The sequence below is a fragment of the Euphorbia lathyris genome, chromosome 9 (assembly GCF_963576675.1).
Source record: "Euphorbia lathyris chromosome 9, ddEupLath1.1, whole genome shotgun sequence".
Taxonomy (NCBI): domain Eukaryota; kingdom Viridiplantae; phylum Streptophyta; class Magnoliopsida; order Malpighiales; family Euphorbiaceae; genus Euphorbia; species Euphorbia lathyris.
Window position 1 is genome coordinate 3523675 of NC_088918.1, and position 72089 is coordinate 3595763.

General features: G+C 35.1%; 2 protein-coding genes and 2 pseudogenes across 4 annotated transcripts; 3 read left to right on the top strand and 1 right to left on the bottom strand.

Annotated features, from left to right (window-relative positions):
* Positions 1 to 7608: 7608 nt before the first annotated feature.
* Positions 7609 to 11646, bottom strand: LOC136207220 (ACT domain-containing protein ACR8-like; annotated as a pseudogene).
* Positions 11647 to 11661: 15 nt separating this feature from the next.
* On the top strand, positions 11662 to 12497 carry LOC136207221 (ACT domain-containing protein ACR8-like; annotated as a pseudogene).
* Positions 12498 to 28302: 15805 nt separating this feature from the next.
* LOC136206396 (uncharacterized) lies at positions 28303 to 36478 on the top strand. The gene is made up of 7 exons (XM_065997425.1): positions 28303 to 28475; positions 28579 to 28778; positions 29139 to 29397; positions 30005 to 30041; positions 32357 to 32462; positions 33452 to 33562; positions 35993 to 36478. The coding sequence occupies exons 2-7, from the start codon at positions 28611 to 28613 to the stop codon at positions 36107 to 36109; spliced, it is 798 nt and encodes a 265-aa protein (XP_065853497.1). The 5' UTR covers positions 28303 to 28475; positions 28579 to 28610; the 3' UTR covers positions 36110 to 36478.
* Positions 36479 to 39736: 3258 nt separating this feature from the next.
* LOC136205878 (uncharacterized) lies at positions 39737 to 44585 on the top strand. Of its 3 annotated transcripts, XM_065996719.1 has the most exons (8): positions 39753 to 39871; positions 39950 to 40122; positions 41330 to 41588; positions 41680 to 41716; positions 42091 to 42196; positions 42320 to 42430; positions 43131 to 43282; positions 44313 to 44585. In XM_065996719.1, exons 2-7 carry the CDS (start codon positions 39988 to 39990, stop codon positions 43245 to 43247), a joined length of 765 nt encoding a protein of 254 aa, XP_065852791.1. In that variant the 5' UTR covers positions 39753 to 39871; positions 39950 to 39987; the 3' UTR covers positions 43248 to 43282; positions 44313 to 44585. The 3 variants fall into 3 exon arrangements, with proteins under 3 accessions (XP_065852790.1, XP_065852791.1, XP_065852789.1); XM_065996718.1 differs by lacking the exon at positions 44313 to 44585 and having other exon boundaries at positions 39737 to 39871; positions 39953 to 40122; positions 43131 to 43520; XM_065996717.1 differs by lacking the exon at positions 44313 to 44585 and having other exon boundaries at positions 43131 to 43520.
* Positions 44586 to 72089: the final 27504 nt, after the last annotated feature.

Consider the following 72089-nt stretch of genomic DNA (forward strand, 5'->3'; position numbering starts at 1 on the left):
ATCAAGAAAAAGGTTAGGGACCTTACCGTGTGTTTTTAAAAATACAGGGACTAAACAGTGTGTTTTGTCAAAATATAGGGACTAATAAATTAATTACTTTTTTATATCTATTAGATTTCCCTAAATCCAAATTTTTAATTTTTTTTTTCCTGTTAGGCTCTCCTTAAATCCAAATTATTATTATTTTTTTCTTTTAGCCTGGTTAGCTCTCTCAAAAAAATTTTAATTTTTTTTATCTGTTTGGCCCTCCTAAATCAATTTTTTTTTACATGCTAGGATTCTTAAACGAAATCTATCTTAATTTTGAGAAATTGTTCATTAATACTTAAAAATTGGTTATTGACCACTCAAATTATAAGATGCATATATACAAAAAAAAAATTAAGCAAGTTCGATTTAGCATATCGTCCCCCAATCAAATAATCCTGTATTCACCACTGAGCAGATCTAACCTCAATTATTAAATTAGTACATTAGTGTTTACGTAGACGCTGATTAACCAGCTAAATGGTCAATTAACATTAAATTTAGGGCAAATTATTAGAAACACCGGGTTTTTTTTATGTCAAATGGAGGACATTCCATACATATTTTGACACGTGTAACATGGGCCCACGTATATTGTAAGAGGCCCCACTATTTTAATTATTATGTGGGATCACAATACACGTGTCCAAATGTGAATTGGAGATTCTCAGAGTAACATGTAAGATCCAGTGCTTAATATAAGAACTCTAAATATAGACTGATTAGATTTAAGATTAGATTTAAGTTTTAAAATGATTTTAATTTTCATCTTAAAAATTTAATATTATCTAAATTTTGATTGAAAAGGAAAAAAGAAATTGCTTGAAGAAAAACAGAGATATGAAGTAGCGGCAAACACCATGGTTTGAATCAATGTTTTGAAAACCGGACCAGACGTTGAACCGGTGAGACAACTGGTTCAAAGTTCAATAGGTTCAACCGGTTCAACCGGACTGGTTCAACCGGATAACCAAAAAAATAAAAAATAAAAATATATATATATATAATAAAATTAATTTCTATATATACATAATTAATTTCCACATTTATTTATGCTATAATTTTTCAACCCATATAAATATTATTACTATAGTTTATCTCAACACTATTACCATATATATTAAAAACAATAATCGAAAATATTCTCGAGAATTGGGGAAAGTGCAGGAAAGAACTAAGAAAAGAACAACTCATTTAGAGTTTGAAGGATTCATTAATTAATATGGTAGAAACAGATAATATATATATATAACATATACCAAGTACAAAAACAACAAATAACTAAGTATAGAAAAGTTCAATCTCTCACTCACTCCAATTTTGGTTTCAAAGTACCAAATTCGTTGAACCTACAAGGAAGAAGAAGATAATTTGCATATTACAACTGAACCACAGAACAAACTAAAGCTCACTTCTTTAAATGTAAAAACTAATTACTTAAACTGAATAAAATAAATGGAATATGATCAATTCATTGTAAAAAAAAAATTGAATCGCATACCTTCTGATAGACGATAGAAGCCTGGGCGATCAGATTGACGGAATCGGCGAGTTGAAAGCCTCTATCATGGAACACAGGAGGTTCAAAAATTAGGACTTGAAAAGAAAATAAATTTGAATTAGCAAGGATGGGGAATCAGCTGTGGGAGAAGAAAAAGAAAAATTAGGATTCTTTCTTTTATTTGAACGCAAGAGTTTTGGGGAAATGGAAGAACGCAGCGCAGCCTAAAAAAAACGAGGCTGTTAAGTTTATTTCTTTGTATAATTTTTATTTAATTCAGTAATTCTTTAAATTCAAAAAATGGCAAAAAAACCGGGGTTAATCCGGTTCATCGGTTCAACACCGGTTCGCGGTTCAACCCCGGTTTGATGCGGTTTGATATCTTTAAACCAGTGTAGGTGAAACCGGACCGGATGCTTGACTGGTTCGCGGTTCGACCGGTTCGACCGGCCGGTCCGATCCGGTTTTCAAAACATTGATTTGAATCCATGTGGGTAAATTGAAAGCTTGATCTGTTTTCGCAGTCTGATGCCATGTCCTTCTCCTTTTTATTTATTTATTAACAAATCAAAATAAATTAGGGGTGAAATGGTCTTTAAAGTTAGTTGGAATGATCCGTTTAGCTCAAATCGAAATTTAAATATTAATTTTGTTAGAAATATTCATGGATTCGTGGGTATGCTCGGCCGTCCAAGACGCGCTTTTATGGGTTGGGTTTGGATATACAGATTTGATGTTTAGTCCTGTCCGATCTAAGCGGCTTAAACCCGCATATAAACATAGTTGGGGGTTGAGATTTGTCTCAAATATGGATGACGACGGGTACTCGACATTATGTGAAACTAATGGGATTACCCGAACCCTGTTGGAGAAAAAAGAAGATTATATAAAGGGGATAAGGTGCAGAAATACCCAAATGTTAACAACCAGAAGCAATTTTACCCCTAATCTCTAAAATAGTAGAATTTTACCCCTTTCGTTGCCAACGAAGAACAATTTTACCCTTAACGTTAGCAAGTTTGGTCAATTTCATACATCATTATAAAAAAACAAAAATATTTTGTTCGTTATTATGCACCAGTTGCATATGAATTGGTTCTAAAAAAACAAATTTCACATTTTTTGTGATTTAATAATAAAATTTAATTTTAATATCTTTAAATTCGTTGAAATATTTGAATTTTTGTTTTCCAAATCATACAAAACCCAATATAATTTTTTTCTTTTAAATTCCACGTCTATTGATATGTTTATGATTTGTTGCTAATGACTGATTAAATAAGACACTTGTGAAGTGTAGATGATAAGATTAATGACAGAGAGTTTGATGAATTATTTTTGAAATTGACCAAACTTACCAACATTAAGGGTAAATTTGCTCTTAACCACCAACGTTAAGGGTAAAACGACATCATTTTAGACGTTAGAAGTAAAATAACTCCAAATTTCAATGTTAAAGGTATTTTTGCATCTTATCCCTATATAAAATGAAGAATATATATATATATATATATATATATATATATATATATATATATATATATATATATATATATATAAGAAGGTAATAGAGGATGAAGCTTATTGTTAAATAAACAACCAAATATTTCATCGCAATTGTTAACGACAGACAAATATATCCTATTTGAACGGTAAGCTCATTTAGCATAATTCTGTTAGTCTTGTCATCACACAACTAAAAGTATATTTGTCTATCATTAACAACTACAATGACATATTTGGTTGTTTAGTTGATATAGGTGGGGTGGCAGGTGAATTGGAGGTGATGTGAGGGCATTTTTGGTGTCATTTGAAAAATATGAGGATATATTTAACTGTTTATTTGATATAGGGGTATATGTGACAACACAAACAAATACAATAACATATATGTGTATTAACCCTTTTCTAAATTATATTTCTTCTTCTTTGAGGTTATATTCATCTTCAACTTACACAAGACAACTATTTACAATACATACATATTGTAACTCTTAGAAATCTAATAAATAAAACTTTTCATAACTCTTAATGTAACCCCTAGTAAAAAAACTGTATTCATATAAGTAAATATTTGAAATTCGAATTTCTAAAATAATTAATTAAAATTTATTGTTTTAATTGAAAGAAAATAAATATTTATATTATATATTTATAATTGAATATAATAATTATTTTATATTAAATAGTTAATATTAAGTATTTAATAAGCTAAACAAAAATATATGTGCTTATCATTTTATTTTTGAAAAGTATACTTATCATTAAAAAAAATCATTAATAATTATTTTCTTTTTAACTAATTGTAATTAGAGTTAAACTCTTTCAATTTTTGATATATATATAATGAAATCGAAATTACTTTTGGGTGGAGGAGGGGAGCCGTAAACCATAAACTAAAATCATTCTCTTAGGATATGAAATCAAGCATTTGCAATTAATTTCACATTCATATGGCAAGTAAGTGGGCAATTATATGTTTAGTTATATTTGTTTGTGTGTTCTTTGTATTCGACTATTAAATTGGTAATTGATGTAGTTCATTGATTGATATGTTGAGTTTGTGAATATAGAACGATTGATGACGTTTGTGTCTTTTTATTATCGATGATAAAATTGATAATGGCTGAAACTGTGTGACTGTTGGGATTTGCTTAATGAACGTGGCTAGTGCATATATATTGGTGTGATATTAAATATTATGAAATAATTATTATTGAGGAAAACGAATGTTGGATGTGAAGCAAAATGAGGATAATTAATAGCTTATCTTGACAAAGATATATTCAATGGTTCATTCGTGTACGTGTTGATGAGATATATATGGTTGAGTTGAGACATGAATTGCTAGGCACTTGTCCTTGAGACTAGTGTCGGAGTATCTCGGGTTGCAGGAGATACTCTATGCTGTTTTTGCTACGCACCGAGATGGTGCGGGGATACCTGGCGGTGAGAGGTATCCTGTGTTGTTAATATATAGTATGATGAGATTGAGATTGAGATTGAGACACTTTGAATTGACTGGTGAACCATTGGCTATATTTTTACTTGGCAAACATGGCCCTTAAATAGAAAATAAATGAATATTTTTAAAGTCGTGTTTTATATTTGGTCAAATGCTCATAAACTGAATTGTATGCGCGTGTGGTTGTGTTATGTATAAAATTACCGAGCCCCAAGCTCACCCCACTCTTCACTAGCTTTCTTTTCAGGTTAAAAGTATTAATTGACTAGCGGTACAACTGTCAGAGTGACTGGTATGTTAAATTACGTTGCTATACATAATTAAAGTATAGGGTCATTGTTAAGTTTGATATGTAAAGGATGGAGAATTAATAAATCGATGTGTTTATGACAATTTTTCATTTTAATCACGTTTTAATTATCTACGATTGTTAAACATTAATAAAATAAAAGGAAATTTAGAGAGGGTGTTACACTTAATGACTCTCCATTTATAACTAGTAGTCAACTCCAATATTAAAGATTTTCTAAGGTAACTTGTGTAACTCCCTATACACATAAATGATAATTTACAAGTTTATTAATTAATTTTTTTAACATCCCCTCTTAAACTTATAATCTAGCATTTATCTTCTTGCCATGCAGCTACATAACCCAATGATTGCTTGATATATACTTCTTCTTCTAAAGTATCATTCAAAAAGGTTGACTTTACATCCATCTAACACATCTTCCGTCTTTGATATGTTGCTAATAACAATTAGCCGAATGGTCTCCATGCGAGCAACCAGAGCAAACACGATTATGATGACTTATGAAAGGAAAGTCATACACTAATATTTCTTTAGATAGTGGCTCTTGTCCTCCGAAGTTCAAGTGACCCATCCTCAGATGCCATAGCCATGGCGAATTTGATATTGAAGCCTTCAAGTACTTGGTACTACCAGTGCTGATTTTCATCTTGAACATTTTATTCTTTGACAATGAAGCTTTGCAATTATTCTGCCTTTGGAATCTCGCGTTACTAGCCCACTCTGTCTTATTTGTATCTCATGTCCTTTCGCAAGCAATTGTCTGATGCTAAATATATTTATCTTCAAGGCTAGAACATAATAAGCATCAGAAATAAATTCATGATCCGATCTTAAATTTAACAAGGATGTCTCCTCTAACCATGACTGGAACTTTAGTTTTGTCACCAAAGGGAATACTTCCTTTAAAAATTCATCAAGACTACAAAACAAGTCTTTATTACTAATCATATGATTGTTGGCTTTAGAGTCAATGTACCAATACTCTTGGTTTCCTTCTTCATTTCCATGATAAGGATGTTTTGTCCCCATTTTTTAGGGTATTTTATGGTTTGTTCTTGAGCATTTAGTTAATTTTAATGCTTAATTCATGAGCATTTTAATAAATCAATATTTAAAAAATAATCACCTTACTTTTAGATAATTCTGGTTGTTTTAGTTCCTTTTCATTATGAATAAAAATAAAATGAATATATTGATTAATCTCGGCTTTATGTTCGTAATTTACAAGGCTAAAGGAACACACACAAGGCACAAAGGAACGAAGAAATAAAATCAATTAAGGATGAAAGGACAAGCCACACAACGTGTGACTTAGTCCACACGGTGTGTAGCAAAGATAAAACACGGATATGACGCTTGACTGAAGATCAATGATATGTCCTCTGGGTAAAGACAATCCCACGCAGCGTGGCACATGTTCCACACGCCATGTGGGATACATTCACACGAGCAAAATATGAAGAAAAAGAGCTTCGAATGGCGTTTGAAAGCATCACTCTCATCCAGAAATGAGTCCATACGGTGTGTCACACTACCACATGTCGTGTGGAATATATTCTTCAGCTAGTGTGAACGATTGAAACGAACTTGTAAATTACGACTTTTCCACGAACTTAGATTTTTGTATAAATAAAGGTGCTTGGCACCCAATTAAGGCATCCAGATTTAGTCTAATAAAGCACCTTACATATTGAGAGCTTGGTTATTACAAAATTCTTCCATCATCCCGACGAAGTTACGATTCCATCTTCATTCTCCAGGCTCGAAAGTTCCACCTTCGAATCCGAAGTGACGACTTTGAGTGCGGTTAGCTAGTTCTAAGGGCTGAATTATATTCCCTTTTACCTTGTTAACTCATTTGTATTCTTTCCATATACTAGATTCGGTTGTATTTTGCTTAAACTCTTTTCACAAGATTAATATATGATTTGCGATTTTCATTTTCATTACACTTGTTAATGTTTATTCCTTACTTTGATTCTCGTAATTGGTTATTGTGTAGGTTGATGACAAACTTCGAAATCCATTAGGATTCATATAGGTGTTGCCTCACCGGGATTGATAAGCCAGAAACCGTAGGAATTAACGAGCAACCGCACTTACGAACCCTAGTTTCTGAATCAATTAGAATTATTATCGCCTTTAACAAAGGAATCACGATCTAAAGATACTCAATGGAGTTGGTTGGTTTATTCTGCAGGATTAATTTATTACTTGTGTATAATCTGAAATATTATTTATTACGTATCATAACTTAACGCAATTCGTATCATCCCGTAAGGGTTTTTGCACCAAAATATGTCTCACATATAGTTTAGGAGTAGTTCATAATCGTTACCACAAACCAAAACTAAAGTAATCATCGCCTAGATAACATTGTAAAACCGAGTAGTTTGATACTTGTGGGTACAAATCTCATGCATTCGATACCTGGACTTAACCAGATTTATTACTTGATAAATATTGGGGTACACATATCCCTTAGTTGAGCATCTCGAGATATAGCTCAGGTATTACTCTCATTAGCCCACGACTCCAACCTCGACCTCTACCTCTTTCTCTTCCTCGACCTGTGCCTCACTCTCCACAAAATTGCTGATGAGAATTTTATTTTTCATTCAACTTTATTTTTTTTCTTCCACATCTAAGCAACTGGTTCTTTTTTTTCATTCTCTCTTCATGAACTTATAATGATCCTAAGAGTTGATCTACAGTCATGGGCTCTAAGCCTTTTGACTCTTCAATGGCAGTCACAACAAAGTCAAATTTTAAAATCGACGAACAAAGAATTTTTCCAATTACTCAAACACCTCCCATCTTCTCTCCATATCGATTCAATTGATTAACAATTGTCTGAACTATGTTGAAATACTCTTCAACAGATTTAGAGTCCTTCATCTTGAGATTTTCATATTCACCTCCCAAGGTTTGCCCACACACTTTAATTACTTTGTCTTTCCCTTTTAAAAGAATTCTCAAGAATTTACCATGCATCCTTTCCAATATCTGCATTAGAAATTTTCTCAAACATTTTTTCATCCAAACACATATGGATAAGAGTCAGCGCTTGCTGGTATTTCTTTTTAGCCTTCACTGAGGCTTCTCTTTTGAGCAGCCGTCATTGCTGCCTTATTTGTTGGTTGTACATAACCATTTTCAACAATCTCTCATACATCACGGGAACCAACCAACACTTTAATTCGGATGCACCATTTATCATAATTATCTTTAGAGAGTTTTGGATATTGGAAGGGAATCATGCTATTCATCACAGTGGCTATGATGTTTGGCGTTTGGTGGCTTTGATACCACTTCAAGGAGGAAGAAATATAATTTAGAAAAGCTTCATCCTCTTTTTCCTTTTATTTTATATTCTTCATTTCTCTCCAATAAAGTGGTATTAGAGTTGTGTCTGTCACATTAAAACCATTCTCTCTAAACATTCTTGCTACATCTGCCAAAAGCCCCCTATTAGACGTACATAATTGATAAGGACGTTTTGTCCATATCTTTTAGAGTCTTTTACGGTTTGTTTTTAAGTATTTAGTTAATTTTAATGTTTTAATTCATATGCTTTTTAATAAATCAATAAATAAAAAGTGTTTTATTCACTTTCATTAAATTTCAGTTAATTTAAATTAAATAATCTCGGGTTTAATAATCTTATTTTATAGACTTGAGAAGTGCGATAGATGACAAAACATTCCTTTATTGACTCTTTCTTTCTTTTATTTTCTTATTTTCATAACTTTTAGGAAATCCTTTTGAGCCAATCATCCATTTTTTAATTTTAACCCAACTTTTTAACCTCCTAACGTCTTAATTAAATAACGTTTTACCCTTAAGTTATAGCACTAACTAAAAAACTCTGGATGTGGCATATTCCTTTAAAAAAAATTCGAACATTTGCTAGCGAGTCTTACACCTCAAATGGAAAAAAGAAGGAAATGAAAAAAAAAATTCTCGTTTTTCCTGCTATCCATAAAAGAAAAAGAATAAAGTAAAGGGAAAATTCAGTGTCTTGGAAATTGCTCAAAATTTTCCCTTTACTTTATTTTTTCTTTTTATTTTATAGATACGTGCTATGAAATATAGTTTAGTGCTGAAACTTACGCCTTAAACTATTTCTTTTTCCTTACCCTTAACCTTGGCCTTTTTAGGACCCGAACTCGGGCATGTTTTTAATGTTGTTTTAGTTTCAACAAAGCGGAAATACTTGGATGCACATGCAACCCAATACTAACTTATGTTAAGTATAAACAAGAGAGTGAACACCGAGTCACTTAAAAAGATTTGTGTGATTGAGTGAACCCCTTTGGCGAGGTGCGTTGAAGTTTCCCATGAAAAAGTTTCATTCTAATCAATGTTACCTATTTAAGTTAATTGATGAACTTTCTAAATGGAACTTGATAACTTTCACATTTTTGTGGGTACCTCTGAAAACTCTCTCATAAAATTTTAGTTTCGAAAACCCGAACTCGGTCAAATTGGGCGATTTGTTTATAAAATTTCTCTATCCTTCATCTTTGGAAAAATTTTATTTGAGGACAAGTAAAACTTTACGTGTGAGAAAGTTGATATAGATGTTTTGTAAGTATTTAGTTAATATTAATGTTATAATGCATATGATTTTTAATAAATCAACAAATAATGAGTGATTTACTCAGTTTCATTAAATTTCAGTTAAATAAAATTTCCATTTGTTTTTTTTAAGTATTTAGTCAAATAAAAAGTGTTTTACTCAATTTCATTAAATAAAATAAATAATCTCAGGTTTAATAATCTTATTTTACAAGTATGAGAAGTGCTCATGTGAACTTAACACGAAAAGGAACAGAAAAGACGAGACCATGCAAAATGAATCAAGGATAAAAAGGCAAGCTACACATCATGTGAGGCTAAAACCAGCCATGTGAAGAAGTCCACACGAAGTGTGGATAATTTGAGATACACATGGCAAAGACTTTAACAATACGAAATCTTTTCCCCTTAAGTCAACACGACGCATGACACACTCTACATGGCATGTGAATTAAAAATCCAGAAGTAGAATGTCTCTAAGCTTCATGACATGCCATGTGAATAAGTTAACACGTCGTGTCATAACCTTGAAAGGCTGGTCAATAGTAGTATTATTAGTCAACATGGCGTGTCACATACAGAGATGCAGTGTGACTCACTTTTTCAGCAATGCTACTTCTCAATTGTAATTTACGATTTTGCCCTGAACTAGAATTTTGTATAAATAAGAGTGTTTGTCACCAAATTAGATATTCAGATTTTCATGCTTTAGTGTAACCTTACACATTGAAAGCTTGATAATTCCTCCATCCTTCACACTGAATTTCCGACTCCATCATTTCTCAAGCTCGAGAGTTCCACCTCCAAGCCTAAAGTGGCTATTTAATTGTGGTTAGCTAGTTCTAAGGGTTGAATTCTCTTCCCTTTAGTTGTTAACTTGCTTATAATCACTCTAAATGCTAGGTTTGGTTGTATTTCATCAACTTATCTTCACAAGTTTAATATGTATTTTACAATTTCAATTCTGTTACACTTGTTTTTTTTTTTTTGCTTTGATTCTCATAATTAGTTATCATGTAGGTCAATTACTAGCTCCGAAACTCACTAAAATGCATATAGGTGATGCCTTATCGGGTTTAAAAACCTAGAAATCGTAGGATTTGACGAGCCACGGAACTTACAAGCCCTAGTTTCTAAATTAACCAAAGTTAGTGTCGCCTTCCCAAAGGAATTACGAACTAAGTACTTAACGGAGTTAATTGATTTACTCCTAACTGTATTTGCAAGATTAAATATTACTTGTTTTTTGAAATATTGTTCTTTACTTATTCTAACTTATCATAACCTGTTTCACCCCATAAAGTCTTGAAGCTTAATTCTATCTTACATATAATTTATGAGTAGTTAACACACACCCAAACCCAAAGTTATTTACCGCTTAAATAACATTGTAAAACTTAGTAGTTTGATACTTTTGGTGTAAATCATGTTGTTAAACCATTAAAAATAGAGGGCCTATTGTAGTGAAACCAGATTTATTACTTGATAACAATGGGGCACACTTATCCCTTAGTTGAGCTATTCGAGAACACAACTTAGAATTCTCTCATAAATAATTCTAGCTCCACACCTTTATATTCCCTTCTCCCCACTATAGCTTACAACCATTGGATTACTCACTGCCTTTTAGGCTCTAAATTAATTGGTGTTCCGTCTGAGTGTTTAATGTAAAATTCCAGATATGCTTTATCGCCTGTTGTTTTGATTGTAGCATGATACACGATGTATTCCATGTCTATCAATGTGCAAACAACATTTAGTAGAAGATTCATTCGATCCTTGCACTGAACATTAACAACTGAATAACTCTACCTAATTTTATACAATCACTACTCGAGAATTAGCATTAAATTCTAGAATAGGCTTCCTTTCATAGTCAATATTAGCAAACATCATTTGGTGCAATCTTCTTGCTGTATATGTGACTGCCCTTAAGACTGATGTCTTTGCACTTCTAATATCATTATCACCCTTAAAAACATTCTTTAAACGAGCCTCAATTCTAATAACTTGTTGTAAGTCGGTTCCTTAATTGCAGTCTTTTACACAAATAAGTGATGCAATTTGGTCATTATGAGTCAAAGTTTTAACCTCAACCACATCCCATTCCAAGTCAACTAGCACTGCAAATACCTCAGACAGAAGACCAACTCATTCTGTACCCGTTGATTCCAATTTCGTTAAACCTTTAAAAATTGGGGGCCTACTGTAGTGAATTGTACCAAATGATTGTTCAATGTACTCAATAACTTTCTCATTTGTCAACTATTTTTCCATGTGACTGAATTAAACGGAAACAAGTTGACAGATGAGAAATTTACATTGAACAATCACTTGGTACAATTCACTGCAGTAGGCCCCCCATTTTTAAAGGTTTATCGAAATTGGAATCAACGGGTACAGACCGAGTTGATCTTCCATCTGAGGTATTTGCGGTGCTAGTTGACTTGGAATGGGATGTGGTTGTTGCTAAAGTTTGGACTCATAATGGCTAAATTCCATCATATATTTATGCAAAAGGCTGCAATTTAGGTTCCCGACTCACAACAAATTTTTAGAATTAAGGCTCATTTAAGGAATGTTCTCAAGGATGATAATGATATTAGAAGTGCAGTGACATCACTCTCAATGACATTCACACATACATAAAGAAGATTGCATCAAATGATGTTTATTGATAGGGAATACGAGAGGAAGCCCATTCTGGGATTTAATGCTGATGCTCGAGTAGTGATTGTACAAAATGAGGTAGCGAGGGGTTATTCAGTTGTTAATGTTCAGTGCAAGTATCAAATAAAGCTTCTATTTGATGTTGTTTGCACATTGACAGACATGGAATACACTATGATCATGCTACAATCAAAACAACATGTGACAAAGCATATTTAGAATCTTACATTAAACACTCAGATGAAACACCAATTAATTCAGAATCTGAAAGGCAGCGTGTAATCCAATGTTTGCAAGTTGTAGTGGAGAGAAGGGCATCTGTGGGTGTGAGGCTAGCAGATGCGACAAGAATGTTTAGAAAGAATGAGCTTAATGTGACAAGGGCTGAGATATCAACATCCTCAACATCAACAGACACAACTCTGATACTATTTTGTTAGAGAGAAAGGTAGAATATATAAAATGAAGAATATAAAAATAGAAGGAAACAGAGGTGGGAGTTTTTCTAAATTATATTTATTCTTCCTTGAGGCTATATTCATCTTCAACTTATACAAGAGAACTATTTATAGTACATGCATTTTGTAACTCTAAGAAACCTAATAAATAAAATCTTGCATAACTCTTAATAACTTTCAATTCAAAACTACTAGTTAACTCCAAATTAAAGTTTTTCTAAGCTAACTTGTGTAACTCCTAACCACACAAATGATAAGTTACACATTTATTAGTTAATTTTTCTATTAAATCCTGTCTAAAAAGGTATAGCCGTATAGTTATTTTGGAAATGTCCTTATAAACCGGTCAAACCAAAGAGTTATTTTATATTTTTTTCTAAAAATAATAATAATAAGATAAATGGGAAATTAGTAGAAGCACTCGGTTCTCCATGTTAAATGGAGGACCTTCCATACATATTTTTCTACATGTAATATGGACCCACAATTATTATAGCAGACTCTACTATTTTAATTATTAAGTGAGGTCACAATACACTTATCCAAATGTGAATTAGGGTCCTTCAAGTGATATGAAAGATCATATGCTTAATATAAAAACTCTATATAAAGACTATGAACATAAATAATTTAGAAATAGATGAAGGGTAGAAAATTTAGAGATAGAATATGTTGTTTATATTATAACTATATATATATATATATATATATATTTAAACATCTATAAAAAAAATATTTAAAAAAATATTTATTGGAATATTTTCCCCTAAAATAAAGGAGCACTATAACAAATGGCTCACTTGAATTATGTGTTTTGATAATTTATTTTATACTTTACTTTTGTAGTGTATAATTGTAAATATTTTATATTTTTAACTAGTAAAAAAATGGTTTTGTCCTAGTAAAAAAAACAGTATTGATAACATCTAATTCTAGGGGTAAATCCAAAAAATCCACAAGTAGAAGTATCAATTGGTAAACAATGTTCCGCCACTAGATGAGATCCGTCAGGTCAAGGCAGTGGCATACGCCAGAAGCCATACGCCATAAAGTCTAGCCATGTGGATACGTCTTGTAAATACCATACACCATAAAGGACTCACGTCCGCTAGGCTGACATGGATATACCATTTAAGGTAGATCTGCCAATAGTGTCACCAAATCGTTATCAAGGAAACCGCTACAATTAATAGCATTAAATGGTTCCTTAAAGGCACTAACGGCCTGACATAAAGAATGTAGCATTAAATCACATTAAAGAGCATTAAATAAAGGACTACTTCGATGGTTATGGAATTTAATATGAATACCCTACTACGAGGTATTCAAGGTATATTTTCTAAATCCCTACTTTGTGCTTATAGTTTATTCTCTCCAGAATCATTACTAACATAAGCATCAGAGTGTCCTCGACTGAACCCAACAATGCCTCACAGGGAAGCATTTCGATGGAGGAAATTTTTGGAGATATCAATTAGTGCGGTGAGCGTGGATCAAACATCCACGCTCACCACACCAATTGATATCTCCCAGAATTTCCTCCACCGGAATGTTTTCTTGTGAGGCATCGTTGGGTTCGGCTGGGGACATTCTGATGCTTACACTACAAGAATTCAAGCTTGTTGCGACAATTTAATTTGTCAAAATAAGTTATATTTTTGTCATAAGAAACTTCTTGTTACAAAGTGTGTTGTCACCATCCTAGTCACAATAAGCCCGTCTTAATAAGTTTTTAGTGACAAAATTGTATTACCTCATAATTAGTTTTTAATTATTGTTACAACTATAATTTGTCATTAATCTAGCTATTATGACAAAATTTAAATAACCGTGAAATATGATTTATTGTGACTACATAATGTAGTAAGAAAAATGTTACATACACACCCCCATTCGCAAATGCCCATTGGGCTTGCAGCTTGTACAACACAGGCCCAACCCGCTAAATCGTAAATCTTATATTAATCTCTGACACATCTCCACATGCAAATTCCCATTGGGTTTGCAGCGTGTACAACACAGGCCCAACCCGCCATGTGTTTTTAATTCTACAAATTTATGAGGTTGCCAGGACTCGAACCCTCGACCGTTTGGTCCAAGCAACTCTAATATCATGTCATGGAACCGTTTGAACTAAAAGCTCAAGATGATTAAGGCTTAATCGTATATCTTATATTAATCTCTGACACATTCTAATCCCCAAATAAATATGAAAATTTGTAAATTGATTTTCGAAACAATATATTAGTCTAATTTGATAAATCTTACTGTCATAATTTGGTTTTGTTTTTTCATTTTTTTACTAATTGTAATTTTGTCATAATAAGTACATTAATTGCGAAAACAATTATTTTATCGTATGAATGTTTCGTTGCATCTTTATATATTTATGACAAAAATGATGTGGCAATTTGTTTTTATCATAATACGTATTAAGTTCTACTTTCTTGTGATAAATATTTCGACAAAATAGTTTTTCTCACGATTTCTTTTGGTTTTTTTACATTTTCTTACTAATTATTATTTGATCACAATAAATACATTAGTTGTGATAAAAAATTATTTTTACGTATGAATTTTTGTCACAACCTTATGTATTTAAGACAAAAATGTGTGACAATTTTTTTTTTGTCATAATATCGATTGACTGGTGATTTATTGTGATAAATATTTGGATGAAATATTATTTTATCATAATTTTGTTTGGAATTTTCACATGTTTTTACTAATTATTTTTTTGTCACAATAAGTACATTAATTGTGACAAAATTTATTTTGTCAGACGAATTTTCGTCACAATATTAGATATTTGTTGTAGTGTTAAGTTAGTAATGATTCTTGAGAGAATAAACTATAAGCACAAAGTGGGAATTTAAAAAGTATACCTTGAATACCTCGTAGTTGGGGTATTTATACTAAATTTCATAACCATCGAAGTAGTCTTTCATTTAATGCCTTTTAATGTGATTTAATGCTATATTCCTTATGTCAGACCGTTAGTGCCTTTGAGGAACCATTTAATGCTATTAATTGTAGCGGTTTCTTTGATAACGGCTTGGTGATACTATGGGCAGATCTACCTTGGATGTCATGTCCATGTCAGCTTGGCAGACGTGGGTCCTTTATGGCGTATGGTATTTACAAGACGTATCCATGTAGCAAGGACTTTATAGCGTATGGCTTCTGGCGTATTGCTTTGACCTGGCGAATCTCATCTGGTGGCAAAACGTTGTTTACAAATTGATCCTTCCTGTAGATTTTTATGGATTTGCCCTGAGGATAATATCTGGATATTATCAATTGTAATTTAAAAGTTTGCAAATAAGGATCTATATTTTGTGGATAAAGGATATGGGTTAATTTTTTTGACGAAACAATACTTGTGGTTTAGTTAATTTGTAAAGTTATATCTTAAATTTTTGATAATTTGCAAAGTCAGCTGCAAATTGCTCCCTTTTGGGGTAAAGTCACAATTTTTTTAAATGACTGAGTTTGTAAACTACAAAAAGTACAGATCCATATTTACAAATATTTAAACTATAATAATTATTTGTAAATCGATCAAACTATAAAATGTATTTTGTACTCTTCCATTTTAACTAAATAAGGTAAAAACCTTCCCTTCTAAAAAATAAAATAAAAATAAAAGGGTAAATTACACAATAGTTAGGATTGATAAATTATTTACAAGTGTCTTATTCTCTTAAACAAATTTATTAAAATGTCAAATCTGGTGATTTTTTTAAAATTGTTTTTTCCCTATAAGTGACTAACTGAAAATTTGACAAAAACAAAATTAAAATTATGATATTATGATATTTTAAAACTTAATCATATAATAATAAAATACATAAAAATAATTTTCATAAATATAAATAGGAATTAAAATCTAATTTTTGATGTAATTTCCTCAAATAAAAACCTCATCAATATTTCTAACAATTGTATAAAATTACACGGCTAGCCCATCTCGTACCAAGTCCAAGAAAACCTAAAATAATTAGTGGACTGACTTAGAATACTTTTAAAAGTTTAGACCCAGCCCATATATATATATATATATATATATATATATATATATATATATATATATATAATTTTAGCTAACAATATTAAAAATGAAGATAAGGTGCAAAAATATCTCTAACATTGATATCTATACATAATTTTATCTCTTAGTGTCTAAAATGATATACTTTTACCTCTAACTTTGCAACCAATAATAATTTTACTCCTAACATTGATAAATTGGATAAATTTGAGACATTATTAAAAATATAGATATTTTGTTCTCGTATTCTACATCAGCATCAGCATCAGTTGCATATTGATTGGTTCTACAAAAAGATTTTTATGTTTTTATAATTTCATAATAGAATTGGAGATTAATTCTTGTGCATGCATATATTTGTTATTTGCTATTTATTAGTGATAAAATGACACACTTATGCACTCGAGATGATGACAAGATTCATGACTGAAAAGAACATTTTATGAATTATTCTTAAATTGATCCAACTTGTCAGTGTAAGAGATAAAATTATTCTTGACTGACTATCAATGTTAGAGTTAAATTGCATTATTTTAAATGTTAAAATTAAAACTATTCTTAGTTGATAACGTTATAAATGTTTTACACTTTATCCTTTAAAAATATTACACGAGTAAATGGAGATTTTTATTATAATTTAAAACGTGCTATAAAAAAGAAATTTGTTTGGAAATCTAAAAACAAAAAATCTCTTATGCACATGTACTGTTTCTACATCATATTGTTGGAAAGCTTTTCATGAATCTCTAGTATTTGATTGAAGTTCGGAGATTCCTAAATGGGAATATCCAGGGTTGGGTTGGAATAATAAATCGTCAGAATTGGATTGTACCAAAAATTTGGTCCAATCCAATTCGAGAATTTTAGAGATTTAGTTCCGGTCCAATACAATATAGTTATTCAGTGATTCCGATAAATATCTAATATTTTTTTAAAGAACAATAGAGACATTGGAAAGTGTTCTTCTATATTATTACTGATTAGCTATATGTATTTATAGAAGACGTAAAAAGCTAAACAAGGAAAACTAATAAAAGTTAATAAATTTACAATTTTGACTATTGACCATGCCTGTTGATTATGACTATTGACTATTTACATATATTCACACTCTAACATTCTCTCTAAACAAGGAAAACTAATAAAAGGTAATAAATTTACAATTTTGACTATTGACCATAACTATTGACTACGACTATTGACTATTTACATATATTTACACTCTAACATTCTCTCTTAACATGGAGCATAGATATTTATCATGCACAACTTGTTACAAATAACATGGTCTTAAAGACAATACACTCAAGATACTTTATAATATGAAATATAATCTAGGAAATGCAACCTAGATGAACAAATCGAACAAGAGAGACGACATCAGAACATCAATTTTTGTCAGAAATAGAGAAGCAAAACTTAGTTGAAGCTACACGCAAGAGGTTGCCAACAATGTCAATGCACAAAAGGAGAGTCACTAGAAAACTAACCGGACAAATAAATCGAAAATAGAGAGGTGACAGTGTCAAAAGAAGAACTGGGGCTTAGAACCCTAGGTCCAAACAATTTGCTCGCAAGGGCAGACAACGAAGTTGAAAGAAATAACCCAAAAAATACAAACTCATGAATTCGGACACAAGGGCAAAAATTGAAGTCAAACTGAGAAGCAATAGATTCTGTAAACAATGGCAGAAATTGAAGTCAAACTAGGAACCTAAAAATTATGCACACAATATAAATTGAAGCTAAATCAAGAATCCAGAAATTCTGCACACAAGAGCAGAAATTGAACCCAAATCATGCTTTAATACTATGTTTTTGTTTTTTTGGAAACACGACCTAAAAGAACAAAAACACATACCGAGAATTTAACTAGACTCTAATACCATGTAAAGAACAATTGAGATATTAAAAAATTTTCTTCTGTATTATTACTGATTAACTATAGGTATTACAAGATGTAAAAAGTCAAATAATGAAAACTAATAAAAGCTAATAAATTTACAACTATTAACTAAGGACTATTGACCATGACTATTGACTATTTACATATATTCACACTGTAATATTAATAAATTGAAAATATAATTTACAAGATAATAAAATATAAAAATATAAAAAGACATTATTATACATAACTTCAACTAAATAATATTCATTCTCATAACATCTAAGAAAAATATAACAATAAATCTCTAATAATCTCTACTACATAAAACTTTAATACCAACAACAAAATAAATATAATTTTTTTAGCAAAATAAATAGGTTCTACATAATAAATATTCTTACTCAAAACAAATAAAAATTGTTTATAATCTCAAATATTAATTTCAAGTAAATAAAATAATTGGTGAACCAATTTGGTGGAGAAAGAAAGCTAAAATCAATTGGTGAACCAATTTGCTAGAGAAAGAAAGCTAACCATTTTGCTTCTTCGATTGTTGTTTCTTATAATGAATAAATCCATCAAGTAATTTTAGTGATATAACAAATATTGAATTAATTAACTTTTACTTGGATAAAATATTGAGTTATCAGAAAAACATATAAGTTTAAGGGACCAATCAAAACCTTTAGACAAGTTCAAAAGCGAACCAACCATTTATTTAATTGATACAAACTTTGACCCAATCTCACAGATATTTCAATTCCAACTCCTTATATATTATAAATTTAAATTAAATATTATTATATATATGCTATCATATATCATACATTATTTTTTTTTGAAACATATACATTATTTATTCATATACAGTGGCGGAGCCAGGAGCTAAGGGTCGGAGGGGCTAGATCGTAGGCCAAAAAAATTTTAAATGCTACTTCAACATATCTATAAAAAAGATATGGTGCAAAAATACTGCTAATATTTACATCCGGGAGCAATTTTATCCTTAACGTTTAAAATTGTGTAATTTTACCTCTAACATTGGCAGGTAATAGCAATTTTATCCCTGATATTGACAAATTTGATCAATTTTAGACATCATTATACAACAAACACATTTTGTTCGTTATTCTACACTAATTACATATCCGTTTCAAAAAAAATTATGCATCTTGTGCCTAAATAAAATAAAAACAAACAACTAAAATTAAAATAAATTAGACATCCCAAACAACCGAAATTAAAGAATTTATAAACAAAAACAACATATTAATAATCTCCAAATAAAATTATAAATTAGAAATCACAAAAAAAAATCTCAATTTAGCAATCTCTATATAAATTATAAAACTAAATCTAGAAACAAAATAAACAATAGCTAAATTAAATACTTAATTGAAAGTTGGAAGTTAGAAACTGAATGAGTGAAAATAAAAAATAATTGATGAGTGATTAAGGGAATTTTCTCTTTTACTAGGAGTAAAAAAACAATTTGGCCTCCTCTCTTTCTCTCATACTTCGAACAGACAAGAGAGAAAGAGAGAGAAGAGGCCCAAATGAAAATGGGTGTTAAAGGAAACAGATGGAAGGGCATTTCAGCCCTTTCCATCTGTTTCTTTTTTTTTTTTCAAATTAGAACCTGCCGGGCATGCTAGTCCTCTTTTTCCTACTCACTCATGGTACCTATAAGAGAAAATGTAAAAAATAACTTAGGAAAAATGGAAGATTATTAGATTTTCGAGGAGAAATTTATAACAAGAATCATATTCTCTCGAGTATATCTCTTGATGACAACTCCGACCTGATTTAATAATTCACTCCTCTCAAGGGGGAAACCATACATTCTTAATATTTTTTCTGTCAAAGTTATCTTTGTGAATCTTCATTGACATTCACCTATATATTAACTTCTTTGACATTTTGCTCTCTAGATGCGTGCAAGGAAGAGGTCGCCTTATGGTGCCCATTAACCACCACCATGTATATCTTTCTTATCCCAATATAAATCCTCTACGATATATGTCTTTACTATTAGGGGTAGGATTATTTTTCAAAGAAGGAAAAAGTTCCTTCTTTCGGATAATGAAACATTTATTCCTCCACTCGATAATCTTTTTACACACATAAATCAAAGCTACACACATCCAATTAGGATATAAAACGATAAAGGCATTAGGTTTAGCTCTTTGTATTTTATGGACTTCTCTTTGATTGGCCAAAAACTCATTTACATCGTGGTAAGAAGATCCTTTGAAGTCTTGTATACCCTTTTCTTTCATTAACCTCAATACAAGCCCTAAACCTTCTTAAATACCTTTGACACCTATAGAAAATTTTGTGTCTTGTGTGCTTATATACCTAAAGTGTAATGTACTTTTACACGTGTCAGTTCTTGATTGGGTTTGGTAAAGTGTTTTTCCACGTGTAGACTTTTTGTTGGCTCCAGACTCAATTCTCTTTATGTCATTCTGCAATGTACGACATAATCTAGGGAACATGAACGTACGTTTGAGGTCCAAAACCCCTATTGGCCCATATGTTTAAGCTAGGTAACTTCTTGTTGAAGTTAATTAGCCACATAACACAATTCCTTTAGTTTGCTTCCATATGGGCCCTTAGTCTAGGCCCATATGATTGATTCAGCCAGACCTATGTCTGGATCTAGTTATTTTATCCTATATCATGAAGTAATTAGGATAAAAATATCATTTAAAAAAGATGTAGCAATAAACTAATTGAAAAAATTTCTAAAACAAGTTTTTTTTTTTAATTAGAGATTCGTCCAAAAAGCTATTTGAAACATTTTTTCACCAAACACAACTATTAAAGATTGGACTAGTCAAAACTTCTAAAAGTGGTTCAAACCTCTAATTTTGCCCCAAATATCTTTTCACCAAATAGGATCATTGTTAGAAAATGTAAATTTAAGTGACTTTTATGTTACATTTTAAAGTTTATTGGCCATATTGTGGAAAATAAATAAAATTCAATAGCTAGGGTGTAATTTATCCATTGATACAAAAATTTAATTTTGGATAAGGACCAAACTTAGTGAAGTGCAGAATATCCTAACTTACTAAATGTTCCAAATTTAACTCTAACATTTTTAAGGAATTAATTTTAGTCATACGTCGTCGAAAATTTAAAAAGGTTGATTTGACTGTTATTTAATTGTAACATCAAATTTTTCAAATATCAATTATGTCTGAGACATTTAATATGTTACTAAAACAATTATAAAAAAAACCCATTAAAATGATAACAACTAAGTCTGCCCATATAAGTTAATAATTATTTTTTGTCAAACTGTCTAATCTATTTAATATGTTACAAATATAGTTACAAATAACCAACAAAAAATTTATAAAACTGCTTCAATTTATCGATAAACTTGTTTGGAAGATATGGCGTGACAGTTAAATAACAGTCAAACCAACTTTCAAATTTTCGACAATGTATGGCTAAAATTGATCTTCCTTAGCATCATTAGGGATAAATTTAAGGTAAAAAATATCATTAGGCCCCTGATCTTTCATTTTATATTCATTAAGCCCTTGATCTTTTATTTGGATACATTAAGTCCATGATCATTTATTTTTGGTCCCATTAAGCCATTGCTTACAAAATTAGTAAGTTGTGAACATCTAATTTTATTAAAAAGACGTTATTAATTTCATATATCTTTAAAATTATAAAAAATAAATATTTTTTACAGTTTGAATTAAAGTTTTTACAGTTTTTCTATATCAATATTACACATCCAAAACTGTTTCAAATAGTGAAAAAAATACAAATTTCGAATCCATGTGAAATGAATAACACTTAATTAACTGAGTTTTATGCTCCTAATTGATTTTTTTGATCATCCAGAGCTTAATGTGACAAAAAAAATAAAAGATCAACGACTTAATGTAGCTAAATAAAAGATCAAAGGTTTAATGAACAAAAAAAAATGAAAGATCATGAACCTAATTATATTTTTTTTGCCTTGAATTTGATGAAGAATTTGTCCAATTGACCAAACTCGACAACATTAAGGGTAAAATTGCTCTTGGTTATCAATGTTAGGGGTACAATTGTACCATTTTAGATGTTAGGGGTAAAATTGCTCATGGTTGTAAACGTTAGGGATATTTTTGCACCTTATCTCTACTATTTAATAGGGTACACATCGTTGGTTAACCAGTGCATTAACAAAAACCATTAACCAGTCCATTTAATTCGGTTAATCTATTACTTCGGTCGGTTAACCTATATTTCGGTCGGTTAACCCTTAGTGATTTTTTTTGTAGCAAATATCACTTTAAATCTTATTCACTTAAAAATAAATATATAATTATCTAAAATATTAAATAAAAAATATTAAACTTAAAATTTAACTAACAAAATTGCCAAACCAAATAAATTTTAAGTTATTTTAATATTTTTAACTTAAAAAATAAATATAAATATGCATATTTATAGGTTGATAATTAAATTTCTACATATATTTGTACTCGTTTTATGTATATCAATATATACCGGTTTATTTTTCGGTTTTGGTTAACCATCGGTGTTTTAAATGAAAAACCATAAACTAGTATGGTTAACCTATTTTACGGTTCGGTTTCGGGTTCGGAAATCGGTTTTTCGGTTTTTCAGTTAGTTTTGTGCAGCCCCACTATTTAATATGTTAGTGCTAAGTCTATACTTCACCGAAAACATTAAGATTAAATTGGATCCTTGGTCCTTTAATTTTTGGACTAAATTGATCATATTAATGAAGTTGGGTACCAAAATTGGTCCTTAATTGATTGATATTGAGAAAGAGGGTAGAATTAGGCCAACTGTCCAACATAATCAATTTAATAGGTGTAATTAGGATGACCCACCTGGATTTTAATACAGTTTGAAATTGGAGCACCATAAGTTTTCCATGATTTTTTCTAATTAATAACTCAAATTTTAGCCACACAATTTTTTATTTTTTATTTTTTGAATCAGCCACACAATTGTGAATCCACAACTAACCCTATTTTTTAATTTTTTTTTAGTGTTGGAAAAAATTTATGTTGACGTAGCTCTTAGGGTAGACCTTAGCCAGATAATGAAATTAATAAATACCCTATTAAATAGGGTATTTTATTAGCAACATCTGCTATAACACTAGTAATATCAAGGCATATAAATGGGGCGGGTTAGGAATACATTTCCCATCCCTATTTTCTAACTAGTTGGGGATTTTTATCTTTGTTCTCATGAGCTAGACGGAGACAAACTTATTCCTATCTTCGTCTCGTGGGAATCCTCATTCCATAGAGATCATCATTCCTCGTTTACAGATGTTCCAAAAACGTTATCCAAATGCTCCATTCTTCATTCTCTGTGGGAAATCACCACTTATGTTAAAAAAAGGCTTAAGGTGTTATTGAGCCCCTGTCCTATTTAAAATTTTATCATTTGGCCCCTGGTATATTATTCGGTCACATTTGGTCGCTGAACTATCCCAATTTGTGAAATTTCATCTAATTTAGATGTAGACATGACAAAACCGTTACCCCCCTTCATATGTAGTGCTATTTTGACATATGAACTTGATACGTCACATGTCCTGAAGTTTATTTACCATATAAACTCACTTATGTGAAAATAATTAATTAGATTAAACAAAGAATGATAAATAAAAACAAATCTCTAAACTAAAAATTAACAAATTTAAGTGTCAAAATATCGTCACATGTCAATAGAATAATAATTACGTTAAGTCTCCATTCAAATTGGGTGAAATTGCACCAATTGGGATAGGCCAGGGGCCAAATGTGACCAAACAATAGGTTAGGGGGCAAATAATTTTAGATAGATCAAGGGCCAAATAGTGGTTTAAGCCTTAAAAAAATAGGTAAAGGCAAAAACGTTTAAGAAACGGTGGCTAATAATAACACCAAGTATTAACCTTCATTCTCAAATTTCCAAATCACAAAAAACTAAAAATTGAAAACAATCAATTGCCTAATTAAAATCTACTTAAACCATCTAAGAAAATCAATTATTACAGGGGATTAACGGGATGGGGATGAGGATCCCCACGGGACGAGGATACCAATCCCCGCCACATCCCTATCATAGGGACAAAATTATCCCCATTTTCGTCCATGGGGATCCGTATCGGGGATTCCCCGTCAGGCGGATCACCGATGGGGATGAGGAATCCTGTCCTGTTTACATCCATAGTGGTGTGATTCGGTTTAAACCGCATATCGAACCGAACAAATTGAATTCGGTTTTTGATTCGGTTCTAGTTTTAAGTACATTTTGGTATTTGGTAAAATATAAAAAAATCGAACCACACCAAATTATACATATTCTAGAATATATATATATATATATATATATATATATATATATATATATATATATATATATATATATATATATATATTTGATTTTATAAGTTTGTCTTTTTTTATTGTTGCTGGGCTAATAATATAGATATATTTTGAAAGTATTTTTTTTAAGATAAATTTAATGAAAAAATATAGTAATTTTTATTTTTGTTTTTATTTTTATTTTTTTAAACTAAATTCAGTCTATTCAGTTTAAAATTGAACCGAACCATATTCAGTTATTTTTGGTTTTACATATTATTTGATTCGGTGTCGGTGTTAATTATTTTAATAATTTCAGTATTCGATTTTTTCGGCCGATACAAATCCATATGCAACACCCAATTTAGATTGCGCCATGTGGTGCAATCCCAATGGAGTATTGTTGCTAATAATTTGCTATTAAATAGAGTTGAGTAAGCAAAAAATTGAATTCCAAAATCTAACAAGTAGAGTTTGCATCTCTTATATTTATTGTGTTAAAAGCTTGTATAAGAAAAAAAAAAATTGATGAATGACTGTTATTTTCAAAATGGTAGGATAAAAAAACATTCTTTATAAACTTTTTTATTGATTATCTAAAATTTCTATTGACTTATTTTTTTAAACAAACAAACATCGAAAAATTATGAAAATATTTTCCTACAAACAAACGAGAGCTATGATATCTTTAAAAGGCTCTTGGCACACTCTTTAAAAATAGGTTTAATACATCATTTGTCTTCTGAACTTGTCCAAAAAGTTTGATTGTTCCCCTCAACTTTTAAAATGTTTCGATAGTCCCTTTAACTTGTATAAAATGTTCAATTAGCATTCTCAACTTGCATAAAAATGTAATCAATTAATTACTCGATCGTAGAAAAATAAACTCTAGGCCTAAACCATACGCAGTCCCCTGAACTTGTCACTTTTATTCATTTTGCCCCCTGAACTTACGGGACGATCCATTTGTCACTTCAACTATTTAAAAGTGGTATTAGGAACCCCCTGATTTCATTATAACGGAAACAATTATGATTTGTTCTCATTGCAAGCACTAAGATCATAATAAAAAGGGTTGTGCACTACAAAAACAAGCTGCAAATGAGGTTAATATAGACTGTACATAAGTTCTCTTGTTACATATAGGGTTGTGCATTTCTAAAACAAGCTGCAAATAAGGTTACATATATGCAGGCTGAGTCAATACTTCCATGAACACTTTACTAATGTTGGAACTTCATTTTGTTTCCGTTATAATGAAAATAGGGAATTGCTAATACCACTTTTAAATAGTTGAGGGGACAAATATATCATTCCGTAAGTTTAGGAGAAAAAATGACCAAAATTGACAAATTCAGAGGGTTGTGTCTGGTTTAAGCCTAAACTCTACGTACTCACCTTAAAATGTTATTATTCAAAACATTTTAATATTTTATCCGTAAAATTAGATTATCTACTAACTACTAGTACGAAGAAAGTCATCTTTGAGATGGATTCTCAACGAATTGTATAGCTAATCAAGAAGAAAGGCCATAGTTCCTATCGGTATGATTGGTTGATCGAGGAGTATCGGAAACAGATTGGTTCGGAGTGGAAAGTCAAAGTTGTTCATATCCTTCGCGAAGGGAATAGAGCAGCGGATTTTTTGGTAAATTTCGCAGGCGTTATGAGTTTAGGGTATCACGAGTGTGATAATCCCTCTGTAGGCCTAATGGACATCATCGATTCGGATAAGTCTGGTTCGGATACCATCAGGAGAGCGCAGACCGTAGATTGATTTTTGTGTTTTGTTTCCGGGGCGTTGGCCCCTCCTCCTGTTAAAAAAAAACTACTTGTAGTACGAAGTATCAAGTACCAATAAACAATTAAGATTAATAATAAACAATTAATATAGCAACGGTTTAACCAAATAAACTCATTCTCATCAACCTTTCATTGGCTCTTTTTTAATTTATTAATTTATTGAAATAGTACAAACTGGTCAATTTTATAATCAATAATTGGAAAAATTACAATCATGCTCCTTAAATTTTAGCTTTACTTTTTTTATACTTTTAATCTTTAAAATCGAATATAAAAATTTCTAAACATTGCTTTTTTATTAAAATAAAAGTTTTTTAACCGTAGCCGTAACTCTCCAATATAGAAATGGTGAAAATGATATTATAAACAAATTAAATTATCAATTTTTTTTATTTATTTTAAGTTTATTTAGGTGTTTGGTTTGAATATAAAAATTAGATGTTTAAAGATAAAAGGTTCATTTGAAAAAATAAAAAAAAGTAGTTCCATGAGAAATGTATTCTAAAACAACTTTAATTCGTGTATTTATATTTTGAGGCAGTCAATTTACTTATTAAATTTGTTTTAGAAATTTCTATACACGTTGACAATTGAAGAATATAACTATGCCACGTGTTGTTTAAGAGTCCGAACCAACTCTCAGAGATAGAGAGCATGTGAAATTTTCCTAACGAAATAAAATACTATGACGGTGTATTAAGAAGTTTCATTCGGGAAGTCTCACTAAACTCACTAAAGGATCTAGTCGTTACCATAATCACGTCTCATTCCGAGAATCACGGGCTCATCCGATATCTGGGCACAATTCCTCCAATCAAGAGAAGACACGTGGTCCATCATGCTCCACAACTCATAATCGTCTTCTTAGTTCAAGGTATACAAGTTCATTTATTCTATTAAGCTTAGACCTCGGCATGGGCCGGGCCTGTCTGGCTTGTGATCAAATCTGATAAGCCCAAGCCCACGCTAATATAGTCGGGCTCGGGCTCGGGCGGGCTCGGGCCTAAAAAAGGAATCCCAAGCCCGCCCGCCCAAGCCCATCCATATTAAAAAAAATCAATTAAAATAAAAAACTATTTTTTTTAATAAAAAATAATAAACATAAAAGTTAATAAGTCTTAGAAAAATATAACAAACTAATAGTTAAATTCGAAATAAAATTACAACTTAACAATAAATACATATATATATATATATAAATATATAATTTATATAATTAAATTTATAAATAGATATATATATATAACGGGCCGGGCCGGACCAGGCCCGCCGGGTATTTACATAGCCCAGGCCCGCCCATTTACTAGACGGGTTTAATCGGGCTTGGGCCGGGCCATGCCCAACACTAATTTTATGTGTCCAGGCCCGGTTAAATGGGCCTGGGCTCGGACTCATCGGCCCATGGTGAGGTCTAAGCTTACATTACCACTTTTGTATCCTGATTGCGATCATCCTCAACTTATTTCTTAAACCGACTCAGGCATCAGAGCGGTTTCACCGGACAATGTCTCCCCTTTTGATCTTGCTTCTGTACAGTTCAAGTTGACACTATAGACTTTCCGGATTCAACCACATCACACGTTCTTGGAAACCATAAACACAATATTAAAGTTGAGGGACCATGACTGTAATTTAACCTGTTTAAGCATTATTTGTCAAGTATAAATGTCAGCCAAATATAAGTTCAAAATTGTCATCTACTAGAGGAAGAAAATGGCAAGTTGAAAATTCAAAAGAAGAAAAGAAAAAGCAGAGCAGAGAAGAGAAGAGGAAGTTGAGCTTAAAGCTTCTGTAAATTTGTCTCATCCATCAAATTTTTGACGCTTTTTTTGTTTAATCATAGCAGAAGATTCCTCTTCTCCTCAGATTTCGTGAGTCCCGCCATTTCTTTGTCTTTCTATTTTTTTTTCTGAATTTTTTTATCTAATGAAATCTCTTTCTCTCCTTGGATTTGGTTCACTTTTTGTTGTTCAGATTTCCGAATCTGCAGCTATTTTCTACTTATCATGAGTTTTAAAGGACTATTTACATGGTCGGATACGGACGTCAAACAAAATGGGGCACCGACGGCAACGACGACGACTCAACAGAACGGAAACGAAACCGATGAGATTGAGCAAAATAAAGTTCGTATTATGAGAGCACATGTTGAAAGAGAAGATGCTGATGCTAAGGTTCACTTCGTTCCTTGATTTTTCGTATAATTTCTGTTTTGATTTTGACATCTGCTCTGATTCTCCTTTACTTGCTAAAGTTGAGATTACCGAATAATTTCATGTGTTATGTTATAATGCAGCTTTGATTGTTAATTTAATTGAAGAACAGTAGATTTTTTGTGTTAATTAGGTCGCAAACTAGGTTGAGAAGCCTTGTATTTGATTAATTGATTAATATGTTGAGCGATTGCAATAGCAATTTCTCAAAATTGACTGTGTTGTGCTCTCAGATTGGGTATTCTAGTTCAATTGAGAAGGAAATAAGAAGGATCTTAGGTTTTGAGTTGATGTAATTCCTTTCTGTTTGGCAATTTCTAGGAAGTGGATGATTTGATGATCAGGCGATTTTTGAGAGCTCGTGAACTGGACATTGAGAAGGCTTCTACCTTATTTTTGAAGTACCTAAGCTGGAAGAAATCATTTATGCCTAATGGATCTATATCTCCATCAGAAATTCCAAAAGAACTTGGCCAGAACAAGCTGTTCATGCAAGGAATTGATAAGAAGAATCATCCCATTTTGGTTGTTTTTGGTGCCAAACACATTCCCTACAAAGGAAATATAGAAGAGTTCAAGCGTAAGTTCCCAAGCTTGTAGAACTACACTTTTTTAGGACCGTAAATGAGCAGAGCTCATGAGAGCTGCTCGATTGGCTCGATAAAAGTTTGACCATGTTCGGTTTGATTGATAAATGAGACGAGTTTGAGCATGGGAAAACTCAGCTTAAGTATAGGCTCTTGAACAAATTCGATTATAATGTTTATGGATACACTTGTGAACAAGTTTGGTTGATTTTTTTTTTTTTTTATAATAGTATTTCTATATAAAGGTAAAAATATAAAATAACTATTTTTGTGTAAATTTTGATTTTATAGGTTTTAATTTTCAAGACCATGTAATTTTATAGTTTTATGTAAAATATATTTCAAATGAACATAATTAATTAGATGCTCGTGGACGAAGTTCATAAGCATAATTAACGAGCTGTTCGTATATAAAGCTCGTGAACAAGTTTGCAAGCAGCTCACAAAAAGAATGTCGAGCTCGAACTCATCAATTTTCTAACGAGCCAATCATAAACAGCCCAAAGCTGGGTCCATTTGACTCGATTACAGTCTTGTTTTTTTAGATGATTCAAGTGCATGCTTTGACCAGTAACTTTGAATATCTTTTTCTCCTTGCAGGTTTTGTAGTCTTCAGTCTTGAGAGAGTATGTGCCAGGTAATCCAACTTTGTACTCCATGATATTTGAATGAGCTTCCGAGAATCAATGGCATAAACTTACTAAAAAGGGCAAAATAGAATCCAATGCTACACATTCTTAAGTGCAAACAGTCTTTCATAACATATATGTTGCATGAAAACTTGTGATTTTAAAGCTTTTCGTATTTGTTTTGGAAACTGAAACTTTTGAAAATTTGTACAAAATGTTTCTTGTCACTTTTCCGTAAAAAAAATTTGAAACTCGATTCTTAAAATTTGGAAATTGTTGCGTAGGATGTAATATGTTTTTAGAATTGATGATCAATGATTTTTGAGGGAAGAAGTGGATCAATGCTAATCACATGGAGATGGAGCTTATGGGCTTAGGGTAAAGCATGGAAAAAAAAACCTTTACGTTTTGATCTCTTTGTAAATACAATCCCTAGTAGTTTAAAAACTTGTAAAATTTGTACAATTTGTAAACTTAGACGTTATGTGAAAAAATTTATTAAAAAAGAACCAACAATTTGGAACAATTGAAAATACCGATTTTACAAATTATTCAATATATAAGAACTGACTAAAAAAATTAACTAAATTACAAGTGTTTTTAACCTAAAAAATGACTCACAAATCTCTGCATATTGCGCAAACCATTAGACCTATGTTTGTAAGTTTTTAAACCATGAGATTATATTTACAAATCATATAATTCATAAGATTTTTTTATTTTTTATTTTATCTTTATTGTTAAGAAAAAAGTTGTGAAATAAATTTAGAACTGTCTATTATATGATATTATTGTTGTGAGAGGGGTGATTGGAAGAGAAAAAAAGTGTTTTTGTTTTCGATTAATTTTAACGAATTACATTCTTATTTATTATATATGATTATTATTGAATTAAAATATGAAATAATAATTATTTACCGAGATATTTTTAGACTTCAATAATTATTATATTGGAATTAAAACAAGTTTCAGATTAGATCTTTTCCTCGAATAGAAAGTCTAGTTGTGTTCATATAAACTCACCAAATATTCACAGTTAAATCTAAATTTATTAGATTTAAGTCTTAGAATGATTTTAATTTCTATCACAAGATTCTTGGCTGAATTCAGGATTTATGCGAACACCAGAACACCAATACACGCCTTCTCCTATCGTGCCTATGATCACATGTTTATTAAGTCTAATATTTTTTCAATAGTTTTCTACAAAGCTTTAAAATGAAATTTTTTATTTTTCTCCCTCTATTATAATTTATATATGACTTGTACAAAGCTTCTAAAACGAAAAAAAAATCTCCTTCTTTTTCTTTTTAATATATGACTTATATGTACAGTTAAAAGAAATCAACCATATATTCTTATAAGTTTATAGATTTATATTTTTTTTTATTGAAAGGCAGGGGAAGAGAAAAGAGGGGGACGGACATCCCAACTAGGTCGGCACCCCGTCAAAACCCTCCTACTCAACCTCAAATAATATAAATAGGAAAAAAATTGATACAATAGAGTCAAAAGCACAAAAGAAACTAAGTGAATTGATAAATAGTTCGACCGCGAAGATTACAAAGGTACACAGACGAGCAGAAACTGGGAGGAGAATCCCACCACGTGTAATCAGTTAACGTCCTACCCTGGCTGGCCAGGCGATCAGCAACGGAGTTTAAAAACAACAAACAACAAACAATAACAACAAAGTCTTAGTCCCGAAATGATTTGAAGTCAATTTATAGATTTATAGATATCACATATTAATATGAATTGAGAATTTATGGGATAATAAATAATAAGGATAAAGTATTAAAATAGGCTTATGATTTTTGGGAAGTATCAATTTAGGTTCCATGTACAAAATAGCACTAATATAAGTTTAACGTTTAAAAAATGGTACCAATATAGGCCTCGATAATATAATATGGCATGCCATTTACGTAACTATGTTAAATTCCGATTTCTCTCTTCATATACAATTAACAGAACTTAACAAAGTAATATGAATGACGTGTCACGTTCCGTTATTGAAACCATATATTAAAACCATATTGATATTTTATAAATAGAACCTAAATTGATACTTCCTTGATAACCATAAATCTATTTTATTACCTTATCCGATATAATACTTATATACGTTTGCATTTACACGTTTCAGTTATTTATATTATTTTAGAAATATTGTTATCGGTTTCTATTTCTGTATTGTTTCCGTTTTGGTATAACAAATCAAATCATAATAAGAGTTAATGATTGTAGCCAATTTTAAAATTTAAATTTCGGTTCAAGTTAGGTAAACTTAAACTTATCTACCCTTTCTCTTGGATCACAGAATGCCACCTGGACAGGAAAAGTTTATGGCAATTGCAGATCTTGAAGGATGGGGATACACTCATTGTGACATCAGAGCATATATAGCAGCATTATCAATACTGCAGGTTCTATCATTAAAAGGAATTCTAACTACATACCATTTATTATGTGTTGGCTGTAAATGAGCTCAGCGGCTCGACGAGTGTTCGCTGAGTAAAAATTTGACTGTTTTCGGCTCGATTAGTAAATAAGTTGAGTTTGAATACGGTAGAAGTCAGATTAAAAGCTCGTAAGTAAGTTTAGTTAATCGATTAAAATGTTTATAAATAGACTCGTAAGTAAGTTTGGTTAAATTATTTTTTTAATAATAATATTTTATCAAATGAAAAATGTAAAACTACATATAGTTTTACATGAAATTTTAATTTTGTATGTATTTAAGAAGAATTCAATTTTTTTTAAAAAAATTTAAGATTTTTTTTTTAATCAGTTAAGAATTTCTTTTAATAATAGCATTTTATAGAAGGAAATAGGTAAAACTACATACCTTTGTGTAAAATTTTAAAACTACATATTTTATCTTAAAAATATTCAAATTAATGTAATTAATAACATGTTCGCGAGCAAATTTCATGAACAAAATTAATGTGCTCGCATCTGTCCCGATAATTAATGGGCCCTAGACTAAATAAGAAATAATGACCCTTCTAATAATAAAAAAATTGTATGTAAAATTTTAAAATATATTTCAATAAATGATAAATAAGTTTTAAGCCTAAAATTTCATATTATTTAGACCATTTTTAAGTTCGAATGATATTATACATTTATAATAATAAAAATTACTCTCTATATATACCTAACTTTTTTGGGGCCTAGACCCTAAGGTTATGATTATGTTTAGGGTCAGCCTTGCTTGCGAGCAAAACTCGTGAACAAATAAACAAATAGATTATAAATAATATGTTAAGTTCGAGCTCGTCTATTTTTTACCGAGCCGAGCATGACCCAACCAAAGCTCGGCTCAGTTACAGCTCTAATTATGTGCTTATAGTGTTTTTTGTTTTTTTTTTTGAGTTGCATCTCTAATTCAATGTGAATGTTTTGTTGGCAGGATTGTTACCCAGAGAGGTTAGCCAAAATGTTTATAGTCCATGTACCATACATATTCATGACTGCTTGGAAGGTTATTTACCCATTCATTGACAGCAAAACCAAAAAGAAGGTATGAAATATATTTCCCCCTACCAGCTGTTAATTGTGGACTGCAAAATCATTGAACATAATGCATATTTTCATATGTTCATCTAGATTTTAAGAAATACAAAAGAGGCTAGTAAAAAGGATTTATCAGAGATGGGCTTGGTCCGGATCCAACGAATTTTCATCTAAAAATATGCACTCTAAGCCTAGTCAAGCTTGTCGTTAATCTTAACGTGTTCGGGTTTAAAAATCAAATCTCAAACTCAATCTGAATCCGGATAAGCCAACCTAAATTTTCTTTATATATATAAATACATAAATATGATAATTATAATTAAATGGGTTGGGCCGGGTCAGAGCATCTTATTTGAATTATGTCAAACTGAGTAAATCATTATTTTTAATATATTTTAGAGACTACAATTTATAAATTAGGAGCCTAGGATGTTTTTTTTTTTGAGTTTAAGATTTATGAATGAGAGTATAGAATTTTTAAATTAGAATATAAAAATATACTTTATTTGTGATGTATAAAAAATATTGACTTTTTAAGAATTAATTTTAATAATATAATTTAATCGTAATTTTATAACTAATTATGACTTTGTATAAAACGCTTAATGTTAATTGTCTTTGTCCAAACTTGGTCCGTTAGACGCAGGCCTGAGTGGACCGAGCTGGAACCTGGCCCGTTAACACATCTAAGCAAATAATAAGGTCAAATACATGAATATCATAAATAACTACAAAATTACAACTAAATCATATTATCAAATTTAATTCTTAATATGTCATTATTTTTTATATATTACAGATAAAGTATGATTTTACACCATAATTTAAAAACTCTAGAAAATATATCCTAAACATCTAATTTACAAGGGTCAATTACATGAATATCATAATTAAATACAAAATTACAACTAAGTCATATCACCAAATTTAATTCTTAATATTCATTATTTTCTATATATTATGATTCTACACCGTAATTTAAAAGTTCTAAACTCCAATTCATAAATCATAAACCCTAGAAAATATATTCTAGACTTCTAATTTATAAATTCTAATCTATAAAATATATTAAAAGTACTGATTTTACTAGTTTGATATAATCCAAAATTATCATTTGATATAGTTGTAAATAGTTTTTAAAAGATGAATTTCTGTGTAATTTTCCCAATTTACAAATTCTAATTCTTAAAATATATTAAAAATATTGATTTTACCAGTTTGACATAATTCAATTTCATTACTTGATATAGTTTGTAAATAATTTTTCAAATCTGAATTTCTGTGTAAATTTCCTCAAATAAAATGATACAACAGTGTTGAGAAGGCTTTGAGATCCATAGACAGCATTTCCAGTTGATAGTTTTTAAAAAGTATTTAAAATTATGTCAACTAATTCATGTCAAACCAAAAAAATAATTTGTTTTAATATATTGTAAGAACTGTAATTTTTAAATTAGGAATTTATATATATTTTTTAGGATTAGAATTTATAAAAATATATTTTATTAAAAATTAATGATATATTTAGAATTGATTTTTGAAATATGTTTTAATTATAATTTTTTTATAATTAATATGATTTTTATATAAAAAAAATCCAAATATAAATTCATAAATAACATTAAATGCACAAAACGGTCACTCAATCAAATTATTGTAATGTTTCAGTTTTCGTAATGGTCACAAAACTTTAATTTATGATAATAGAGCAATTGAAGTTTGATTTCTTTTAATGAAGTTTTATTTTTTTTTATACAGGAGGGTGTGAAACTCCTTTTTTTTTTTATAAAAATACATATATATTCTATTAGATTAAAAAGTACTGATACATTATAAAAATTAAGAGGAATAAAACTTCAAATCCATACGTAATCAATAAATATCCATAAGAATATAAGAGACTACAAAGAACAAGAAATCTCATTCTTTCAATAGTTACATTTAGCAAATTTGAAGCTATTTTAATGTCGGACTGCTGACTAGGATAACTAGAACAACTAAATTAATGTCACTTGAAAATTCTAATCATATATTGATAAAATTTTGAGATTCTTAAAAATTTGTTGCTAATATGGTACTATCAGATATTAATATAACATCTAGTTTGAACTTTTAGTTCAAACGATTCCATGATATGGTATCAGAGTCTTTTGAATCAAACGATCGATATATATTTTGACATGTGGTCTTAATACAGTGTTAATTTAGTCGTTCTAGTCAGTATTTTGACATTATATTGTTGAAAAATTGTTAAATGTGAAAATAAAACTTAAATTATTTTATTATCATGAAATTGAAGTTTTGTGACCATAATGATCACAATAATTATGCCGCTGTCTTATGCATTTAATCCGAAAATAAATTCATATTCAACATAAGTGTGTATCTTCTACAACTTGATTATACAACTTGATCCTTATGCTTCAATATTTTCCAGATTGTTTTTGTTGATAACAAAAAATTAAGTTCGGCTCTGCTTGAAGACATTGAAGAGAGCCAACTGCCTGATATATATAGAGGCAAACTACCATTAGTTCCTATACAAGATAGCTAGTTACTTGTTCACTTGCGCTGCATGAGAAGCCTCTCTCTTGGTTCTTCAATTGGTCCCGGATCAAACTGGTTCGGGATAGTTGAGATCATACCACGTCAACTGACGATCTCAATGGTTCCGGATCAGTTTGATTTAGAAAGGTTGTAGAGAATCTTATGCAATAAGCTTGTCAATTAGTATAAGTAATATTATATTTATTGGTTCGGTCTCATTAGGGGTGAAAATTTCCCCAAACTACATATTATAAGTGAGACAGGACTGAAAGAGAAGTTGTTCTCGTTTTTCCACGAATGGACGGAAATGAACATTTATATTTTGTTATTCTTAAGATATCTATAGATATATCTATTAATATGTATTACTTTTCTATTTCTCTCGGCTGCAATTACATAAAAAAAGAAAATAATTTTATAAATTATTGTTAAAACTTGTATTTATTTATTGAAAGGTAAATATTATGTAACTATCTTACTAAAATAAAAGCGAGTATGAACTTGATCAGATCCAATCCAACAACTCAATTCATTACTAAATTTGGAATATATAATAATAATAATAATTCAAAAAAATTAATAATATAATATACTTTTTTAGAAAAAAAAATATTAGTATAATATACTATGTGCTATTATGATCTTTAAAAAAAAAATTTTATAAAGAATTTGGTGCACTACATTATTTATGGACCGGATGAATTTCTTAACATATCAATAAAGTAGAGGAAAAAAATACGAATGATCTAGTAAAAAATAATAGGCATTTACTTACCATCACGAAAAGAAGTTAATAACGGTGATATTAATTAATATAAAATATATAAAAGATTAATATAAGATCTATGATTGAATTTTAATTATCAAGTTGGATTTTTTTATTTTTTTTGGTAGAAAAGGAAAAGAAAAACGAATAACAACAAACTACCCAGGAATTAGCCTAGGGAAGCTAACCCCAATCCTATCTTCTAAGAGAAGATGAGAGATGAAACTAGGGGAAACAGGAAGGGTAGTAACGCCTAACGTCCCTTCATGGCCCGCCGCCGCCAAGCGATCAGCAACACGATTCTGCTCTCTAAAAATGTGTCTGAACTCTACGAACTCAAAGGAGGAGCAAAGCCTTATAATAGCTTTGATGAGGTTGCGACTGTTAAGACCCATAGAATGATTCTCAGAAATCATTTTGATTGCTTCCAAATTATCAGACTCCACAGAGAGCCTCTTAACACCCAGCCTTTTAGCAAGATTGATTCCAGTAAGAATAGCCCAGAGCTCCGCAGAAAAGGAAGAACCCAACCCTAAATTCTGGGAGAACCCAGAAAGCCAGACGCCCCCTACATCTCTAAGCACACCTCCAGCCGCAATCTTACCGTTACTGAGGCAGGAACCATCAGTATTCAGCTTCACAACCCCCTCTCTTGGCCTGCTCCATCCCACGAGATGGACATCACAACACTGAGAGGCTCTGGCAAGGGACTCTCCTTTGAAACTATCGATAATAGAGAAAATTTTTTTCGAGAAGAAATCAGCTAAGTTTGTCATAAAAACAGTTTTATCTCCAAAAATCTCCTCGTTTCTCCATTTCCAAACTTGGTGACAGATAATAGCAAAGAAAATGTCACCATGCTCCATGTATGGAAGCAACTTTCCTCTAACACCATCAGAGAACCAGTCGACCTCAGAATGTGCCATGAAGGAAGAGAAAATATGGTGTGGGAGAATTTTCCTCCAAACCTCTTTACTATTAGAGCAATCTCTAAGAGCATGGCACAAAGTCTCAACATGACCTCTGCATCTACTGCAAGCTCCAGAATCAGTCAAGTGTCTTCTGTGCCTATCCGAATTAGTAAGAAGCATGTCCTTAACACCCAGCCACAGGAAACTCCTAATACGGAAAGGAACTTTAAGGGTCCAAATCGACTTCCACACATCCGAGGGAGGATCAGATCTAAAGAGAGAGAAAGCTTCAAAGGCCGATTTGCAAGAATAAACTCCATTGTTAGTCAGCGCCCAACAGTGCCTATCCAAGTCTTCCTCTTGATTACTCACCTTCACTCCCCGCATTCTAAGGAGAGTCTCAAGGCTAAAGAAAGTATCAAACTTTGACCAGATCCAGTCCCCTTCCGAGTCAACCACATCGGCAATCCTCCAGTTGCGTATATCACTAGGCGGGGGGGAAGAACACACCTCAATTAACGGTTTATCCCCAATCCAGTTATCAAACCAGAAACTAATGGACTTACCATTCCCCACCTCCAGGCCAACTCCCGAGCAGAACTCATCAAACACAGCACTAAGTCCTTTCCAGAGGAAGGAACAATTAGCAACTCTCTCTTTCGGGCCCCCGAAGATTTTGTCTTTCCGATACTTACCACAAAGAAGGCGAACCCAAAGAGAGGAGGGGTTTTGCCACATACGCCAAAGGAGTTTCATTAATAAAACTTTATTATTGTCCTTTGCTTTCCTAATACCCAGACCCCCAGAATCTTTAGGCTGGCAAACCTCACTCCAAGGCACAAGTTGGACTTTTAATTTAATTGGTTTCATGACTATCATTATAAAAATAAAATGGTAATATCTAAATTAATAAAAATAATTTAAGTAATTAAACATTAAACACAATAATTTATTAAATGAAATAAATCTTGTTCATTAGTATTATAGAGATATAACTAACATTAAAGAATAAAAAAAAGATAATTTTATTAATATCAAATAAATATAAATAGCTTTAAAAAAAAAAGCTAAAAAAAATAATTTTATTAATATCAAATAAATACAAATAATTTTTGAAAAAAAACTTTAAAACATTATTGTTTCTAAATAAACTAAAGCTAAAACTTCTATAAATGCATATCTTTGGGACTGGAAAAAAATATTCATTAAGCGAGATTATTTATTTATCGATAAATGAATAAATTATTCATTTATCGATAAATTAATAAATTATTCATTTATCGATAAATATTCATTAGATATGTAATTATTTTGTTTAGGAAATATATTATTTGATTGATTTGTAATTATCACATTAGCGTAATTACAAATCAATCAAATAATTATAGGTATAATTATAGGTATAATTATAGGTCTTATTTTTTTTAAAAACTCTTGGGTATTTATATTGATATATATATTTTTTGTATGTTATTTAATAATTATTACTTTATATTTTCATTGGGCCCTTAAGGATTTAAATATTTTTTATTACTTAATGCATTTAGCGAGGTTATTACTTTAGTCCATTGGCCCAAGTCGGGACCGGAAGAATTTATTATATAATCGAGGTTATTACTTTATTGAATATTCATTTATCGAGGTTTAACTGTATATTAATATAATCGAACACTATTTTTTCTACAATTTATAGTGAAACACGGTGATGGATTTATCATTTATGATTTACTGTCTCTCATAATTTATGGATGCTAAATTGATATTTTGATGTTTTTATATAAAAAAATTAAAAATCCGTACATAATTTTTATAGAATTGTAGCGTTTTCTGATGATCATTTGGTGTTCAAGCCTTCCCAAACTCCCCTACTGGTTCGAAAAGCTGAAACAAAAGTCCACTTCATGGTTTGAAGAAGAAAATGGCAACTTGGGAAAAAGGGAAAAAAAAAAAAAAAAAGAAAAGAAAAGAAAAGAGGAAGAAAAAGGAAAAAAGAGGAAGTTGGGCTTTATTAAAGGCTTCTATAAATTTCTCAACCATTTCCATCACAGTTCTTTCTTTTCATAACAGAAGATTCCTCTTCTCATCAGATTCCGTAAGTCCCGCCATTTTTTCATTCAATTATATTATCTTTTCTTTCTCTCTGGATTTGATTCACCATTTTGTTATTCAGAAGATCTCCGAATCTACAGTCATTTTATTCTTGTCATAATGAGTTTACGGCGACTATTTACATGGTCGGATAACGGCGGCGACAAACAAAACGGTGACGAAACCGATGAGATTGAGCAAAATAAAGTTCGCATTATGAGAGCACATATTGAAAGAGAAGATCCTGATGCTAAGGTTCACTTCATTCCTTGCTTTTTCCCTATAAATCTGCTTCACTTGCTACTAATATTGAGATTCCGATCATTTTCATGTGTTATGATGCAGCCTTGATTGCTGTTTTAATTGAAGCACAATAGATTCTGTTCTTTTCCGCAATTAGATCGAAAACTAGTTTGATAAGCATAGTGTTTGATTAGTTAGACTGCTAGAGTACTTCTGAGGATCGAGAATTTGTTGAGCGATTGCAATGGGAACTTAACAAAATTGAACTGTGTCGAGCTCTCGGATTTGATAGCTCCTCTAGTTCTGCTTCATTTGCTACTAAAATTGAGATTTCCGATCGTTTTAATGTGTTATGATGCAGCTTTCATTACTATTTTAATTGAAGAACAGTAGATTTTTTTCCCCTAATTAGATGGCAAACTAATTTGAAAAGCCTAGTGTTTGATTAGTTAGGCTGCTAGAGTACTTCTGAGGATCGAGAATTTGTTGAGCTATTGCAATGGAAACTTTTCAAAATTGAACTGTGTCGAGCTCTCAGATTTGGTAGCTCCTCTAGTTCTGCTTCAGTTGCTACTAAAATTGAGATTTCCGATCTTTTAATGTGTTATGATGCAGCTTTGATTGCTATTTTAATTGAAGAACAGTAGATTTTCCCCCTAATTAGATGGCAAACTAATTTGATAATCCTAGTGTTTGATTAGTTAGACTGTTAAGAGTTCATCTGAGAATCGAGAATATGTTGAGCGATTGAAATGGAAACATTTCAAAATTGAACTGTGTCGTGCTCTCAGATTTGGTATTCTACTTCAATTGAAAAGGAAATAAGAAGGATCTCAGCTTTTAAGCGATGTTTTTTTCTTTCTCCTCTAATTCTCCTTCACTTACTGATATTGAGAGATTACCGAATAATTTCATGTGTTATGTTATGATGCAGCTTTGATTGTTAATTTAATTGAAGAACAGTAGATTTTTTTTTTGTGTGTCTTAATTAGGTAGCAAATTAGCTTGATAAGACTTGTATTTGATTAATTGATTAGTTAGACTGTTACAGTACAGAAGGATTGAGAATATGTTGAGCGATTGAAATAGCAATTTCTGAAAATTGACTGTGTCGTGCTCTCAGATTGGGTATTCTAGCTTCGTTTCTTCAATTGAAAGGAAATAATAAGGATCTCAGGTTTTGAGTTGATGTTGTTCCTTTTTGCTTGGCAATTTTTAGGAAGTGGATGATTTGATGATCAGGCGATTTTTGAGAGCTCGTGAACTGGACATTGAGAAGGCTTCTACCTTATTCTTGAAGTACCTAAGCTGGAAGCGATCAATTATGCCTAATGGCTATATATCTCCATCAGAAATTCCAACTGAACTTGGCCAGAACAAGCTATTCCTGCAAGGAGTTGATAAGAGTAATCGTCCCATTGTGGTTGTTTTTGGTGCCAAACATATTCCTTACAAAGGAAATTTAGACGAGTTCAAGCGTAAGTTTTAACTACATCTCAAAAACGCTACTAGAGAGAAGTCTGTTTGTCTTTGGATCCAATAACTTTGAATATCTTTTTCCTTTTACAGGTTTTGTACTCTTCACTCTTGGCAGAATATTTGCCAGGTAACCCAACTTTGAACTCCATATTTGAATGAGCATCACAGAATCAATGACATAAATTAATTGCAAAAGGGGGAAATGGTATCATCTACACATTCTTAAGTGCAAACTGTCTTTCATAATATTGACAGATTGCGGTGTTGAGATGCAAGTGTGAGTTGGGTGTTGGAATCCCACATTGCAAGAATGTGATTCGTGAATGGTATATAATTGGGAAGAACCCATTAATCCTTTCGGGTGGATGTGGTGTCAAGTTCATAAGTGTACTCATTCACAAGGTTCAAAGTTTCTCCCCAGTGAAAAAAAGCTCCCGGATCTGAAAATTTCAGCTTAAGTTAAGTAATTTGAGCTTATCTAGCCTTTTGCTTGGATAGCAGAATGCCACCAGGACAGGAACAGTTTATTGCAATTGGAGATATTGAAGGATGGGGATACACTCATTGTGACATCAGAGCATATCTAGCAGCAATAACCATAATGCAGGTTCTACCATTAAGAGGAATTCTAAACCTACATTAGCATTTTTATTATGTGCATATAGATTCATTCTGTTGCTTGAGTTGCATCTCTACTTAAGTTGTGGTAATATGAATGTTTTGTTGGCAGGATTTTTTCCCTGAGAGGTTACACAAATTTGTTATAGTTCATGCACCATACATATTCATGACTGCTTGGAAGGTTGTTTATCCAATCATTGACAGCAAAGTTAAAAAGAAGGTATGAAATATAACTCCCCTGCAAGCTGATAATTGTGGACTACAAACATTGAACATAATCTATATAATTTCATGGGGGATATTAAGGTTTTTGTGAAAGTGCCAATTTAGTTCCAACGTGCAAAATAAAACCATTTTAGTCTTAATGTTTGTAAGATAGTGCAATCATAGCTCTGAGTAACGGAACTTAGACTAAATTGATACCATTTCACAAATGTTAAGGCGTCAAGTTCCATTATCGAGGCTATAATTGCACCAACGTTAAGCCAAAATGGTGCTATATTCATCAAGTTCTGTTATCGATGGCTATAATTATACAAACGTTGAGGTTAAAATAATGTTATTTTGTACGTTGGGGGCTAAATTGACACTTCCAACCATAATTTCATCATCCATATGCTCATCTATATTTTAAGAATTCCATAAGTGGCTGGCTAGTAAAAAGGGATTTATAAGAAGAAAATAAGATGATACAACAGTGCTTGGAATCTAAGATTAATTGATAGAGGGTGTTTGGAGTACTCTCTGATGCTCAATTGATATATCTGTGGAGTTTTCCCTCATTTTCGGGCGATCAGTGGGTACTCAAAACCTCTATGTCTTTTGGATCCGTCACTAAAGGCATAGGCTTTGAAATCCATAGACAACATTACATGTATGTTTCTTCTGCAATTTGATTTTTATGTTTTAATATTTTCCAGATCGTTTTTGTTGATACCAAAAATTTAAGTTCTACACTGCTTGAAGACATTGAAGAGAGTCAACTGCCTGATATATATGGAGGCAAACTACCATTAGTTCCTATACAAGATAGCTAGTTACTTGTGCAGCATAAGAAGATTCCCTGTCCGCGGTAGTGTTCATAAGGACCTTTAATAATGAATTTAATTTGATCATTTACCGTTAGCTCTAGATTTATTCCTTTCGTTCGTCAATTGATAGATTGTAATAGGCTTGTTGATTGGTCTAGGTAATAAGATATTCATTAGGTCTTGTCTCGTTAGGGATTTTCAAAACTCATAATATATGTCGGGAGGCTAAGAAAACTTATTGCCATTTCCTGGAAATTGAGATTTCTGCCGTATTGTCCATTGAGATGTCTATATAAAAAAAAAGGGCGGCCCGGTCGCATTACGCGTCCCCGCTGAGCGAGGGTCCGGGGAGGGATCCCACCACAAGGGTGTATTGGGGGCAAGCCTTCCCTTGCCAATTTAATTGGCAAGAGGCCGCTCCTAAGACTCGAACCCGTGACCTCTGGTCACACGGCAACAACGTTTTTTACCGTTGCGCCAAGGCTCGCCCTCTATTGAGATGTCTATATAAATACGAAAAATTCTATTATAATTTCGATCCATAAAGGGGCACTTTAGTTACGTGATGTGAGGTTGACATTACGTTACGCTATGTTACGGTATGGTACATTACGTTTTGTTATATTATGATATTTTACGCTACGGTATGTTGCATTACGGGGCAAATTACATACATGGTGTACAACATTTGTCATGTTTCACACGTTTGTGTATAAACTTCAATTTAGTATACTAAAATGTACAACTTTATAGGTGAATTCCAATATGGTGTACAAATTGGAATTATGATCTGTCAATCTGATAATACCGTCATTTCATCAATTTTCATTTCACTCATTAGTAAAAGTGGGACCCACAACATATGTTATTACTAAATTGTCCCTTTATGGGTTTCCCCTCCTTCATAAAACTTTTGTTTTCCGGTTTGACTTACATGAAAAAAAAGATAGGAGAAGAGAAAAGGTGCAAAATTCCCCCTAATATTGATGGTTAAGAGTAATTTTACCTCTTAACTTTTAAAATTGTATAATTTTATTTCTAACGTTGGTAACCAAGAACAATCTTACCTAGGTTCAAAAAAAGAAGAGGAAGAATACGAATAGACGGTAGAAGAATGTGAACAGTGAGAGAAAAGACGAGGAAGAAGGGGAACAACAGAGAAAAGGGAAGAAAGATGGCGATTTTAGAGCGAGCAGCAACCTCGTTCCGTGAGGCGGAAGATTGGGAAACGCAGAGAAAATGCCTAATTCATTTATGTTCTGATTTTTTTGTTAAATAATGTTAGAATCCGTTGTTGTTTGCCATTTTTTGTTATATACCACTTAGCGAATTTTGTTAAAAACACATTCAGACTTCGCATATGCTAACTAAAATCATCAACTAAACCAAACATTAGCTTCGCAAGCTTCGCTTATGCTAACTAAAACCATCAACTAAACCAAACATTAGCTTCGCAGACTTCGCATATGCTAACTAAAATCATCAACTAAACCAAACATTAGCTTCGTAGACTTCGCATATGCTAACTAAAATCATCAACTAAACCAAACATTAGCTTCGCAGACTTCGCAGGCTTCACATATTTAGCTTCGCAGGGTTCGCATTATGCTAACCTGGGTTCGCATTATGCTAACCTCTGCGAAGTCAGACGGGAGGAAGACATACGCGCGTAAATATTGAGGGTATTATGGGAAAGTCACACAAAATCAGTCTAAATATGTAGTAGGTTGAGTAAATGAGTTAAATATGTAAATGTGCCTCTCATTTGACCAATTTTTATAATTAACCCAAAAATAATTTATCAAACTGTTTTCTCAGTTATGAATCTTGTCATCTCATCTCTACTATACTATATGTTATTTTTATCAATTATTAGTGACAGATCATAAACTTATATATATACATGAACAAAAAAATTAAAATTATATTGTGTTATGTACAAGTTGGACAAAAAAATTAAAAATTCAAATATTTCGTGGATTTAAAATATTAATCTCCAATTCTATTATGAAATTAGAAAAAGAACGTAAAATTTTTTTAGAATCAACGGATATGCAACTGATGTAGAGTACAAGAACATTTGTCTTTTTTAATGACATCTAAAATTGATTCTATTTGTCAACGATCATAGTAAAATTGTTTTTGTCTTTTAACTTTACGGGGTAAAATTACACTATTGTATACATTAGGAATAAATTTGCATTTATTTATCCATATATTAAGAGTATTTTTTGTACTTTATTCCATAAAGAAAAATTTTGAACCTAACCGGGCCGAGTCAAACTCAATTCATTGTCAAACTTAAAGTTAATATTCAACTAATTTAAAGGGAAATTTATATACGAATTTACTTTTAAAAAATTATTTACAACTATAATTATATTAAGTTATAATTTTGAGTTATATCAAATTAATAAAACCATTATTTTTAAGGTTGGAGTTTATAAATTAGGGGTCTAAGATATATTGTCTAGAGTTTAGAATTTATTAATTGGGTTTTAGAATTTTTAAATTAGGTTATAAAAGCATATTTTATTTATTATATATAGAAAATAATGACATTATTGAGAATTAAATTTGATAATATGATTTAGTTGTAATTTTTATAGTCATGATATTTAGGTAGAAAACCCTAATTTAAAAGGTAATATGTGCTATTATAATCTGAAAGAAACTTTTATAAAGAATTGGTCCAATTTCATTATGTATGGAGTGATGATTAAAAATAAGTGAACTTTTTCATTAAATTTTCATTATAGCAATAAAGTGGAAAAAAATGATTTCTAAAAATAAAATAGGCTTTAGCATCATTAAAATTTATTAAAGCAACTTAACACATGGATGTAAATGAAATAGAAATATAAATGAATTATTTGCCTTTAATGTTACACTAATTCCATTGATTCACAAATTTGTAGTGCTTCAAGGAATTATGAAGCTTTTATTATTTAGTGTATATTGGACGAGTCGCGAATGAAATCGCGCTTTTTAAAATGTTCATGACACTGTTTGAAAGATGTGTAAGTAGACTAACAGTCGGTCGTCTATAGGATAAAACAATTCAGTCAATAAAATGTATATACAATTTTAATTTGCACGAATCAGAATTTGTTCAATGAAATAATTACAACTCAATGATCTGCTCAATTTTGAAAAGGAATAGTACCTAGAAGCAAAACCAGTAGAAGAAATAAATAAATATGGTTGTTGTTTTTTTAAATTAACGTTATGCAGTTTTATCAAAACTTATGAGAAAGTGAAGAGCAAAATTAGGGAGAGAAAAATCGAGAAGGTTTCATGTAGATCCTTGTCTTTTCATAAAAGTGGAGTATCTGTTAGGACACGCCCAATGATGTGAGGACTCTCTTTATAAATATCACTTACAAATGCATATTTTTCAATGTGGGATACATTCCACTATCTTGATATAAAATGCCAAGTCTTTTATGAAGGAAATTAAGGCTAAGATATAACAGCGGAAATATAAAAATTTTAGCCTACTTCCTTTTAACCATAGGATCCGTTAATCGTTATTTCATATAAAGAGGGATAAGCAGAAATACCTTTCGATGATCAATCTACCGTTGCAAACGAAGTGCCCACAACTTCAAAGGAGATGTAAACTGTTTACCAATCTGCCCCTATTCGAAACAGACCTTCCCGACCTCCGAACGACAATCCCTTCGGTGGAAGGTTGGGATAAAATGAGATTATGACAGAACGAAAACGAAGAACATTTCTGTTTTGAACGACCCCGTTGTAACGTAAAGAGTTTCGCAAACGTGGCCCGTCCCTCCCGAATAAAAGACGAGCTCTTACGTTATGCCTTGTGTCGTCCTTAAGAGAAATGGACGTGTCCGCAAAAGTGACTAAGAAAATAAAAGAAAAGCAAAAATAAACAAACGACCAAAGTCGTTCTGTATCTACGATATATATCCATCCCGAGGGTAGTTAAAGAAAATGAACCAATGCCGTTAAATACGTGCCTCGAGCCGGTATATACGCCGTTTAAAATCACAAAGCCGAACTAAGCTAAACCGCATAATTGCACCATATGGATGAGACTGTGGGTTTGACTAACGACTCGATCATTTCGACCGTTACCAAAACTACAAGAAGTATGGCCCGATCTGCGTGTTTGCTTGACTCGTGCCTAACTGAAAAAGAACGGTAATATTCCTACTTCAAATCAGCATGTGATTCAACGAAATGTTGATTTTCTATAACCACGCTAAGGTGATATATCCCGTAGATTGGAAGGAATAGAGAGTTGTTGTTAGCCGAAAGATTACCGTGCGCTCAAATAAGACTCGCCGTCTTTTTACGTAGCCAAAACAAGCAAACGGATTCTTAACGCTAAAAACAAACACGTTACGCGATGAGTCCGTTCCTTAAAATAAAAGTGCTTTCTCGATAGATCCAAAAGATCTCGTCGTAATCCAAAAATCGAGACACGAACCCACGCGAATAAAAGGGAACGAGTCATTGTCAATAACGAACGATTGGACTGAAAGGATAACTCATACCACGTCTAAAAAAACCGAGATGCACTCAAAGGGAGTCAAAACCCAAAACTAATGCGTCTCGCAAAATGACAAAAGATGAGTTATCTCGAAAGGACAATCCACTTGGTCGATATCTTAGTCACTGAATGTTGATACGTCAAAACGAACTGTATTGTCTGATGAGTGATTTACTTTTCCGCAATAAATCGTCGGCATCACGCGTCCCCTGGACCGCAATGTGATCCCCAAACCAAAATCCTAGGAAAGAGACTTGGACCATCGAGTGTGTGGAGGAATAAGGGTGGAAGAGAGATGTTGTGATACGTGTAATTAGACTAACGTTTGTTCTTCTTATCTTATATATCCATAAATAAATGAACGCACACACCACGAATCATGCATATAAAATCATGCATACATACTAATGGATGACCGTTTGCGCAGACTTCATCATTAAGCGGTTGTGGTTTCGCGAGATTAACCGGTTAGTCAGGCAGTTTGATCAGCTACAGATTGACAGTTCTGAATCGGCAGTTGTGGCTTCGGAATCATCTTCGTCCGAGTATACTCAGTATTCAGTCGGTATGTCTGCGACCGACGAAAAGGTGGCCGAATTGGAAAACTCTGTGAACAATATCAATGATCAGCTGGCCGTAATTTTGGCCCAGCTAGTTGAGCTGGCATTAAAGGACAACAAGAGTGGCAGTAAGCGCGTTGAGAACGAGGTGAACGATGGTCCCCGCTTTGGGAATGAGGACGACTATCAGGATTATATCCGGAAGCAGCTTGAGAAAGAGAAAGCTAAGGAAGAAGAGTGGAAGCAACACATCACTCAAGAGGTGCAGGATCTACGTGCAGGAAGTTCCGGGAGCCAAGACATTTATAACTTGAAGAATTGTTTATCGGCAACTGCTTTGCCTTTGAAATTCCGGCTCCCGGACATGAAAAAGTTCGATGGAACTGAGGATCAAGTCCTGGGGCTGTTTAACACTTATCTGGAGGGGGCTGCCCTCACATGGTTTCATGCATTGTCAATGGTGACGAAGAGGGATTGGAAAGAGTTAGTGAAGTCATTCATCGCTCAGTATAGCTTCAACACCATGCTTGAGGTCACTTTGAAGGAACTTGAGAGCACTAAGCAGCAGATTGGGGAATCTTTTTCCGATTTTGTAAGAAGATGGAGGGCCCAGGCCGCGGTTATGAAGCAGAAGCCGCTTGAGCAGGATCAGATCCGAATGGTAGTCGGTAACACCTTGCCGTATATTAAGAATGAGCTGCGGTACATGCCTTTCACCGATTTCAACCAAATGTATAGCTGCGCCTTGACAGTTGAGGGGGACGGAGAACCAAAGAAAGCTTATACCAAGTGGATGAAGTCTGGATATAGTGCCGGAGGGCCAAGTGCGAGTGCAGAATCTGCAGCAGTGAAAGTGCTTGATCTTAATGCTATCGAAAAGAGGTAGTTCGCCAAATTCGATCAAACCTATGCAAAAGTTTTCGAACGATTGCAGAAAAAGGGGTTGCTGAAAGCTCTTACTCCTTATAACAAAGTTCCACCTTCCCCGCAGATACAAGCTAGGGGATACTGCGAATTCCACAGCAGTTATGGGCATACTATTGAGAACTGTGAGAGGTTGAAGCACGAGATCCAAGATTTGATTGAGGAGAAGAAGATAGCTGATCCGTCGTCAACAAACCCTTCCACTAGGCGTAATCCATTGCCTAATAATAGGGTGAGTATGATTAGATTCGGTCTGAAAGAAAGTCTAGTGATGGAATCCTTCGAGGAAAATGAAGAGGAGTTGCTGGACTCCGATGAAAAAGGCAATATAGGAAATGGTCTATATGTGTCCTTCCTTGGCGAGGAACAGGAGGGTGAACCGATGGATGAAGGGTTGGATGGTGGAGCACCGTATGATGAAGATAGTGCTGAAGAGACTGGGGAAGGGTCGTCTCGGACTATTGTGCCAGAATTGGGTCTGTTTAGTGGCGGAGAGAATCCCGAGGTGCACTTGCGTGAATATATGCACGATATGTTTGTTGAATCCTTCGGGGTGGACGAGATTGCTCAGTGGTTCCACCATTCGCTGATAGGCGAGCCTTTGGGATGGTTCCACTCATTACCCGACTCTTGCAAGCATGATTGGGATCGATTATCAGATTTATTTCTAGAAAAGTTCCAAAGGGCTGAGGACAGGACTGCAAAGCGCTTCGCGATGCAGATCGAACCTATCAAGCGTCCGCTACCGAGGGCCAGTAAGTATAATGGCAACAAGGATCTGATGGAACATCTTCACTTCTACTTGTCGGCCATAGGGCCTTTGGGTTTTAATGAAGGAGAGATCACCAGCTTGTTTTGTAATTCGCTGATGGGTGAGCCGTTGATGTGGTATATGTCACTTCCGATGCATGTCAAGACTGATTGGGCGGCAATGACAAAGAGGTTTATCAAAGAGTATACGGTATGGATGCTGGCGGAGCAAACCCCGGACTCACCCTCTTATGAAACGCCCGAGGCAGTATTGGCAATGCCTAGGTATGGTGGATACCAAGATCCTGTTGAGCATGCGAGGTTATTCCGTAACCATATGTATGACGTCGGGTTCCCGCAATGTGAATTACATGAGCATTTCCCGAAAACCCTAATGGGAGAAGCCTTGTTGTGGCACCAGGGCCTATCAGAGGAGGAAATGGGCCATTGGATACCTCTTAGGAACGCTTTTGTGGCGAGATATGAGATGTATGTTCCATGGACGGGATCCCTGGAGGATCTGGATAGGATCAGGCAATTCCCGAGGAACCATTCGTGGATTATGCTAGGAGGTGGAGGCACCGCTATGAGCAGTGTCATGAAACGATGAGTGATAAGGTGTAGCTTATGTGCATACATAGAGGCGCTATTCCGTTGGCGACAAGAAGGATGAGTAGAGTGTCCCTCCGGGATTATGATGATTTGATAGGCTGGGCTTTGTATAGATCAGCGGATCCCTTCTATTTGAATCTGAACGTCCCTCACGTAATGGATTTAATGATTGTGGACATTTGGGAAAGTTCTTCGGACGAGGAGGATGCTAATCGGAGGATTCCTATCAATATTTGGGATGAATCTGATGATGAGCCGGAAATCGCCGTCATGACAAGATCAGGTCGAGTGGCCGAGGGAAAGGCACCTATGGTGGACACTGAGATAGGAGAAGGATCGGATCCCAAGCCAGATGACCAAGTCCTCGAGCAGTTGAAGAAAATACAAGCTAAGTCTACGGTGTGGGAAGTCCTATGCCATTCCAAGTACCACCGTGAAAATCTGATGAAAGAACTGCAGAATTTGGTTATTTCTACCGATACTGAGCCGGCAGCGTTAGTGGGGGCAATTATGGCTCGAAAGAAAACCGAAATCACGTTTACTGACGAGGATCTCCCAGAAGAGGGGAAGGCTCACAACAAGCCTTTGTACATCCGAGCTGAGATTAACGGGAAGAAGACTAGCTGTGTGATGGTCGATGATGGATCGGCCATTAATGTTTGCCCGCTGAAACTCTTGTCTAAGTTGGGAGTGGAAAGAGGGGACTTGATGGCCTCGGAAACTGTGATCAGGGCTTATGATGATAGCCGTAGGCACATCGAAGGAGTTTTTAAGGCCAAGCTGAAAGTGGGGCCGCACGAGGAGGAAACATAATTCACGGTGCTGGATATCCCGGTAACCTTTGCCGTGTTGTTGGGACGCCCATGGTTCCACAAGTTGGGAGGTGTGCCCTCCATGCTCCATCAAATGATCAAATTCCCCTTCGGGGAGGAGATAGTGACGATCAGAGCGGAAAAATTGAGCTCGGTGGCGGCATTGGGAATTGAGCCTCAGCTTTTCTCCGGATTCTAAGTTTCCGGGATCTACGAGTCTAGCATGACCTCCGATGTGGTGAAAATAATGAAAGGGGGCTTCATCCCTAGTATGGGCTTGGGGGCACACCATCAAGGGTTGCCAGAATTTCCGGACTTCAAGAGTCAGAAAACCCGAATGGGTTTAGGATATGAGCTGGGGGGGGTCCGTCCAACGCAAGTAATGAAGGAAAAGTGGGCCTAAGGAAGTATTTTGTGAATGAGGGGCACGGAAAGGTTTATTCAGGGACTCCCGAGTCATGGACTAGCGCCGAAGGAAAGATTCTGCCGGGCTTTGAGATCTTCAATGATGTAACCAACTGGGGCAAAGGAAAGGCGAGCTGCTTCATCGAGGAGATCATGATGTTAGATCTTAATGCCGAGGAGCAGGTCGTTACTATTAAAGCAACTGCAGGAGCGGTGGACGAGCCCAGTACCTCCAAAGCTTATGAGAAACCCGAGAACCCTGATGATGAAAATTGTATTAATGCTTTATTTGAATCCGATGATGTACTCGCCAACACTATCAATGAAATGAATTCTGATTTTGCTTACTTGCTTGATGTTGATCATGATCATTCCATGCATTCTCATTCATATAACATGCCTACATTTGAAATCAGTACAATAGAAATGTCAACTTTCAATCTTGGCACGGATGAAAATCCTAAACTTATACAAATTGCTCAAGAATTAACTATTGAAGAGAGGAAAGAATTTGAGAGAATAATTAAAAAATACGAAATAGTGTTTGCTTGGACGTATGAAGACATGCTAGGAATCGATCAATCAATCGTAACTCACCGTATTCCAACATACCCCGATGCTAAGCCCGTGAAGCAGAAACTCCGACGAATGAGACCAGAATGGGCAGATAAGATCAGAGAAGAAGTGAAGAAGCAGTTAGAAGCAGGGTTCATCGAAGTAATCGACTATCCCCCTTGGGTCGCAAAGAAGGACGGCAAAGTGAGAATGTGCGTCGATTATAGAGATCTTAACAAGGTGTGCCCTAAAGATGAATTCGCGTTGCCTCATATTGACGTGTTGATCGACAGTGCAGCATCAAGCGTCTTACACACGAATGTGGATGGTTTCATGGGCTACATGCAAGTTCAGATGGCTGAGAAACACAGTAAAAACCTCATTCACAACTGAGTGGGGAACATACTTCTATAGGGTGATGCTGTTTGGTTTGAAAAATGTCGGGGCAACTTACCAGCGAATGGCTACGGCACTGTTCCATGATATGATACACAAAGAGGTGGAAGTCTATGTGGACGATATGATGGTCAAGTCGGAGACGAGAGAGGGGCATTTCGTTGCACTCGAGAAGTTTTTGGCCCGAATTGCAGAATTTAAACTAAGGTTAAACCCGAAGAAGTGCTTCTTCGGTGTTTCATCGGGGAAAATCTTAGGCTATGTAATCGGAAACAAGGAAATTGAGGTAGATCCCGACAAAGTGAAGGCCATACGAGAAATGCCAGCGCCAAAGAATGAGAAAGAAGTGAGAGGGTTTCTGGGGCAGGTTCAGTATATCATTCGGTTCATAGCAAGACTCACCGTAATCTGCGAGCCAATCTTTAAGTTGCTACGGAAAGATCAACCCACGATTTGGAATGATAAGTGTCAGCAAGCCTTGGAGAACGTTCGGAACTATTTGTCCAATCCACCTGTTCTGAGGTCGCCTAAACTTGGAAAACCGCTTCTCCTCTATGTGGCAATCGAAGAGCGATCTATAGGGGCAATGATGGCCCAAGAAGGAGACACTGGTGTGGAGCATGCAGTGTATTATCTAAGTAAGAAGTTCTTGGAATACGAGCTTAAGTATAACATGATCGAAAAGACATGAGTGGCAGTAGTATGGCTAACAAAGAAACTACGGTACTATTTTCAATCTTATAAAGTGATCATTATTTCCTGAATGGATCCCGTGAAGTATCTGTACCGAACTCCGTCTCTAACAGGGAAGCTAGCCCGATGGTTGCTGCTTTTGTCCGAATTTGATATCGAATATGTAACGAAGAAGATTATCAAGGGGAGAGCCGTAGCAGAATTTTTGGCCAACCAACCTCTGAACGTAGAAGAGGAAGAGATAAACTATGATTTCCCCGATGAGCATTTGAACGCAATAGAAGTTATACCATGGAAAATGTTCTTCGATGGAGCAGTTAATTCGAATGGATCCGGAGTAGGAGTGCTACTTATCTCACTAGAAGGAGAAAGGATCCCGATGGCAAAGAAGCTATCCTTCCCTCTCACTAATAACATGGCTGAATACGAAGCATGCATCTATGGGTTGGAGTCATTAGCAGCATTGGGAGCATCATATGTTGAAATCTGGGGCGACTCAAAACTGATTATCGAACAAGCGCAGGGAAACTGAGAAGTGAGGGAGGAAAGGTTACATCCATACTTAGACCAGCTAGAAGGGTTGGAACTAAGATTCAATGAATGTCGTTTTTATCATATTCCTCGGGCACAGAACCAGGCAGCGGATGCTTTGGCCACTTTGGTGTCAGTTTGGGACAACCCTCGGAATCTTGCCTCGAAGCCTTTGGTGTTGAGAAGGTCTCACAAACCATGCTACGAAGATGTAATGTTGTTAGGGGCAGATGAAAAACCTTGGTATTTCGATATTGTAAACTTCATGAAGAGTGGAACATACCCGGCAGAATCGGAACTTAGGGATCAGGCTGTGATTAGAAGGTTAGCACAGCAGTTCGTCATCCACAATGACTTGCTTTACAAGAGGCACACCGATGGTTTGCAACTGAGGTTCTTGGATGCGGGAGAAGCCCGTGAGGCAATGGAGTTAGTACACTCGGGAATCTGCGGGGCCCATATGGGAGGAGCGGTGTTGGCAAAGAAAATCGTGAGGCAAGGCTTCTATTGGCTCACCATGGAAAGAGATTGTAACGAATATGCGAAGAAATGCCATGACTGTCAAATCCAAGGAGATTATAATCACTTACCAACTATGGAACTACACGTGCTAGCACCCATTTGGCCGTTTGCGGCTTGGGGCATTGATATCATCGGGGAGGTGAGGCCTAATGCGTCGAACGGCCACAAATTCATTGCAGTCGCCATCGATTACTTCACCAAGTGGGTAGAGGCAGAATCATTTAGCAAGTTGGGGTCTAAACAGATGAGGAAGTTCATTGAAAAGCACTTGATCACCAGGTTCGGAGTGCCTCATCACATGATCACGGATAATGGGGTCCAGTTTCAGGGAGAAGTGAGAAGTCTCTTCCGAGAGTACGGTGTTGAACATCACAGATCTTCTTCGTATCGTCCGCAAGCTAATGGTGCAGTAGAGGCGGCTAATAAGAACCTTAAAAGAATTCTCGTAAAGACAGTAGAATCGCATCATAACGGGCACGAACAGCTTCCGCTCGCTTTAGGGGCTTATCGTACGACAGTTAGAACGTCAACTGGGGCAATGCCGTTCTCCTTGGTATACGGTTCAGAGGCCGTTCTCCCGATTGAGGTTGAAAAGCGATCATTGAGAATCGCAGTAGAAGCAAAGATTCCCGAGACGGAATGGATAAAGAAGCGGTACGAACAGTTAGCATTGGTGGATGAGAAAAGGATGGAGGCCCTTTACCATGTGCAGTTATATCAGCGAAGGATGGCTCGAGCCTTCAATAAAAAGGTCAAGGCCAGCCCTATCAAAGAAGGGGATATGGTGCGAAAACAGATCCGTGTGACGCACACCGACCCGAGGGGCAAGTTTAGGCCAAACTGGGAAGGGCCGTTCTTCATGAAGAAGATACTAAGCAAAGGAGCGGTGAAGTTAACTACTATGGACGGCATGGAATTCTCCGAACCTACCAATCTGGATAGGCTTAAGAAATACTTTTCGTAAAAAAAAAACAAGAAAGAAAAATTCCCGATAGGTTGAAAACCCGCAAAGGGCGGCCTATGCAACAATAAGGGACATCCCAATGGGTGAAAACTCGAAAGGGCACTCATTTGAAAATTCCGAGATAGAAAAAGGAGAGATGAAAAATCGCTAGGACCTGAAAACCGAAAAAAGGCAGGTCCTGGTAACGGTAGTTATATCTTGAGCAATTATAAAAATAATGTATAAGAGGCTAAGTATTTCTGTTGTTTGTAAATGAATAAAGGCATGAGTATATTTGAAGAGAATGAGTGGGATCGTTATAATTTACTGAATGCAAAATAATATGAATCATGAGTTATACATTTCTTATCTTTCTTTTCACAATAAAAAGCCTACGTACTGTCTACCCCACTCCCTATACACAAGCTATACATCGGGGTAATTCTAATAAAAGCTACGAAGCTATACATGATAAGCCTAATAAGGAGGGAAATCCTAGTGGGCCTTAAAGTCCCTCAGATGTGATGCCCGCTCCGAAGATAGGGTCTCCTCGGTGACTCGAAGCCTCTCCTCGGCGACTCGCATTCTCTCCTCAGCGGCGAGGCGTCCTGTAGTCTCCTCCCGCACCCTCTCCTCAACGGCAAGACGTCCCGCGGTCTCCGCCCGCATCACCCCGGACCAGTGGTCGTTCCTCTCCCGATACACCTGGCTAACCCTGGCATCGGCCTCCCGCAACATCTCGCTCCGTCTCCGCTCATGTGTATGAAGATCACTCTGAAAAAAAAGGAAAAAAACAGATATGAAAAAAAAGAAAGAAGAAATACTGGCAAGAATAGAAATCATACATACATATATGCATACATTCCACTACACTAAAATAAAATGAGGATATTTACCAGATGGTCAGCACAGCGCAAGCTGAGTCGATCTCGGAGGTAACCAGACAGCCCCACATAATCAGTGCAAGTCTCCCTCGAAGTCTGGAGGGCGTCCGAGGGATCAAACGGTATCCTCGACGTAAAGACAAGAGGAGCCATCTCGACACCCGCATAGGCCACCCCGGACTCGTCATAGCAAACAGTCGCAAAATCCCTCCCAAAGTCCGGGACGGGTACGCCTAGAGGGGACCTCTCCGGTCGGGTGGCGCTGGAGGACTCGCCGACATAATATGGCGGCTCGCTCGCAGACGCCTGAGCACGGGCATCATCGAAGAAATCTGACATATGAGCACTCCTCCAAGAACCCTCCTGCAAATAGAGACACAATAAGTACCACTAACTATCTCGTAAATAAAAATAAATAGGCCGAAACACTCACCGGAACCGCCTCCTGACCAAAGACTGCAGCGACAGCCTCCCCCGAAAACACGTCCGCCACGGGGTCTACCTCCATCGCCACCGCTGGGGCATCCCTCGCGCTCAATAATGTCGATAAATAGGGAACACGACCCCCAGCATGAACCCATACATCTCTACCAACAAAGCGGCGAGTCAAATCCCGACGAATGACCGATGAGGGCATAGTCTGCACCGCAAACATGGAGACGGGGATCTCGCCTGGTGTGCAATGCGAGGCACTAACCCCGGTGATACCCCGGTCGCCCAAGTACCATGCCCGCACGCAAGGGCCGGTAAGCACGCTCTGCTGCTCCTGGATCAGGGTGACGTACACGTAATCGGGACCAAAGTCAAGGTCGTCCCACCTAAATCTAATCTGAAAGCACAAAGAAAAAGTCAGGTCTGATCAAACAAAAATCTAGCGCGATTAGAAGATATTTACCTGCCCCAAGGTCCTTGAATCAATCCAATCCAGGAGCTGCGCCACCGTCTGCCTCTCCCCGGTACCTAGACCGAACTCGCTGCACCGAGCCATAAGTGGGGGCTTCACTACCCGTGGCCTACACCGACGCTCGCTGGGAAGAATCCGCCTCTCGTAGGCCCAAACCTGCTTGTAAAAACAAAGGTTATGAACAAAAGGCACGAAGAAGATAAAAGGGGCAAGTTAAGGATGAACCACGTACCAGAAGAGCAAAAGTGTAACCACCGAAGTCCTTGCGCTTCTGGAAAGTCAAATCCAGAAACTTGTACAGGTAAGCTAGACCCACACCTGCCCAATCGTAAGACGCCACCGCATCCAGATCACTGAAGGCCTGAATAAGACCCGCATGTACCATCCCGCTCTTGGTGCGGAAGATCGTCTCGCCTAAAGCATACACCAGGAAGCTGCGGACAGCCAAATCAGTGTCGTCGGTCCCACAAAAGTTCCTACGACTCAAGAGCCTCGAGGTAGTGATGAACTTCACCGGGGTGGATTTGATACCCGTGTAAACTCCCGGCCCGATCAAAGCAGCCAACCTAGCACGGTCAACCCGTGGACGCATCGTATCAAAGGAGAAGGGAGCCGGAGTACCACGCCCCCGCAACCCGGTCAGTAAAGAGAAGTCGCGAGGCGAGATCGTCATCTCCCCGAACGAGAGATGGAAGGTATGGGTCGAGTCGACCCATCTCTCGCATAAGGCCCGTAGGCTGAAACGGTCGCACACCCCGTTGGCGCGGGGCAGTGCTAAAATAAAGGGCTCAAAGCCCAACTCTCGCACACGGGCTCTCGCCGCGGCGCCTAGCATGGAATACCACACATGAATATCTGCCGTAGTCCCAGAAATGTCGATGAACTGGAAAGAACGGAATAGTTAAGTTTAAATATTGTTCCTAGGCTTGCATCTGATGATAGCACGTTAATCTAGCTATTCTTTCGGTCAAATCTAACCTAGAGACATCTTGTCAATTTGGACCGTCATTTTGTGAAATCTCTCCCTTAGGGTTGTTTGCATAAGATTTGATTAATTCATTATTCTTTGATCTACTCTCGTTCGCATTGGAAAAGAGAATTATTCAAGTTTTTACTATTCACGTGCATTAGTCAAGTTTTCACTATTCACGTACACTATTCATATTTTACTATTCACGTACATTAGTCAAGTTTTCACTATTCACGTGCATTATTCGAGTTTTTACTATTCACATGCATTAGTCAAGTTTTACTATTCACGTGCACTATTCACGTTTTTTACTATTCACATGCATTATTTGAGTTTTTACTATTCACGTGCATTAGTCAAGTTTTACTATTCACGTGCATTATTCATGTTTTTACTATTCACGTGCATTATTTATGTTTTTACTATTCACGTGCACTATTTATGTTTTTACTATTCACGTGCATACTATTCACGTGTACTATTCACGTTTTACTGTTGGCATGCATTGCTCGTATGTTTTACTATTCACATGCATATAGTTCGCATTCTTCCAAAAAGACAAATAAAGTGTTACTTGCAAGCAAAGAATTTCATGTTTTCTAACTAATGTCTTCTAAGGCAACCTAGGGATTAGCATGCAAATCATGTTCAAAGTAGGGATACTAAAGCCTAGAAATTTAGTCAAAAGACGAGGAAGTAAGAAAGTACTTACCTGGTTACAGCGGGTCCGGCTCAGATGAGATGTGGGGTCCTGAAAAGGGTCCACTGTAGTAAGGTTCACGAAACCCTCCTCCATGCCCTTCGTGCCATCATGTTGATCCAAATCCATCCCGAGAATAATCCAAATCAAATGTTAGAGAGAGAGAGAGAAGAGAGAGAAGGTGTGGGGTTGAAATGAAACCCCACCACCTTATATAGGAAAGGGGAATGGCATTCCCGTAAATAGTGAAAAAAGGTACGATGTGACATAAAGGTAAAAAGTAAATAATTATTTACCAGGTGCACAGATCTCCGATTTGCAGTCCGTTTCAGCATGCGTTTCTGCCAGACAGTGACCGATAATGTCAAGATAGAACTCCAGATGACAGCCATTTTTTTACAGAACAGCGGCACCAGTCAAAATGCAGACGACAGTCAACAGAAAAATAATTGTTAGTTTGAATCACTCCGGACTAAAAAGACATTCCTATTGAACCATTCAAACCTCCAAGTCACTAGCTCCAGTGAGAAAATACAGACAATGGTGTTTTAAAAGAATTCAGAATTGTCAGAAAGAACCTTTGCTTTTGAGCCGTTTTACCCGCGGTCGTGGACCAGGGTTGCTTTTGAGCCATTTTACCCACAGTCGTAGACTAGGGTCGCTTTTGAGCCATTTTACCCGCGGTCGTGGACCAGGGTTGCTTTTGAGCCATTTTACCCACAGTCGTAGACTAGGGTCGCTTTTGAGCCATTTTACCCACGGTCGTGGACCAGGGTTGCTTTTGAGCCATTTTACCCACGGTCGTAGACCAGGGTCGCTTTTGAGCCATTTTACCCACAGTCGTAGACTAGGGTCGCTTTTGAGCCATTTTACCCACGGTCGTAGACCGGGGTCGCTTTTGAGCCACTTGACCCGCGGTCGTGGACCAAGGTTGCTTTTAAGCCATTTTACCCACGGTCGTAGACCAGGGTTGCTTTTGAGCCATTTTTCCCCCAGTCGTAGGCCGGGGTCGCTTTTGAGCCATTTTACTCGCGGTCGTGCACCAAGGTTGCTTTTGAGCCATTTTTACCCGCAGTCAACTTAGGCTAGGGTCCATAAGAAGAACATCCGCCGACAGCCGATTCAAAGGCAATGACGGAAAGAATCGTGAATGACACCGGAACGCGCAGCGCAAAGGTCAGGTATTCTTCCTCCTACTCTTTACGTGTCTCTTACTTTTATATGTTTTACATTGCATGTGTTGCGTTAGCAAAAAACGTTTTCAAAACACACACATCAATGTCAAAATAGGAAAGTAGGGGCAACTGTAGACACCGAGTCGGACGATCTGTGACGAAAACCTGTAAACAAGATGGTCGAAGAGGTTGATTCCGGAAGTTTTAAAACAAAAATATATAATAAGAAAAGAAAAATTAATGAGAGTCGCGGTCGTCAAGTGGACGGCTCGTGAGTGCTCAGCGACGCGGTACGAGCGCCTAGCGGCAGCCGACGCGTGTCCGACGACAGTTGGACGCGCGCCCGGCAGTGCGGGGCGCACGCTCGACGTCCGTTGGGCGCGCACGCCCGGCAGCGCAGAGCGCGCGCTCGACGACCGTGGGGCGCGCACGCCCGACAGCGCGGGCGCACGCCCGACGGCCGCTGGGCGGGCGCGCCCGGCAGCCGCTGGGCGAGAGCCCAGCGACGTTGGGCGGACGCCCGACGATTGTCGGGCGAACGCCCAACGTCAGTTGGGCGCGCGCCCAACTGAAGTTGGGCATACGCCCAACCATGTTGGGCGTCCGCCCAACGAAAGTTGGGCGTTCGCCCAACTAGCTTGGGCGTTCGCCCAAACTGACTTTGGGGCGACGCCCAATTTTCTTCGGGCGTCGCCCAAAGTTTCGGGGATCCGTTTGCGTATATAAGGCACGGATCCCCATGCGTTCAAAGGAGAAATTTTTGGAGAGCTTTCTCACTCTAGACATTTTTAGAGAGAGAAAGTGAATTTTTTTGAGAAAAATATTTTTTTTCTCAAAAAGTCCGAATTTTCCAAAAGTTGAAATTTTTACTAAAAAGACGAAAAACACAAAAAAACCGGAAAATCACAACCCGTGGAATCGACCGACTTCGACTGTCAAATACCGATCTTGAGGTATTATCCGAGGACTAGACTCGTTTTATTTTATTTAATTTACTTCCTTTATTTATTTATTTTTATGTTATAATTTTATTTATTTAGTTATTTATTTATTTATCACATTTTATTTAATTTTTCATATTTATTTAATTTTCATCTCGTATTAGATAAACGTTCGGTTTTGTTTTAAAATAAAAACCTCGTTTTAATATCCCAATACGAACCGTGATCCGATTCAAAGGTAGTTCGGGATTAATAAAAACGTTGTAATTATAAGTTTTAAAAATATTTCTAAATAATGTTTTAAAATAAAACATCGTTTTAGGATTCTCCGTTATAGGCTATGATCCAATTTGGGTAGTTCGGAGGTCCAAAACGATAGAATAAATCTAAAATAAAGCTTTTGAATAAATCTGTAAAGTTCGGGGCTGTTTCTGTAACTTTGCCATTTCTGTCACTAGAAGCAGTTTACCGACGGATTTTCCGTCGGTAAAGCTGCTAGAATTTTACAAAGTCTATTTTTGGACCTTTTCCTAATCTTTTTGACATTTATTCTTGTATAGGTATATGTACAATTATGCAATATGTTTTTTTTTAATTATTTTTGAGGTATATAACTAATAATTACTTATTATGTATTTATTTACTTTGTACATTTGGGTATCCTTTTCATTAATTTGATTTTGCAAAACTATATGTATATATTTTCTTTTAACTCATTTAAACTATATTTACTTGGACATTTTGGGGTAATTAATTAGTAGATGTTTTGAGGATAATTAGATGTCATTTTGATGTTTAATATATATTTGGGAGGGTTATTTCCTATATATTTATTATAATAGTTATTTTGGGATATAAGGTTTATTTTCTTATTCTTAATGAACTTTGTTCATTGCTTTACATGTTTTTGATTAGGATAAAAGTGTATTATACTTAGTATCTTTCACTATCATTATTATACATATATTTAGTATCTTTTACTTATTTTTTTAATCTATAGATATATCCTTATTTTTAGATAAAAATGTATATATATATATATATATATATTCACTTCACTTTTTGACCTTTATATGTATATATTTCTAATTTGTTTTATTTGGTGAATTTTGGGGATTTAAATGGTTCATTCTTGTGAATATATTCAAGTAAAGGTTAATTGAGTGAAAAGGGGAAAGTAAAATCACAAAAAGAGAGTTTAATTTGCTTATTTAAACTTAAAGTTTTCTAGATATTCCTAAAGTGTAAATAACGTTTTCTTGACATTTTTAAACCATTTCTTAAAACATCACGTTTTAAAACCTTAATTCGTTCCAACGACGGATTAAGCGAACCTTATAATTAAAATGACTTTTAATTGTAAATAATAGAGTTTTTGAATTGTTTTCCTAACTAAATGGTTTTTGAACAAAATAAATTGACTTGTATGCTTAATCACGTTTTCTTGTTAAAACTTTTATCTCAACATTTTCAAACGCTCGAGTCGTTCCAACGGCGATTCGAGTGAACGTCATTAAATGGGGTTTTGAAACGTACCTAAATCGTTCCAACGGCGATTAAGGTACGAACCATGTAAATAAACTCATTTTTGGGAAGTGAGTTTAGTTTAGAGTTAGTGTGTAATACGAAGCATAAATCACATTGTAAACAAATCAATTCTTTCTTCTCCCCCCTCTCTCTCCTATGTATTTTGAACTGATGTAAATGGGTGATTCTTTACCAAAATGGCTTTCAATAATATATGCTCAAAACGGTTTTCAAAACGAGAAAGAAAAGGTTTCAAATGAATTTTAAACTTAAAGAAATATGTGATTAGTCTGTTAACGCCTAACACGCTGAGTAGGAGGCCGGTGGTTCATAACCGGGCGATGTTAGGGTGCCTAGTAGCCTTTCTCCGGAAAGGAGCTAGCCTTCTCGGCTTGAACCTAAGTTTCTCGAACCCTCACCGGTCTCTCGCAAGGGATCGGTGTTCATTTTCCCATTCATGGGTGGCGACTCTTCCATACTCCGAGCTCCGGTCCTGCCGAGCAGCTTGATTCCACGATTGGTTGCTTTCGGCGCCAATCACCGCTTACATCGCCATGAGGTGTCCACCCCCCGGTCCGCCCGGGAGATTAGGTCGCGGCACCTCGTCTAACAGGAGTCAAAACAAAGACAATAGAGATCAAATGTGACAACAAAAGTGCCATTGATCTATCTAAGAATCCAGTCCAACACAGCAGGATGAAGCATGTTAGCATAAGACATCACTTCATCAGAGACCATATACTAAAAGATGAGATTAAGCTGACCTATGTGCCAACAAATGATCAGCTTGCAGATATATTCACTAAGCCCTCGCCACGAGAACAATTCAATATACTAAGGGAAGCCATTGGTATGTCAAATCCACTCTAAATAATTCTGTATAATTGAATGTTGATTGATTGCCATATTGAGTGAAAATTTGAACGAATGCGCAAATGCCATGCTGAGTAAATTAACAATAAATATCTACTCTTTATTAAGCTTAAAAATAGAAAAATAACCTCATGCTGAATTGACATAAACATTGAATGGTTATACTGAGTAGATACAAATGTTAAGTAAACATCCTATGCTGAGTAGATAAACATATTCAGTAATCACCTTATGCTGAGTTGATGAACATGCTGAGTGATTGACATATGTTGAGTTATTTAGAGATAGGAAATTCATGAAAGCTAGGCACTCAACATCGCGGATGTTTCGAATTCTAGCGAAATCCCGTAGAAACCCACTCGCGTAAAATAAATGCCTACACGTGTAACTACTGGCACCTTGGAAAGACGCACTTTAATGACATATCCTATGCGCCGAAGATGTCATAAATGACAGAATCCTTATCGGTTGAACGTCCCTAGGCAAAAACGGCTAGTTAATTGAATAGGGCCGCCGAAAATCTAGTATAAAAAGTGGAAAGATCCCCACTCATTCCTCTTTACGCCTACGATTTTCTGAAATCAAACTTCTCTCTCCCCAAAACCTCAAAACCTTCAAAAATGGCTTCTGGCAAAGACAAAACCCCTAAAACTCAAACCTCAAACAAACCCACTCAGGGTGACTTCGCAGGTCCTTCAACGCAAATTGAAAGAAAGATGATCAAAGTACACAAAAAGGTCAAAAATCTGGAGGTTCTGAAATGCAGATGGTTCTCTCCAGGCTTCGTCACCTCTGAGAAACCATTTTGCGACTGGATCAAGAAGAACAAGTGGACTTGTCTCTTCTCTCTCTCAGGAACAGCCTATCCTAGGTTAGTATGAGAATTCTATTCGAATCTACATGTTGATGAAGATGACTCTGATTATCTGGAGACCACAGTTAAAGGTCAGAAAATCATCGTAACCCCTGCTTATCTAGCCACCTTACTAGATTTACCAGACGAAGGAATAGAGTTTAGAACAACAAAGGAGAAAGTGCCAAAGGACACGGCTGAGAAGATCAAGGGGTTCTGTAAACCCAAGGACCATAAAGGTGAAATACCTAGCACCTGTATGGGGAAAGAACAAAAGATGGTCCATTACATGCTGACCAACTTTATCTTCCCCAAACTCAGCTTCATCCGCCTCTAACTTCGAGCAGTGCTTCATCTGCCACATGTTGACCAACACTCCACTCAATCTTCCTGTCTTCCTAGTTGGAGCTCTTCAACGAGGTGGTAAGAAACTCCGCTTGGGATCTCTAATCACAAAAATTCTCGAAGACAAGCAGATCGAGATGATAAATGAAACAAGTAGCTTGGGGAATGAAATCACTGCAGTTCTGCTGGATGGACTATTGTACAATCAACCCTTGAAAGGATATGAAGAAGTTAGAGATGTTGAGGAAGATGAAGAAACTGAGCAACCAGAAGTTGAGCTTGAAAATGAACCTGAAAAAGAAGTGGAGGCTCATGCTGAGTCTCCTAAGACAGCTCAACCTGAGCAGAAGAAGAAGAAGAGGAAAGCTCTTGAAACTTGCTCTAAAGACATTCATGCTGTCCCCAAAAAGGTGAGACTTGTGTCTCAGGAAAAAGCTAAAGCTGACAAGGCTAAAGAGCAAGCTGAGTTAGCAGAAAAGAGAAAAAGGCAAGAAGAGCCTGAGGATGAAGAGGAAACCCCTGAATCCCCTTTGATGAAAAGAAAGAAGGGTAATTCCTTAAAACCAGTTGAAGCTGATCCGATAGATTGGATTGTATCCTCCCAAGGTCATGGAACTGACCTAGAAAAGGATACTAAGAAAGAAACTAAGCAAAGGGCTGAACAAGAGCAGGAAGCTGAGAAAGGAACTAGGCAACAAGTTGCAGATGAAACTCATGCTGAGGAAGAATTTAATACTGAGCAGGAAGAACCTACCAATGTTGAGAAATCTCAGGATGATACTGAGCAGGGAGAAAGAGAAAGTGATGTTGTTGAGGGTCATGTTGAGCAACTTGTAGAAGAGGAGACAGTTGCTATTAAGTCCAGTGAAGGTATTCGAGCTGACCCTTCATCGCCAAGAGCTGAGACACGGGGAAGACTCAAAAAGAAGGCACAAAAGCAAATTGATCTTATGGACGACTTTCCTGTTGATGAGATTGAGGATGACCTATCCAACATCCAGTTCAAATACTTCTCGAATGAGACTGAGTCACCACCAGAAAATCCATTAGAAAAACAAGCCTCTGTTACTCAAGATGAGGAACAAGCCAAAAACCCTGCAGATCCAATCCAAGCTGCTCAAGGTGGCACACTTCCTATTTTCACTTCACTTATTCAAGCTGAGCAGATTAACTTGTCTAATCAAACTCCACCTCCAACTCAACATGTTGATGAATCAGCTCCAGAAATCCATCAAAGTCCAGTTACCAATCAAGGTACTCAATCTGGCAAAGAACCACCTCCTCCACCACCATCACGCTCAATACCAGCCTCTGAGCCTAATGCTGCCCAATTCGCATACTTAAGTGCTACTGAGTCAAGACGTCGTGTCATTACTTCTGCTCAGTCCTTGCTTCAAGATTTAAACACTACTCAAGCTGATGCACACCAATCCACTCAAGCTGAGTCCCCCCAACTATCAGGTATTACTCAGCTTCTAAATGAACTTAGAGGATTGAAAGATCTGGTCAGTATCATAACTACGGTTCAAACTCAGCAACCCAATCAAGGCCAGATAGCCAAACTGACTGAACTGATGCTGATAATGGCCACCCATATGAATTCGCTTGAAGGCAAAATTCACCAACTGTCAGAAGTCAATCCAGGGTATGCCACTTCCACTGAGCTTCAAAGCTATTTTGCTAAGCTAACAACGGAACTGACCACCTCTAGTGCAACTGCCAATCCTGAGTCTGCTACCTCTGCTGAGATGCAAGACTACTTTACCAAGCTGAATGCTGAGCTGACCAAATCGAGTACACCCGGCAATGCTGAGTTTGCCACCTCTGCCGAACTTCAACAATGCTTCACCAAGCTTCATGCTGAGCTGACTAGTACACGTGACTTAGTATCCTCCTCTTCTTAGTGTACTATTGACCAACTAAGTGAAGCAGTCAGACTACTCAACATCGATAGAGCACAGATGGATGTTGATCCAATCTCCAACAGTGAACTCATGAGATTTTCACAAGCTATCATGAAGGCAATGCGCATCAACAATGCCCAGCGCATGTTTTATAATTCTGCTCTGCTAAAGCTGTACCATTAATCTTTTGGTCAGATCACAAGCTCGCTCACCTGGCTGAGCAAATCCCATGAATGCCTCCTTAGCATGATCAGCAGCTCCCTTCAGGTTCCTAGGCATGTCCAGGACGATAGTGTACCAGTAATTGATGGTTTGGGTGAAAGCACTAAAAAGCTTCAGCACTACTCCCATTATCTCTCATCTGCAGTTCGAAATGAAACCTTCCTCTATAAACCCGATGATGGCAAAACGGGGGAGACAAGTCAAGGAGGAACTCAGCCTGCAGGTAATGCTTCTGGAAGTAAAGAGAAAGGCAAAGGAATTGCTCATACTGACCACCAAGCTCAGAATAAGAAGAAGTAGAACTAGATGTAGTCTAGTCTAGTAAATGTTGTTTGTTTAGCACTTGCATAGAAACATTTATATGTCCTGGTTGACTTTATCTTTTTTTTTGCTTAAATCTATGTCAAGTACAATTTCCTCAAACTGGTCGATAAAATTGAACAAACAAATTAAGAAGTAAAGAATACTCAGTTACAATAACACTTAGGTAATAAACTGAGTAACAACATACTTGAAAGCTGACTTAAAATTAAAAGAAAAATCAGATCTTGAAAAATCCAACATTTAACTAAGTCAGCATACACAAGTGTCTTAAAACTAATTCAATTAAACATTGGAAGGTTTAGAATTAAGTTAAGACAATATGTGCAACCCTTACGGGGGAGTCATTTCAAAAATATCAATCATGGGGTAACTTATAACTGAGTTCCATAATTATGTATTTTGCCAACATCAAAATGGGGGAGTTTGTTGAAACACCTTTCCACAAGATTTTGATTTGACAAAATCATCCATGATTAAGAGGCAATTAAATTTAAATGCTTTGATTTAATTGTACTAACGTGTTTGTTCAATATTGAGTGCAAAAATATATATAAAGTAAAGACAGGACAAAAGTCAGCACAAGCAAAATTGAGTGGAACGGAACTCAGCATAAAAGTATAAGAAGCTGAGTAGAGTAGAACTCAACATCAAGAGCTTCCTTCAAAATTGCCAGAACAAAGCTGACTAAATTAGAAGACTCCTTCAGAATTATACAAATAGAACAGAGCTGACTAAGAAGGAACTCAACATGAATGTTGAACATTCAAAAAGAACAAACGAAGCTGAGTGACAGTCAGGACAGCATGAAGGATCCATTCACTAAAAGACAAAGTCTGCATATCTTCTGCACCAATAATTGGAACCTCGAGGACACACAAAAGACTAATTCCAAGAGACATGGGTCTTTGGATTATTGGTAAAAGACAACTGGCATAAAAAGACAAACCAGACGCAAGAAGACAAACCTGACGCCTGAAGAAAACAGAGAAAAGGGAATGGCGGAACAGACTGAAGCTGACCAGAAATTGTTCCCCAAAAGAGCCGTTTTGGTGTTAACGGTAAGAACAATTCAAACGATCCAAATCTGCAATTTCCTTCTATAAAAGGACAATGAAGAACCTTGGATCATTACTGAAGCATCAAACGAGAAATACAAAGAGAGAAAATCTTGAAAGCACTCAAATACAAAAAGATCTTACACCAGTTTTCCATTCTCTGTGTAAATGCTAGATTGATTATTTTGTAATCATCTAAAGTGTTCTTTAGTTCAAAAAGGAACAAGTTTGTGATCAATAGGAATATTGAGAGTGTGAAGCTGAGTGCTTGGTTGTAAGCATTCAGTGGTAGAGAAATCTAGGTGCTGGGTTGTAGCACTTAGTAGGAGTTGAGTAGACGAATAGAGGAAGGTACACTTGCATATTCAACTGCCTTGTAATTGGTTTGTGCTCTACCATTAAAGAGCTCAGTATTGGATTCAAAAAGCTCGGAGGACTCTGGGGACTGGACGTAGGCAGAGAGGCCGAACCAGGATAAGTGATACTGAGTAATCTCTGAACTCTCTCTTATATTGTATGTGTTGTTTGCTATATTTACTCAGCATATAAATTGTCTAAGCTGACCTTGAGTAAATAAGTGGTGCTGAGTTAGAAGCTGACCTCCAAGAGTGTCAATTCTCAACTCACAAGAAAACAACTTTAGTCAACATCTGACTAAAGCTGTCTTGCAACGTATCTCACCAAGCTGACCAAAAGCTGAGTTAATAAATTCTCAAAATAACTTCCAGTCAGCTCAATTAAAAGCGAAAAAGTTATATTAGTTCCTAACCCCCCCTTTGGAACTAATTACTAGGGACCAACAGTTGGTCCCTGGTAGTTAGTTCCAAGGGGGGGGGGTTAGGAACTAATATAACTTTTTCGCGTTTTAATTGAGCTAACTGGAAGTTATTTTGAGCATTTATTAACTCAGCTTTTGGTCAGCTTGGTGAGATATGTTTCAAGACAGCTTTAGTCAGATGTTGACTAAAGTTGTTTTCTTGTGAGTTGAGAATTGACACTCTTGGAGATCAGCTTCTAACTCAGCACCACTTATTTACTCAAGGTCAGCTTAGGCAATTTATATGCTGAGTAAATGTAGCAAACAACACATGCAATATAAGAGAGAGTTCAGAGATTTCTCAGTATCACTTATCATGGTTCGGCCTCTTTGCCTACGTCTAGTCCCCAGAGTCCTCTGGGCTTTCTGAATCCAATACTGAGCTCTTTAACGGTAGAGCACAAACCAATTACAAGGCAGTTGAATATGCAAGAGTACCTTCCTCTATTCGTCTACTCAACTCCTACTAAGTGCTACAACCCAGCACCTAGATTTCTCTACCACTGAATGCTTACAACCAAACACTCAGCTTAACACTCTCAATATTCCTATTGATCACAAACTTGTTCTTTTTATGCTAAAGAACACTTTAGATGATTACACAACAATCAATCTAGCATTTACACAGAGAATAGAAAAAATTGGTATAAGATCTTTTGTATTTGAGTGCTTTCAAGATTTCCTCTCTTTGTATTTTTCTTTTTCTGCTTCAGTAGTTATCCAAGGTTCTTCATTGTCATTTTATAGAAGGAAAACTGCAAATTTGGATCGTTTGAATTGTTGTTACCGTTAACACCAAAACGGCTCTTTTGGGCGACAGATTCTGGTTAACTTCAGTCTGTACCGCCATTCCCTTCCTCTGTTTTATTCAGGCGTCAGGTTTTGTCTTATTGCACCAGACTTGTCTTTTTACGCCAGTCGTATTTTACCAATAATCCAACGACCCATGTTTCTTGGAATTAGTCTTTTGTGTGTCTTCGAGGTTCCAATTATTGGTGCAGAGGATTGGCACACTTTGTCCTTTAGTGAACGGATCCTTCATGCTGTCCTGACTGTCACTCAGCTTTCTTCATTATCTTCGGATGTTCAACTTCTAAGCTGAGTTCATTCATGGTTAGCTCCGTTCTGTGTAAACGCTTCTGAGGAAATCTTCAATTTTAGTCAGCTTCGTTTTGTTTCTGAGTTCTACTCCACTTAGCTTCCATTCTGTCATGCTGAGTTCCGTTTTACTCACCTTTGCTTATGCTGACTTTTGTCCTGTCTTTACTTTATATATATTTTTGCACTCAATATTGAACAAACACATTAGTACAATTAAATCAAAGCATTTAAATTTAATTGCCTTATAATCATGGATGTTTTTGTCAAATCAAAATCTTGTGGAAAAGGTGTTTCAACAAATATATCATCCTCTATTGTGTATGCACAAAAATCATGATCAAAGTCTTTAGAGACTACATGTCTCTTACTCCTTCTAGCTTCAGATTCCCCATTCTCATTATGCACTATAGCACTAACAACATGCATGTTACTAGATGATGCACACCCACTATTTCACAATTTATAAAGGCTTAATACATATCCAGCCCCCTAAAGTTGTCCATTTTATTCATTTAACCCCCTCAACTTAAAGGACATCCTTTTAACCCCCTTAACTCAACAAAAACGCTATTATTAGCCTCGTTTTTTGAAAGCATGAGTTGATCTCCGAGGATTGAACGACATGCGCTAAACACCTAGCAATCGATTTTTCCACGCCAGCATGGGAAGTGAAAAGTCTAAAATACCCTCATCCATTTAGGGTGAAAAGACGATTGAACTAGTGTGAAACTCGAAAGTCTCTTCATTTCCCACCAACAAACTCTTCAGTTCGTTGCTCTTCTCTATATTCAGTCGATTCATTCACAAAGTTCTTCATCTCCTTAACTTGTTTCTCTCAATCGGCTTCTGTGGAAAACGAATTAGGGTTCATGTAGAGTTCATCACGAATTTCAGTATCAACTCAGCCTGTGCAGAACTTACGACATTGAGGTTGGTTTCCTTTCCTATTTTTGATACGTTATCTCTTAGTTGCTTGATGTTTGCTGAAAAAATTTGTTTCAATCACTTTATCAGTTGGTTGGTTGGTTGATGAAAGTTAGGGTTTTTTTATGGAATTTTTCTGTTGGAATGATTGAGGTTGGTTGCCATTTCTGTATGATGATACGTTAGCTCTGCATGCTTGATGTTTGCTGATATAATGTGTTTCATTCACTTTATTAGTTGGTTGGATGATAAAATTTAAGGTTTGTTTATTCCCTTTCTGAGTTGGAATTTGTGTAGCTATGGAATAATAGCATGTGCAATAGTTGTATAGTTGTTACTACTTGTATAACTGTTACTTTATTGCCTTTTCAGAAATGAGAATCTTACTGTAATGCTTGTTCCTTTGTGTACTTTTCAGATGAGATATCTTTATATAAGATTGCATCATGGTGGGAGGATTGTGAAAGAAGGGAGTTGTCTGAAATACGTAGGTGGGAGTATTTCGGATGAAGATGTAGATGAAGATAAATTTAGCAGGCTTGAAATACTGTGGAGTGTGAGATATATGGGTTATGAGAATTGTGGTTCTATCTACGTTAAGAATGGGTTGTCTGGGGAGTTAGTTGTTATGAGTAATGACTTAGAGTTGATGAAATTGGTTAATTGTAAGGGGGTAAATGATGAAATCGAGATATTTGTGGATAAAACTGTGGATGCAAAAGAGGGTGGGACCCAGGAGCAAAGTGAGATGGGTGGGATTGACAGTGTGGCAAACATGTGTATTAACACAACACCTATATCTACTGAAGACTTAAATGAGGAAATAAAAGCAAAACAGAGCAATGCAGACCCAAGGAAGGAGGACAGTTCAAATTCAACTCGAGAAGATCTAGATGACTCGGGTTCAAGCTTTGAAGGAGAGTCAGATTCAGATGAGGATGAAAACTACATTGAGCCAAATGAGGATTCTAATGCGAGTGATTTCGATGAAGAACTAGCACAGGTCAGGGCCAAGATCTTAGTTGAGAGGAGGGACAAATCTAAAAGGAAAAGGCCTGAGCCTCCAACATAAGTTCAACTAGGTCCTATTGCCTGGGCAGTTGT

Excerpts from the sequence above, each read along its gene's own strand:
- LOC136206396 (XM_065997425.1), top strand. The coding sequence starts at position 28,611 with ATGAGTTTTAAAGGACTATTTACATGGTCGGATACGGACGTCAAACAA. Across the intron at positions 29,398-30,004 it reads AAATATAGAAGAGTTCAAGC|GTTTTGTAGTCTTCAGTCTT; the intron begins GTAAGTTCCCAA and ends TTCTCCTTGCAG. Across the intron at positions 30,042-32,356 it reads CTTGAGAGAGTATGTGCCAG|AATGCCACCTGGACAGGAAA; the intron begins GTAATCCAACTT and ends CTTGGATCACAG.
- LOC136205878 (XM_065996718.1), top strand. The coding sequence starts at position 39,988 with ATGAGTTTACGGCGACTATTTACATGGTCGGATAACGGCGGCGACAAA. Across the intron at positions 40,123-41,329 it reads GAGAAGATCCTGATGCTAAG|GAAGTGGATGATTTGATGAT; the intron begins GTTCACTTCATT and ends GGCAATTTTTAG. Across the intron at positions 41,717-42,090 it reads CTTGGCAGAATATTTGCCAG|AATGCCACCAGGACAGGAAC; the intron begins GTAACCCAACTT and ends CTTGGATAGCAG.